Source organism: Leptodactylus fuscus, chromosome 7 (assembly GCF_031893055.1).
Source record: "Leptodactylus fuscus isolate aLepFus1 chromosome 7, aLepFus1.hap2, whole genome shotgun sequence".
In the NCBI taxonomy this organism is placed as follows: domain Eukaryota; kingdom Metazoa; phylum Chordata; class Amphibia; order Anura; family Leptodactylidae; genus Leptodactylus; species Leptodactylus fuscus.
In genome coordinates, this window is record NC_134271.1 from 145,899,728 (window position 1) to 145,971,816 (window position 72,089).

A 72,089-nucleotide genomic window follows, 5' to 3' on the forward strand; every position below is an offset into this window, starting at 1 on the left:
TCCAACCTAAACTGGTCATAATGAAATTTTTCCTGGCTGAATTTTAGTCAAAATATTTTCAGAAACAAACATACCTAAGTTAGATGTTCCCATAACTATTCTTGACCTCTTACTTTATAATGACCATTATAAAAATGAATATGAAGGCTTATCTGATATGTGTCAACATGTCAATATTTGTCAAATGTCTGAATGTCAACTGTTCTTTGTCAAATTTTTGAATGGATTAAAATGATCTAATGTTGCATTACCTGTTCTTTTATTAATGCATGATCGGAGTAGACAACCTTTTTTTTTGTAGACAAAGAAGATGATGCCGATGATGATGAGGATGATGGAGGGTACTGTCAGCCCACAAATTAGAGGTATGTTCGCCTTAGAGGGTTCTTTTTTTGACCCTGTAGAGACACAATCTATCATTAGATAATTTTTATTAATGTACTAAGTTTTTTGACTATATGACACATTTTCAGCAAGAAAAAGTTCTTCTGAAAAGTATGTGTCTTATAGTCCGCAGATAGGAGGATATGGCAGTCACAGATCCCCTCTGACTACTCTTAATGATCAGTAAAAGTGCTTACCAAACAATTTACCCAGCCACGAGAGATGCATCCTTTAGATCATTGCAGGGTAGAACAACATAAGAAGCTGAACAATCATATTTAACATGTGAGAAATGTCGCAACCAGAGGATGGGAGTAGTAGTAGGGATGATGTACCAATAGCTAGGCCAAGCACACTCAACCACGCTCCCCAGGTTCCTGCAGCATTATATGTTGTTTGTAGTAGTAGTAATTTTCCTCAGGGCACTTCCAGTTGAAGAGAAGACCTCTCTATGCTGAGCCGGTGTGATTGAAGACAGAAGGCCCTTATAGTAAAGCACGAATGACTCAGGCAGGCAGATGTTCAATGAAACAGGGTGTCAATTTATTCAGCAATTGAATAACAATCAGCTACCAAAATGGGAGTTGTAGTTCTTCAGTGTCCAACTCCCCAGCTGCAGTCTTAAGGGTGCCCAGGAATGTTTGACCGGTTAACGACCGCCGGTCCTGGTCTCTGAAGACTGGCCAATTGTAAATTTACAGCCGGCCTTCAAAGACCCCCTTAACGGGGATTGGGAGCAGGCAGGGCCGCCACCAGGAATTTTGGGGCCCCATACACCCTAAGTGTCTACCCCCCCCCCCCCCCCGCCATTTTAACACTACTTTATCTTGTGACATACCAATTATGTATTACCTCCCAACTTTTGAAGAGTAGAAAGAGGGAGAAAATGTGCGGAGTGCTCTGCGTGCCGCAACAAATTTAGCCCCGCCCACTTTTCTGTTAACTCCACCCATTCTCATTCATTTTCATGTGCTCCCACACAGTATAATCCTCCTATAGTCACCTGTAAATTATATGCCTCCCCTCCATCTCTCCCCCAGTTTCATATACACCCTTCTTCTGCCCCCAGTTTCATGTCCCCCCTCCATCTCTGTCCCCAGTTTCACGCTGTTCTCCCCCTTTCAACTGCCCACAGTTTCATTTCCCCCCCGTCTCTACCCCAGTGTCATGCCATTCTCCCCCCTCCATCTGCCCCAGTGTCATGCCATTCTCCCCCCTCCATCTACCCCAGTGTCATGCCATTCTCCCCCCTCCATCTGCCCCAGTGTCATGCCATTCTCCCCCCTCCATCTGCCCCAGTGTCATGCCATTCTCCCCCCTCCATCTGCCCTAGTGTCATGCCATTCTCCCCCTCTTAATCTGCCCCAGTGTCATGCCATTCTCCCCCCTCCATCTGCCCTAGTGTCATGCCGTTCTCCCCCTCCATCTGCCCCAGTGTCATGCTGTTCTTCCCCTTCATCTGCCCCAGTGTAATGCCATTCTCCCCCCTCATCTGCCCCAGTGTAATGCCATTCTCCCCCTTCATCTGCCCCAGTGTTATGTCATTCCCCCCTTCATCTGCCCCAGTGTCATGCCATTCCCCCCCTTCATCTGTCCAAGTGTCCATGCCATTCTCTCCCCACCCCCTTCATCTGCTCCAGTGTCATGCCATTCTCTCACTTCATCTGCCCCAGTGTCATGCCATTCTCCCACTTCATCTGCCCCAGTGTAATGCCATTCTCCCCCCCCCCCTCATCTGCCCCAGTGTAATGTCATCCCCCCCCCTTCATTTTCATTTTCTCCTTTAACCCTTTGTGAATGTGTTAATTTTAGGCATAAATGAATATATTATTGGATAAAAATGAAACGTCTAAATTTCATCTCCACATTCTTTTAATTCCTGTGAAATGCTTAAAGGGTTAATAAACTTCCCAAATGCTGTTTTGAATTATTTGAGGGGTGCAGTTTAAAAGTGTGGTGCCTTATGGGGGATTTTAATATAGAGGCCTAATATAATCCTCTTCAGAACTGAAGTCGTCCCTAAAAAATGAGTTTTGGAAATTTTCTGGTAAATCTGGTAGAATCGCTGTTACACTCGTAAGCCTTGTAACGTCCAAAATAAATTAAAGGACAATTAAAAGATGATGCCGATATAAAGCAGAGATATGGGAGATAATATTGATTCATATATTTGGGAGGTATGACTATTTGCCTGAAAAGCAGAGGATGTCACATTTTGAAAATTACGATATTTTTTTTTCCAAATCTCCATCAAACTTCCAATTTTTTTTAGAAATAAATACAAAAATTTTGATCAATGTTTACCACGAACATGAAGTACAGTGTGTCATGAAAAAATGTCCAAATAACTTGTGTAAGTTATAGCGTCTCAAAGTTATATAAAGTGACACTCGCTTATCCCCTCCAAATGGCTGAGCACAGAGGCACCTTCAAAATGTGATGGGTAGCAAAAGTTAACCAGATAGCTAGATTTGAAGAACTATCTAACTGGAAGGCCAGAATTGGCCAAGGTCCAGAAAATGGACAATTCGCAGAAGAGCCATTGACGCTATCAAGTTCATTAGTGGCAGTGGCTCTTCTGTGTCAGTGGGACAACTACTGATAATAGATGTACAGGGGTATTAACAACAGTATAAAAAAAAGCATGCTCACAATTATTTTCAGGGGAATGACTAGACAGCAGGAGAGGGATAATAGGAGACCAATATTTGAGACCAAACATAGCAATGAATACCACAAAATTACAGGTGTCATTGAAAAACATCTACAGATATTACTTACAATAGGATAAGGTCCTGTGTAGCATTATGAAGGAGGGTTTCAATTTTTACACATTCAAACCCTAAGTTCTGGAGGGAGGAAGTATTTTTTTCACATATTGGAATGTATGAGTGAACTCTTCCTTGTATCTAAGCAATGGTCTTGTACCATAATATTTTGGGTACCGTAATATGTTTTGGTGGAGTTAATGTATCTTGTAGTGCTCCATGATTCCATTGGCCTCAACCTTACTCTCAGAATAGATGATGATCACAAAAAACCCTGCGTCAAGTTGGATCATTCGATTTTTCTTGTGTCTGTTACCATTGTATAAGGAAATAAAATAGTAATTACACAATCTACAATGGACCACAACAGATGAACTTCAATAGTCTTTTTTTTTTTTTTAACCAAATCCACAAATATATTTTCAATTTCTGTACCTCAGAAAAAAATAATAATCAAATTTGAGGCCAGAAACCACGTGTGGTGTAAATGCCACAGTTTGCCCGCTGCAGAAACACCACAGAAGTAAATGTGGTACTTTACAGCCTCTGCGAATCCCATTAACACATTGCAGAAAAATACACACCATCAGACATTCGGCATGTCAATTATACCTACGGAAACGTACATTGTTTGCCTAGAGGTATAATTGAAGCAGAAAGTTCTTTGAAAAGCACTGCAGGAAATTACGTGATGCATTGCCACCGTGGTTTTTTCCACAGCGCTTTTTAGGCCTTAGCCTCAGCAAAAACTGACTCAATACAGGCAATTTATTAACATGGTATATCATAAGGAACTGGCATACTCATGCCCCCAGATATTACCCATGTGACTTCACCCATAAACTTTCATTGAACTGAAAAAGACCATGGGATGGCTGTTAAAAAAAAAAAAATGTCAGTCACATGGCTGTTTTTCACTGTCATGTGCATGACCAGGATATTTCTATGTCATAAAATTTTAATAATAATGAGGACCCCCACCCTCTCCCCCCTTTCCAGTGTGATTCTAACTACTTCCCAAAATAACTTGAACTCATACAACAGGTACGATGGAATGGAAGTGGCCACAACAGCCAATTTATTGAAATAAAACATGTTGAAGTAAATAACATAATAATATTAAATGGAAGGTCTAACAGGGCCCACATATGAGAAAAAAGGCAGCACAAACCACCTCCCAGCCGCATCTCGCCGACACGGGAGAAGACAAAGATGTCCTGGTACTGCCGTGATCTCCTACTTCACGTTGATACTTTTACTATTTTGTTAACAAACATTTGCAGAAGTACCCTTCCATGGGTCCACTGTATTTGACCGGAACTCCCCTTAGGAGCGTGCCCTGCAAGACCTTCCTATCGCCAACACTATCATGCTTGATGCCTTATGCATGATAGTCCGCCCACACCTGCACAGCCTTCTCAACACCATCTTGTAAAGCTAAAATCCAGAGATTATAGCCCACATCATTCAGATGAACCCCATCCCGACTCATGTGGCCGCTCTGTGGTACTTCCAAATCTCGGTGGCGCACAACAATACCCCCATTACGAGTTACAAAGGCCGAGACAGCGGTATTAACCTTACGCCTGGCTTTATTCAACCTGGAGACAGAACGAGCGTGTCTCCAGGCCAGCCGGGCGACAATGTCTGACCACGCAATAACAATATCGGGATATGAGGACCAAATCCGCAGCAAATCATACATGATATCCTGGATGAGTTCCCGGCAGGTACGGATGCCCAGATCATTACTGCCCGCATGCAGTACAAGGACGTTAGGAGGGCGATCCAACTGGGAATGAAAATGCAAAGAAGGTAACAGTCCAGACCACAACATACCTCTAACACCTATCCATCTAACTAAAGCCTGGTGGCATGAAAAACCGAGTTGTCTACCATTAGGCCTAACGGCAGCTCTGAGGGCTCCCCAGTGTACATAAGAGTGACCAACTATCCAAACTAGACACAGATCTGCACCTGGAGAAAAAGGAAAATGCACAGATGTGACAACAACAAAACAAAAGGAAAAGCAGGCAAAAAACGAATGAAAGGACAAAAACTACAGCAGTTCCGGGCGGACATAAAGATGATAACGCCGTGACGCCCAACGACCGATGCGTATGATGGTAGACTCAGGCAGTCCACACCTGGACGCTTCAGTCGCTGCACCAATCCGGAATGAATGGGAATTATATTGATTGGGAGATATATGCAAACTGCGCAGAACCTTGTGGAATACAGTAACAAACTGAAAACGATAAAGAGCTTTACCCGACAAATGAATCAAAAAGGCTCCGCCGCAGGGCCAAAAACCTGGCAACCGCCAACACCGGACAAGAAGAGGCACCAGACACTGGGAACAAACACACAACCACCCCTCTACCTGCCTGATCCATCTTGCTATGCCGTATCCGGCAGGTAACACTATCTTCACATACCACGACATCTGAAAACAACAAGCCATCATGCACCAAGCCAGAGGAACTAACCAATTCGCTGACCCGGAATGCTCCAAAAAAGGCTAAGGAAAAAGCCACTGCAAATAATTGAGTCTCATAAGCAGATTTACAAACAGAACAGAGCTGTGGCAACATGGATTCCAAAAGGCGAAAGGACACCGGGCGCCTAGTGTCCGGCGGAGGGGAGGAACAGCTGAAACCCAGAAGAGCCCGGCAGACTAAAAAATTCTTGATGGAATCAGCCAATCCAAAAAATTTTAACCAAAAGGACAGAGCCGTCAGGCTCCTGCGGGCAACAGCCTTGGACCTACCCTCCAAATAACAGGAACCTAACCATGACAATAACAGAGAAAGTGGAGCACCCGTGTAGCTATCGTGGCCTACCGTACTGCAATAAACCAACCATTCCTGCCAAGTGCGGACATACGCCTTCCACGTAGAGAAACGAAGAGAGCGACCCACCAAACTCATGGCCATCCGAACGCCAGATCCCAGAGGTGTCCTGGGAAAATTGTTTAACACATTAACGACTGACAGGTTGTCACACAAAAAATGAACTCGCCTGTTGCAGAACATGGGACCCCACACCTCAAGAGCAGCAACAATCGGGAAAAGCTCGAGCAATGTTAAGTTACGGGTAAATCCAGCCTCTCTCCAGGAAACAGGCCATTCACCAGCAAACCAGTGGAAAGTAAGCCCCAAAGCCTAAACTGCCCGAGGCATCAGTATACAAGGAGAGGTCAAAGTTATCCCTCCAAGTATCCTGCCAAACAGATCTGCCGTTGTAGTGAGAGAGAAAGGATGACCAAACCCGCAAGTCCACCCTGTGCTCAGCTGTGACCCTCACAAAATGCTCCGGACTAGAAACCCCGGCCGTCGCCTGTGCCAAACGCCTACAGAATATTCTCCCCATAGGGATGATTCTACATGCAAAATTCAATTTACCTAGGATGGATTGCAATTGGCGCAACCGCACCTTGTGGAAAGAACACAAACGATCCACCTCCCTCCGCAAATCCTCTAGCTTATCTACAGGCAATCGACATTCCATTGCGACAGAGTCAATCTCAATGCCCAAAAACTTAAGCTGTGTGGTCGGTCCTTCCGTCTTTTCCGGGGGAAAGAGGTATGCCAAAACGGCGAGCTAATTGCTGCAAGGTAAACAAAAGGACCAAGCACACAGTGGAACCTGCCGGACCAATACACAGGAAGTCGTCAAGATAATGTAAAATAGATTTCAAATTGGAATCTTCCCGCACTACCCATTTGACAAATGTGGCAAACAGCTCAAAATATGCGGAAGAGATTGCACAGCCCATAGGGAGGCACCTATCCACATAATACCCTCCCACTGAACACCGAGTAAAAAAAGACTGTCATTACTATATTAATTCCATGGTGCTGTACATTATTATATTAATCCCATGGTGCTGCACATTATTATATTAATTCCATGGTGCTGTACATTACTATATTAATTCCATGGTGCTTTATATTATTATATTAATTCCATGATGATAGATATTATTATATTAATCCCATGATGCTGGACATTATTATTAGAGATGAGCGAACAGTGTTCTATCGAACTCATGTTCGATCGGATATTAGGCTGTTCGGCATGTTCGAATCGAATCGAACACCGCGTGGTAAAGTGCGCCATTACTCGATTCCCCTCCCACCTTCCCTGGCGCCTTTTTTGCTCCAATAACAGCGCAGGGTAGGTGGGACAGGAACTACGACACCGGTGACGTTGAAAAAAGTAGGCAAAACCCATTGGCTGCCGAAAACATGTGACCTCTAATTTAAAAGAACAGCGCCGCCCAGGTTCGCGTCATTCTGAGCTTGCAATTCACCGGGGACGGAGGTTTCCGTCCAGTTAGCTAGGGCTTAGATTCTGGGTAGGCAGGGACAGGCTAGGATAGGAAGGAGAAGACAACCACAACAGCTCTTGTAAGAGTTAAATTCCAGGGAGAAGCTTGTCAGTGTAACGTGGCACTGACGGGCTCAATCGCCGCAACCCAGCTTTCCCAGGATCCTGAATGGAATACACTGACAGTGTATTCCCGTATACCCCATATATACACCCCAAATCCCCGTTCCAACGGTGTGCCCCCCCACCTTCACCTCAGAAATACCCTGCAAGTCCCCTAGCAATAGAATTGGGGCTATATACACCCACAATTTTTGCTACTGGTATATACTGCCATTGTCTGACTGGTAATTCAAAGAATATATTGGGGTTACGTGCACCCACAATTTTTGCTACTGCTATACAGTGCCATTGTCTGACTGGGAATTCAAAGAATATATGGGGGTTACGTGCACCCACAATTTTTGCTACTGCTATACAGTGCCATTGTCTGACTGGGAATTCAAAGAATATATTGGGGTTACGTGCACCCACAATTTTTACTACTGGTATATAGTGCCATTGTCTGACTGGTAATTCAAAGAATATATTGGGGTTACGTGCACCCACAATTTTTGCTACTGGTAGATAGTGCCATTGTCTCACTGGGAATTCCACAAATAATTTGGGGATTCATTCACCCTACATCTCAGGCTCTTGCCATATTCACCCAGGTTGTCAGTGCTGCACCAGCTCGTTCCCAGACAGCTCGGTCCGAAAAACACGTTACCTATATAGAGGATTTGGACAATGAAGACAACATGTTCTAAATCTAATGTCTGCACCTTCTCCAGAATTAAAATAAAGGCAGCGTTTAACTTTCAAATAGCACTGCACAAAGGAAGAGCTTATCAGCTTGTCTCATGACATGCTATTGAAAAGTGTCATTTGTGTATCTTAATGTAAATATAGTTGTATAAGCTTTTTGGGTTTTAGGTACTGCCAAGTTATTTATTACCACCCGCTCCCTTATAATGATGATGACGCCAAAGTCACTGTGGGTGTTCAGAGCTCACAGCTTTGGTTGACATTTGTCTTGCTCTCTGTCGGTACCAGCTGTCTTTTTGGATACCGTAAAGTTATGTTGACTTTATTAACAGCTATAGAAGCTTTAGCCAGGTTGTGACGGTGTGTAACCCTAACAACACTAAGTGGGATACACATTAATAGTCAGTCTATGTACGCTAAACGTATCACTGAAGTAATTTTTTTCCCTCTCCCTTAATATAAGAAAGGAACAGACATTAGACCTAGACCGGGGTTCGAGGCTTGTAAAAATCCAGTATTATTTGTTCTTCATGATGTGAAATATGTGTTGAAAAGCAACCCAAGAAGGGGCCACATGGTGGCTCAGTGTATTCCCGTATACCCCATATATACACCCCAAATCCCCGTTCCAACGGTGTGCCCCCCCATCTTCACCTCAGAAATACCCTGCAAGTCCCCTAGCAATAGAATTGGGGCTATATACACCCACTATTTTTGCTACTGCCATATAGTGCCATTGTCTGACTGGGAATTCAAAGAATATATTGGGGTTACGTGCACCCACAATTTTTGCTACTGGTATATAGTGCCATTGTCTGACTGGTAATTCAAAGAATATATTGGGGTTACAAATACCCTCATTTCATGCTACTGGTATATAGTGCCATTGTCTGACTGGGAATTCAAAGAATATATTGGGGTTACAAATACCCTCATTTCTTGCTACTGCCATATAGTGCCATTGTCTGACTGGGAATTCAAAGAATATATTGGGGTTACAAATACCCTCATTTCTTGCTACTGCCATATAGTGCCAGTTTCTGACTGGTAATTCAAAGAATATATTGGGGTTATAAATACCCTCATTTCTTGCTACTGGTATATAGTGCCATTGTCTGACTGGTAATTCAAAGAATATATTGGGGTTATAAATACCCTCATTTCTTGCTACTGGTATATAGTACCATTGTCTGACTGGGAATTCAAAGAATATATTGGGGTTATAAATACCCTCATTTCTTGCTACTGGTATATAGTGCCAGTTTCTGACTGGGAATTCAAAGAATATATTGGGGTTATAAATACCCTCATTTCTTGCTACTGGTATATAGTGCCATTGTCTGACTGGGAATTCAAAGAATATATTGGGGTTACAAATACCCTCATTTCTTGCTACTGCCATATAGTGCCAGTTTCTGACTGGTAATTCAAAGAATATATTGGGGTTACATGCACCCACAATTTTTGCTACTGGTATATAGTGCCATTGTCTGACTGGGAATTCAAAGAATATATTGGGGTTACAAATACCGTCATTTCTTGCTACTGGTATATAGTGCCATTGTCTGACTGGGAATTCAAAGAATATATTGGGGTTACAAATACCATCATTTCTTGCTACTGCCATATAGTGCCAGTTTCTGACTGGTAATTCAAAGAATATATTGGGGTTACATGCACCCACAATTTTTGCTACTGGTATATAGTGCCATTGTCTGACTGGGAATTCAAAGAATATATTGGGGTTACAAATACCCTCATTTCTTGCTACTGCCATATAGTGCCATTGTCTGACTGGGAATTCAAAGAATATATTGGGGTTATAAATACCCTCATTTCTTGCTACTGGTATATAGTGCCATTGTCTGACTGGGAATTCAAAGAATATATTGGGGTTATAAATACCCTCATTTCTTGCTACTGCCATATAGTGCCATTGTCTGACTGGTAATTCAAAGAATATATTGGGGTTATAAATACCCTCATTTCTTGCTACTGGTATATAGTACCATTGTCTGACTGGGAATTCAAAGAATATATTGGGGTTATAAATACCCTCATTTCTTGCTACTGGTATATAGTGCCATTGTCTGACTGGGAATTCAAAGAATATATTGGGGTTATAAATACCCTCATTTCTTGCTACTGGTATATAGTGCCAATTTCTAACTGGGAATTCAAAATGCGCAAGGCTCCCGGAAAGGGACGTGGGCGAGGCCGTGGGCGAAGTCGGGGGAATGGTTCTGGGGAGCAAGATAGCAGTGAAGCCACAGGGCGTCCCGTGCCTACTCCTGTGGGGCAGCAAGCATTGCGCCACTCCACAGTGCCAGGGTTGCTTGCCACATTAACTAAACTGCAGGGTACAAACCTTAGTAGGCCCGAGAACCAGGAGCAGGTCTTGCAATGGCTGTCAGAGAACGCTTACAGCACATTGTCCAGCAGCCAGTCAGACTCTGCCTCCTCTCCTCCTATTACCCAAGAGTCTTGTCCTCCTTCCTCCCAAAATTCCCAAGCTTCACAGAACAATAACCCCAACTGTCCCTGCTCCCCAGAGCTGTTCTCCGCTCCTTTCATTGTCCCTCAACCTGCCTCTCCACGTCACGATTCCACGAACCTAACAGAGGAGCATCTGTGTCCAGATGCTCAAACACTAGAGTCTCCTCCATCTCCGTTCTATTTGGTGGTGGATGACCAGCAACCCACCCTCATCGACGATGATGTGACGCAGTTGCCGTCAGGGCATCCAGTTGACCGGCGCATTGTGCGGGAGGAGGAGATGAGACAGGAGTTGGAAGAGGAAGTGGTGGATGATGAGGACACTGACCCGACCTGGACACCCCCTGTCCAGGTCGGGTCAGTGTCCTCAAGCGGGGAAAGTAGTGTCAAGCGGGGAAAGTAGTGTGGATGTTGAGGCAGGTGCAGCACCAAAAAGGGTAGCTAGAGGCAGAGGCAGAGGTCAGCAGCTTAGGCGAAGCCAGGCCACACCCGGAATCTCCCAAGATGTTCCAGTTCGTACCCAGCCCCGAAAAACTCCCACCTCGAGGGCACGTTTCTCGAAGGTGTGGAGTTTTTTCAAGGAATGTGCCGAGGACAGATATAGTGTTGTCTGCACAATTTGCCTCTCGAAATTGATTAGGGGCTCTGAGAAGAGCAACCTGTCCACCACTTCAATGCGCCGTCATTTGGAATCCAAGCACTGGAATCAGTGGCAGGCAGCAATGGCAGGACAAAGGCCGCCTGCCGTTCACGCCACTGCCACTGCCTCTGCCACTGCCTCTGCCTCTGCCACTGCCACTGCTGACTGTGCTGGCGATGCACTCCAGAGGACGAGCCAGGACACCACTTCATCTGCCTCCGCCACTTTGTTGACTTCTTCCTCATCCTCCCCTGTTCCTGTCTTATCTCCTTCTCCTGCACCATCAAAGGCACCGTCAGGCGCTTCTTTACAACAACCCACCATCTCTCAGACATTGGAGCGGCGGCAGAAATACACTGCTAACCACCCACACGTGCAAGCCTTGAACGCCAACATCGCTAAACTGCTGGCCCAGGAGATGTTGGCGTTCCGGCTTGTTGAAACTCCCGCCTTCCTGGACCTGATGGCAACTGCGGCACCTCGCTATGCCGTCCCTAGCCGTCACTACTTCTCCCGGTGTGCCGTCTCCGCCTTGCACCAGCACGTGTCACTCAACATCAGGCGGGCCCTTAGTTCCGCGCTTTGCACAAAGGTCCACTTGACCACCGATGCGTGGACAAGTGCATGCGGACAGGGACGCTACATTTCACTGACGGCACACTGGGTGAATGTAGTTGAGGCTGGGACTGCTTCCCAAACTGGCCTGGTGTACCTCGTCTCCCCGCCTAACATTCCTGGCAGGGACACGAGAAGAACACCCCCCTCCTCCTCCTCCTCTACCGCCTCCTCCTCCGCCACCGCCTCCTGGTCCGCTGTTAGATTGACCCCAGCTACAAGTTGGAAACGTTGCAGCACTGGCGTTGGTAGACGTCAGCAGGCTGTGCTGAAGCTGATCAGCTTGGGGGACAGACAGCACACTGCCTCCGAGGTGAGGGATGCCCTCCTCGATGAGACGGCAATATGGTTTGAGCCGCTGCACCTGGGCCCAGGCATGGTCGTTTGTGATAACGGCCGGAACCTGGTAGCAGCTCTGGAGCTTGCCGGACTCCAACATGTTCCATGCTTGGCCCACGTCTTCAACCTAGTGGTGCAACGTTTCCTAAAGAGCTACCCCAATGTTCCAGAGCTACTGGTGAAAGTGCGGCGCATGTGCGCCCACTTTCGCAAGTCGACAGTAGCCGCTGCTAGCTTAAAATCTCTCCAGCAACGCCTGCATGTGCCACAACACCGGCTTTTGTGCGACGTCCCCACACGCTGGAACTCAACGTTTCAGATGTTGAATAGAGTGGTTGAGCAGCAGAGACCTTTGATGGAATACCAGCTACAAAACCCTAGGGTGCCACAAAGTCAGCTGCCTCAGTTTCACATCCATGAGTGGCCATGGATGAGAGACCTTTGTGACATCCTACGGGTCTTTGAGGAGTCCACAAGGAGGGTGAGCTCTGAGGATGCGATGGTGAGCCTTACAATCCCGCTCTTGTGTGTTCTGAGAGAATCCCTGATTGACATCAGGGATAACTCAGATCAAACAGAGGAGTTAGGGATAGCATCCGATCCGTCACAGCTGGAGAGTAGGTCCACACATCTGTCCGCTTCACTGCGTTTAATGGAGGAGGAGGAGGAGGAGGAGGAGGAGGAAGAAGAGTTGTCCGATGATGTGATGGTGATACAGGAGGCTTCCGGGCAACTTCGAATCGTCCCATTGTTGCAGCGCGGATGGGTAGACATGGAGGATGAGGAGGAAATGGAGATTGAACTTTCCGGTGGGGCCAGAGGAGTCATGCCAACTAACACTGTGGCAGACATGGCTGAGTTCATGTTGGGGTGCTTTACAACCGACAAGCGTATTGTCAAAATCATGGAGGACAACCAGTACTGGATCTTTGCTATCCTTGACCCCCGGTATAAAAACAACATCTCGTCTTTTATTCCGGTAGAGGGGAGGGCCAATCGCATCAATGCTTGCCACAGGCAATTGGTGCAGAATATGATGGAGATGTTTCCAGCATGTGACGTTGGCGGCAGGGAGGGCAGTTCCTCCAGTAGGCAACCAAGTTCTCACCGGTCCACACAAACGAGGGGCACACTGTCTAAGGTCTGGGACACCTTGATGGCACCCCCTCGCCAAAGTGTCGCCACGGAGGGTCCTAGTGTCACCAGGCGTGAGAAGTATAGGCGCATGTTGCGGGAATACCTTTCCGACCACAGCCCTGTCCTCTCCGACCCCTCTGCGCCCTACACGTATTGGGTGTCGAAGTTGGACCTGTGGCTTGAACTTGCCCTATATGCCTTGGAGGTGCTGTCCTGTCCTGCCGCCAGCGTCCTATCTGAGAGGGTGTTCAGTGCAGCCGGTGGCATCATCACTGACAAGCGCACCCGTCTGTCAGCTGAGAGTGCCGACCGGCTCACTTTGATAAAAATGAACCACCACTGGATAGAGCCTTCATTTTTGTGCCCACCTGTGTAAAGCACCCCAACATGAAACTCCATGTCTGTGCTCAACCTCTCCAATTCCTCCGCATCCTCATACTCATCCACCATAAGTGTTGCACAATTCTGCTAATACTAGGCTCCCTCCACCCTGATTTCCCCCAACTCTGCTGGTTAGAGGCTCCCTCCACCCTGATTTCCACCAACTCTGCTGGTTAGAGGCTCCCTCCACCCTGCTTTCCCACAACTCTGCTGGTTAGAGGCTCCCTCCACCCTGCTTTCCCACAACTCTGCTGGTTAGAGGCTCCCTCCACCCTGCTTTCCCACAACTCTGCTGGTTAGAGGCTCCCTCCACCATGAATTGGTCCAAACTGGGGTTTTTAGAGGCTCCCTCCACCATGAATTGGTCCAAACTGGGCTGTTTAGAGGCTCCCTCCACCATGAATTGGTCCAAACTGGGGTTTTTAGAGGCTCCCTCCACCATGAATTGGTCCAAACTGGGCTGGTTAGAGGCTCCCTCCACCATGAATTTGCCCAAACTGGGCTGTTTAGAGGCTCCCTCCACCATGAATTGGTCCAAACTGGGCTGTTTAGAGGCTCCCTCCACCATGAATTGGTCCAAACTGGGGTTTTTAGAGGCTCCCTCCACCATGAATTTGCCCAAACTGGGCTGTTTAGAGGCTCCCTCCACCATGAATTGGTCCAAACTGGGGTTTTTAGAGGCTCCCTCCACCATGAATTGGTCCAAACTGGGGTTTTTAGAGGCTCCCTCCACCATGAATTTGCCCAAACTGGGCTGTTTAGAGGCTCCCTCCATCATGGATTGGTCCAAACTGGGGTTTTTAGAGGCTCCCTCCACCATGAATTGGTCCAAACTGGGGTTTTTAGAGGCTCCCTCCACCATGAATTGGTCCAAACTGGGGTTTTTAGAGGCTCCCTCCACAATGAATTTGCCCAAACTGGGCTGTTTAGAGGCTCCCTCCACCATGAATTTGCCCAAACTGGGCTGTTTAGAGGCTCCCTCCATCATGAATTGGTCCAAACTGGGGTGGTTAGAGGCTCCCTCCACCATGAATTGGTCCAAACTGGGGTGTTTAGAGGCTCCCTCCACCATGAATTTGCCCAAACTCTGCTGGTTAGAGGCTCAATCCACCCTGATTTTCAAAACAAATGTTGGTGCCAACCTCAACTTACTACAAGGGCCAAATTCACTGCTGGTGACAAGCTCTCCTCACTGCAAGTGCCAAATACACATGTTTCAAGGTGTTTTCCTACTGTCAGAGAGGTGGTATTGAGTGTGTAAAGTGTGTAGTTGTTAGGCTGTGATGTTGGGGTAATAGAGGGTCTTTGGTGTGTTAGATGCCCCCAGACATGCTTCCCCTGCTGTCCCAGTGTCATTCCAGAGGTGTTGGCATCATTTCCTGGGGTGTCATAGTGGACTTGGTGACCCTCCAGACACGGATTTGGGTTTCCCCCTTAACGAGTATCTGTTCCCCATAGACTATAATGGGGTTCGAAACCCGTTCGAACACACGAACATTGAGCGGCTGTTCGAATCGAATTTCGAACCTCGAACATTTTAGTGTTCGCTCATCTCTAATTATTATATTAAGTTCATGGTGCTGGACATTATTATATTAATTTCATGGTGCTGTATATTATATTAATCCCATGGTGCTGTACATTATTATATTCATTCCATGGTGCTGTACATTATTATATTCATTCCATCGTGTTCTGTACATTATTATATTCATTCCATCGTGTTCTGTACATTATTATATTCATTCCATGGTGCTGTACATTATTATATTAATTACATTGTGTTCTGTACATTATATTAATTACATCGTGTTCTGTACATTATTATATTCATTCCATTGTGTTCTGTACATTATTATATTCATTCCATCGTGTTCTGTACATTATTATATTCATTCCAAGGAGTTATACAGTATTACTAGAATAATTCCATTTACATTATTATATTAATTCCATGGTGCTGTGCATTTGAGGGTTTACACAAAAGAGTTACAATACTAAGGCTATATGCACATGACCGAGCTGCAAAACGCCAGTGGTAAAAATCAGTTTTTGGCTGAGGAACCGCATTGCAGAAACACATCTTTTTTATTTTTTTGTTGCAGATTTTGCTGCGGTTTTATGAGCCAAAGCTAAGAATGTCTACAAAAGAAATGGGAAATATATACGAAGTTCTTATTCTTCTACCTTCTGCTTAATCCACTCCTTTCTTTGGCTTTAAAAAAAACACAGCAGAATCTGAAACATTCCAGGGCCTCAGCCTTTCACTGGTTTCCCATACATTTGGGTGAATAAAGGGATTCATGAAAACGGCCAAAAATAGGACATGATCTATATTTTGACAGTCTGTGACAATTGACTCACTGACATTAAATTTAATGCTGCTGTGTGACGTCCATTAAAAAAAAAAAAAAAAAAAAAAAATGGACGTCGCGCAGCCATTAATCACTGTCATGTGAATCTAGATTAACAGTGACCAACTGGGATAGAGGGTCCTGTCCACGAGGGTTTATAATCTATGAGAGAAAGGAAACAGAGACAGTAGGTAACGGTCCAATCTGTTCAGATGGGGGTGTGCTACCAGTAAATTGGGAGCTCATCGGTGGCTCCAGATTGAATAATGTGTACTTTGAAACATTTATTTTACCATTTGGATTACCTACCTTGTACCCATATGTTGTGCCCATCACTGATCTTCATTGTAGCGTTGGTTGAGGTTCTTACATGACATGTATAATTCCCAGAATCCTCCAGCTGAGCAGACTGAACCTCATATTTATTAGATGGAGAAGAATCCTGAACCTTCCGTCCATCTCTATAGAAAGCAAACTCCAGTCTTGTGGCCGGTCTGTATGGACTAAGAGTCGTGTCACATGTCAGGGTCATGGGATCTCCTTCAGTCACTACATTGTTGGTCACAGTAATGATGGGATGTGAGAAGATCTCTAATAATGGAAGGTATAGATGGGAGAAAGTATTATTTATAGTGATTTACACCAAAAGTACATTCATTCATGTTCCAGATACAGTAAGAAGTTCTCCCATGTAGAAGACATGACCATTGTCTATACTCACCTCCTATCTGGATTATTCTCTCTGCACTTCTCTTCCTTACTCTGCCATCTGTAGTTTCCACCTCACATGAATATTTCCCAGAATCCTCCAGCTGAACAGACTGAACCTCATATTTATTAGATGGAGAAGAATCCTAAACCTTCCGTTCATCTATATAGAAAGCAAACTGCACTTCTGTAGGCTTTATGTATTGAATAAGAGCTATTTTACATGTCAGGGTCATGGGATCTTCTTGAAGCATCACATTGTTGGTCAGAGTAATGATTGGATGTGAGAAGATCTCTAATAATGGAAGGTATAGATGGGAGAAAGTATTATTTATAGTGATTTACACCAAAAGTACATCCATTCATGTTCCAGATAAAGTAAAAAGTTCTCCCATGTAGAAGACATGACCATTGTCTATACTCACCTCCTATCTGGATTATTGTCTCTGCACTTCTCTTCCTTACTCTCCCATCTTTAGTTTCCACCTCACATGAATATTTCCCAGAATCCTCCAGCTGAGCAGACTGAACCTCGTATGTATTAGATGGAGAAAAATCCCGAATCTTCATTCCACCTCTGTAGAACGCGAACTCCAGTCTTGTGGTCCATCTGTTTGGACTAAGAGTCGTGTCACATGTCAGGGTCATGGGATCTCCTTCAGTCACTACATTGTTGGTCACAGTAATGATTGGATGTGAGAAGATCTCTAATAATGGAAGGTATAGATGGGAGAAAGTATTATTTATAGTGATTTACACCAAAGGTACATTCATTCATGTTCCAGATAAAGTAAGAAGTTCTCCCATGTAGAAGACACAACCATTGTCTATACTCACCTTCTATCTGGATTATTGTCTCTGCACTTCTCTTCCTTACTCTGCCATCTGTAGTTTCCACCTCACATGAATATTTCCCAGAATCCTCCAGCTGAGCAGACTGAACCTCATATGTATTAGATTTAGAAAAATCTTGAACCTTCCGTCCATCTATATAGAAAGCAAACTGGAGAACTGTGGACTTTCTGTATGTATTAAGAGTCATAGCACATGTCAGGGTCATGAGATGTCCTTCAATCAGTTCATTTCTCGGCACAGTAATATTTGGATGTGTGAAAAGCTCTAGTAAAGAAAGGTAAAGAAAAATTGGGAAAATGTATTACTTTTAGTAATTTACACCAAAACTAAATTCATTCATTCCCTTCATACATTAGCCAATTTTTGTTTTTGCATTTCCATTTTATCCCTTCCACCATAAGCCATATTTTTTTCATTTTCAGTTCACAGAGTCAAATGATGGCTTATTGTTTGTAAAGGAAATTGTACTTTGTGATGACGCCATCCAATATCTTGTGCAATGTACTGGGAAGCTGGAAACAATTTAGAATGAGATGAAATTGGTAAAAATAAAGAAATAATAATAATAATAATAATAATAATAATAATAATAATAATAATAATAATTTATTATACAATTTGTAATGGGTTTAATTTTTATGGAATTCATAATGTGGCAAAAAGGACATATTACCTGTATTCTGTGGGTCAGTACTAGCATGGCAATACCAAATTTATATAATATTTGTAACGCTTCGATATCCTTTAAAAAAAATTTAATACTTTGAAAAATAGAAAAAAAATCCTCATCTGACACCTGTAACTTTTTTATATTTATGTGTATGGAGCTGGGTGAGGCGGCTTCCTATGTGAGACAAAATGTAGTTTGTATTGTCACCACTTTGGGGAAGGTCTGATGGTTTGATAACTTTTTATTCCTTTTTTTTATAGGAGGCAAAAAGTTGAAAAAACAGCCATTTGACCATTTTGATTCATTTCCCCGTTCCACCGTTCACTGTATTGGATAATATTTTTTATATTTTAATAGGTTGGACATTTTTGAGTGTCAGAGACCTGAAGTGTTTGTTCATTTTTATTTATTTATTTGTATATGTGTTCTAGGGAAAGGATGGGGGAGGATTTGAACTTTATTACTATATTTTTTATGTTACTTTTTATACATTTGACTGCAACATTTAAAGTGTTAACAGCTGAGATTGGTTTTGGCACTGAACGTAGCTGTATTATACAGCCAGCATCCGTCGTGTATGGAGAGAGCTTTGCTCCTATGCTCTCTCCATACACCCAATCACATACTTGTTTGTGATTTTGCATGAAGGGGTTAAAGGGATCCTATCACTAAAATGACATTTCTTCTCGATAACATGTAGGAATAGCCTTAAGAAAGGCTATTCTTCTCCTACTTTTAGATGTCTTCTCCATGCTGCCGTTCAGTAGAAATCACTAGGGGCGGTCCTCAGCATTAAAACACTGTCCTCTCCAGCGACGCCTCTATCTTCTTCTGGAATGGCCTCTCCCCACGCATTCTTCAGGTGATGGGGGTCAAACTTCTAAGCACGCACAGTCGGCTCTGCCATCGGGCCTCGGGCAGAGCTTACTGCACATGTGCGGCCATTTTCTTGTGGCCGTTTACCCCACCTTACTGTGTAAGCGGCCACGAGAAAATGGCCACTTACACCAGGTGGGCATGCGCAGTCAGCTCTGCCCGAGATCTGATGGCAGAGCCAATTGTGCATGCCTAAAAGTTTGAAGCCAGCACTGGAAGAAGACGCAGGGAGAGGGCATTCCCGAATAAGATGGAGAGGCGTCGCTGGAGAGTTCTCTTGCAGCATCGGGGACACTCCCAGTGCTGCGAGAGAACTCATTTGCATACCGAAGAAAACACGGATTTCTAACAAACGGCGGCGCGGAGAAGACATCTAAAGGTTGGAGAAAAATAGCCTTTTTAAGGCTATTTCTATGTAAATTTTGTTTTAATTATAGGATCACTTTAAGTAAAGTGAGAAGTTCTCCCATGTAGAAGACATGACCATTGTCTATACTCACCTCCTATCTGGATTATTGTCTCTGCACTTCTCTTCCTTACTCTGCCATCTGTAGTTTCCACCTCACATGAATATTTCCCAGAATCCTCCAGCTGGACATTGTAGACTTCATAGGTATCACTGACACCAAATCCCTGAACAATCCCTCCTTCTCTGTAGAAAGCAATCCGCAGTTGTGTATTGTGTCTGGGAGGAGGAGGGAGACTTGTCTGACATGTCAGGGCCATCTTATCTGTAGTAATAACTGGTTGTGGGGTCACTGATATTGTCGGAGTCGTGAACAGATCTAGAAAAGGAGCAAAGTGATAACAATATATTACTGGGGAGATTGAAGACTTCCTAATTAATTATTATACCAAAACATTAGTAATTCCTCGATAACACTTGCGCATGCTGTCTGTCCATCGGGAATCTGCCAAAATTGCAGAAATTGGAAACGGTTTGCAAACGGTCCATTTAAAAATCCATTCAATGGATTTTTAAAGCAATGCCCAAGTGTCCGTTTGCAACCTCTCCACTGTGAACCACTTTTTTTGGATGGACACAAAGTCCTTCATGTTTAACTTTGTGTTCGTTTAAAACAAAATAGGAAATTTGGTCAAAACTTTGAACATTGTGCAAATGTCAAAGTATGTAATTATCAGCTTTTCATGCATATAGTCATACCAACCAAGTTAGTTTCTAAATATAATTTACTATACCTTTGCTTTATTTTAGAATCAAATAGTGAAACTTTATTTTTTATTTATTTTTTTTACTTTTTTGAAATTCTCATTTTATTGGTTTTTTATCAAAATTTTTTTTTTTTGTTTTACAACAACAGTAAAAAAGAGAAACAAGATGATGAACAATAACATTTCCAGTTTACATGCAAGTACAGAAAAAAGGAAAACACCAGTCATGTGAGCCTCCTGGTTTGGAGGACAGTTAGGTACAATGTCGGAAACATGCAGTGTGTAACAGATTTACTCTTCAATAAGCATAAACATTAGAGATGAGCGAGTAGGTGTTCGATTGAATACTACGGTATTCGAAATACTCGTACTCGATCGAACACTACTAGCTGTTCGAAGTTTAAGGTTCGATGCAGAACCAGCGTTGATTGGCAGAATGCTATACATTGCCAATCAACACTGGTTCTTCTCTTACCTTTAGAAGTCTTCTCCGTGCAGCGTCCCCGCGGCGTCTTCCAGCTGGAATTCACTCTTCCTAGGCATCTGGCCTGGGCAGAGCCGACTGCGCATGTGCGGGCATGCCAGCGCATGCGCAGTCGGCTCTGCCTAGGCCGGAACAGGACGTCAGCCGGAAGAGGACGCGGGGACACTGTGCGGGGAGAAGACTTTGCGGAGAATGAAGCCCGACCGTCACTCGTGGACTAAGTAAGTATAATTTAATCGAATGTTGCCTACCCCTGAAACGAGCATTTCCCCCCATAGACTATAATGGGGTTCAAAACCCGTTCGAACACTCGAACAGTGTGCGGCTGTTCGAATAGGATTTCGAACCTCGAACATTTTAGTGTTCGCTCATCTCTAATAAACATTTAGAAACATTTCTGAGATTTCTGAAATTTAATGGACAAAATAGGAAAGGGGACAGGATGGTGGCGGAAGAGGTTGAAGAAAAAGTAGGGGTCGGAAGGGGGGGGGACAGAAAAATGGGGAAATTCGAACTCAAAGAAAGACATAAGTCTTTCAGGACATAGTTAGGGTCTGAGGCAACGGCTATCTGAATTAAGAAACTTTTCGTGTTGGCCTTTAGCCCAGCTTGCAAGCTCCTCTAATCTGGCAATCAATGAGACTTTTTCAATCCAGTGTTCAATCTTGGGAGGAGTTTGTTGCAGCCAATAGATGGGGATTAGTGACTTAGCTATCTCCAGCAGTTGCGTGATAAGGTTGTGTTTGCTCGGTTTGTAATCAAGTCAGGATACAGACAGGACTATCTCAGGGTTAAGAGTTATTCTGGAATGAATGATAAGCCTAATTTTTTGTTGGATTAAGTTCCAAAACGATTTGATTTTCAGGCAGCTCCACTAGATGTGAATTGTGGTACCCTTCTCATTGCCACATCTCCAACATAGATCTGAATTTGAAAGTTTTCTAGTGTGTAGCCATGCGGGGGATCTATGCCATCTAGTCAGCGTTTTATAATGCATCTCCATCTGTTTGACGCAGGAAGAGAAACCATGTGAGCAGTTTAATATGTCTTTAACGTCAGAGGTGGAGAGTTGGATATTTAAGTCTTTTTCCCAGGAAGCTAAGAATACAGGTTTATAGTCAGGAAGGGTCCATGTCAGGATTTTTTTGCAAGACGAAAGTTTCCTCATGGATGGTACATTAGCAAGTAACAGTCTTTCGAATGTGGTGGGATCTCTTGGCAAGTTTGCAATATTTGGAATAGAAAAAAGGCGCCAGTGGAAATATTCATAGTGGGTTTGAGTTAGCCGAGTATCTGGGACTAACAATGACAGTTTAGCGGATGATAGCGGTTTACCCCCTGGACATACAGTCCTATGAAAAAGTTTGCGGCACCCCTATTAATCTTAATCATTTTTTGTTCTAAATATTTTGGTGTTTGCAGCAGCCATTTCAGTTTGATATATCTAATAACTGATGGACACAGTAATATTTCAGGATTGAAATGAGGTTTATTGTACTAACAGAAAATGTGCAATATGCATTAAACCAAAATTTGACCGGTGCAAAAGTATGGGCACCCTTATCATTTTATTGATTTGAATTCCCCTAACTACTTTTTACTGACTTACTGAAGCACAAAATTGGTTTTGTAACCTCAGTGAGCTTTGAACTTCATAGCCAGATGTATCCAATCATAAGAAAAGGTATTTAAGGTGGCCAATGCAAGTTGATCTCCTATTTGAATCTCCTCTGAAGAGTGGCATCATGGGCTACTCAAAACAACTCTCAAATGATCTGAAAACGTAGGATGCATCTTTTAGCTAAGATGCAGGGAGCTACATCCGGAAACAAGGTTACTTCATCATCTCCAATCTGTATTTTGGGCATGGCTCTGGCTACGTCTAAAATGGCAGTTGTGTTTTGAAATGAAAGCAGTCCACACACTATATCACGAGGTGGTTCTCATTGTTGTGGCTTTGGCTTTAGAGCCCGGTGGATGTGTTCTATAATCACTGAATCTGCATTCTCGGGACCCAGGATGTTCTGGAACAGTTGCGCCACCATTTTAAATAAGTCCTCGGGGGGGCTGGACTCAGGCAGGCCCTTTATTCTAATGTTACGTCTCCTATTTCTATTTTCTTGGTCTTTGACCAAGGTAAGAGGTTTGTCAATATAATCTTTTTGCAGGTGCAGCGCTGCAGCCACGGAAGAAGAGTGGGTTTTTAGAGCTACGTAGCCCGTCTATAGCTGTTGTACTCTCTGGCCTACAACATGGACACCGTCCTTGATATCAGCTAGCTCCATAAGTACCGGGGTGAGGGCTTTATGCAGCGCCTTTTGGAGAAAGGATCGAGAGATAGATGAAAAATCAATGTCTACCTGTTCTCCGTTTGCTGCGCTTTCTAGGTTGGAGTCATCTGTTTTGAGTCCTTCCTCGAGGCAAGCGCCATCTTGGATTGTCGGGCTGGAGAGTTGAACGACTTTCTCCGAAGGAATTTTTTTAAGTCCCCTTGTTGTTTAGCTTGCTTCGGGGTCCCGGGGGGTGTCTAGCCCCTTTTCCTTGCCTGTTCTCACCATTTTCGCAGTATAAATAGTTGATTAGGAGCGGGTTTTCGGCTGTCTAAGACGGAGCTCTGAAGTCAGGCGTCCATCTGTGTGCGCAGTCAGACTCCACCCCCTATTGAAACTTTATTTAAAGGTAATGTAATTCTGAAACTTTATTTTTCAAGTAAGGCTTACAATTCAAAAAGCAATTTTTCAAGAAAATTTCCAAAATCCATTTTTCAAGGGACCATTTCCGTTGTGAAAGGGCTTTGAAAGACCTGTGTATTAGAGACCCCCTACAAACACCTAATGTTCAAAACTTCATCCTTTAAATTATAATTCAAGACAACATTTAGGAATTTTGTTAACCCTTAAAGTATTTCACAGGAATTAAAACAATATTGAGGTGAAATTTATACATTTCAATTTCTTTGACTAAAACCTTAATGTAGCCCGAGAATTTATGTTATGCTATTTTTCCCAAGCACTGTAATATTCTACCTTTGGATTTCAACTGAAAATTGGGCACACAACAGGACACAGAAGACAAGGAGTGCCATTGGGTTTTTGTAGGGCAGATTTTACTGGAATCATTTTCAGATGCCAAGCATTTGCTGAGCCCCCGAGGTGCCAGAAATGACCCGAAATTACCACATCTTGGCAACTAGACCCCTTCTAGAATATATCAAGAGACATAGTGAATATTTTAAACTTACAGGTGTTTCACAGAATTTGGCCATGAAAATGGAAAATTATATATTTTTTCCCAATAAATGTTTTTTTTCCCAATTTTTTTTCATTTTCACAAGGAGTTAAAGGAGAAACAATTTCTCATGACTACATAAATGCTCCATATGTGGATGTAAACTGCTGAGTGGGCACTCAGTATGGCACAGAATGGAAGTGGCACTATTCAGCTTTTGGAGGGTAGGTATTGCTGGGATCAGTTTCAGGCACATGCTTCATTTACTGAAGTACTAGTACATTGAATACTCTTTAAAAAATAAAAAAAAATACCACATTTTGGAAACTAAACCCCTCAAAGAATTTATCCAGAGGTATAATGTGTATGTTGACCTCACAGGTGTTTATAAATTCTATTACCTTTGGTACATAAGGGTCGGTTCACATCTGCATTGGTATTCCATTCAGGGAGTCCGCATGAGAACCCCCAAACGGAATACCGAACGCAACTGCAAGTGGTGTGCAGTGAAAGCGAACAGACCCCATAGATTATAATGGGGTCTGTGTGCTTGCCGCCTGATCTCCGCAGGGATGATGCGGACAGGAAAGTAGTTCACAATCTACTTTCCTGACCACATGAATCGTGCGGGCAGTGTGTGGCAAGCACATGGACCCCATTATAATCTATGGAGTTTGTGTGCTTTTACTACACACCGCTTGCAGTTGCGTTCGGTATTCCGTTCATGGGGTCCTCATGTGAATTCCCCGAACAGAATACCAAATGCAGATGTGAACAAAGGGTAACAATGAAAAGTTAAAGTGGTTGCCAGGCTTAAAATTTTTTAATTATGCTGGGGACAGTGAAAAAAAAAATACTCACCTGTCCCCAGTTCTCCAATGTCCTCCCAGCATAGTCCAGTCCTGCTTCTTGGCTGTATTCTTGCATTGGAATTCACTGGATATGATGTCCTGGATTCCTTCTGATGAAGCTGCTGATTAGACTCAGCTGCCTTAGGAAGGGACATCACAAATAGGGTGTTAATTGGCCTCAGGGGTCACGTGCTTCGGGGACTTCTTCAGGAAGTAAACAACAGAGCTGGGACGCACTGGAGCTTCAAGCACAGGTATGTTTTTTGGTATTTTTTTCACCTCCCCAACCTATTTTTTTAAAAATCCAATTTTAGCCAGGACAACCCCTTTAATTTTTTTTTTTTTTTTTTTTTTTTTTTTAACAATAAAATGTCAATTTGGCTTAAAGTTTTTTTTTATTTCCACAAGGGGTTAAAGGACTAAAAAAAACATCTAGTTTGTTACACAATTTTTTTCTGAATATTGCAATATCTCACATGTGATCATAATCTGTTGTATGGGTACATGAGACAGCTTGGAGTGGAAAGAGAGCTATTTGGCTTTTGGAGGGAGATATTGCAGGAATAGTTTTTGGGTACCATGTTGCATTTGCAGAGCCCCTAAAGTATTGATACAATGAAACCCCCCCAAAATGACCACATTTTAGAAATTAGAGCACTCAGAGTTTATCGAGGGGTATAGAGAACATAATTTCTTCTTAACCAATGTCAATAAAATATTATCTTGAATCTGAAAAAAACAAAAAGATCCTGTACCCCAGAAAGGTGCTGATTAGTGATAAAACAGATATACTCACCTTCCCACACTTCTCCTGGGTCACCATGCACCATTGGTCGCTCTCTCTGGGTCTTCTTCTGGCCTTTTCCAGCTCAGAGATTGTTGAACACCACAAGGAAGGCCCATACAAGGAGAGGAAAGCGGAATACATCTGTTTTTTTTTTTTTAAGGAATGCATTGACCAACGTTGATTGGCCAGTGTACAGCCTTCGGCCAATCAACGCTGGCTTTGCCGGAAGCTCGTCTGTGAGGAGGCAGAGTTTAAGATCGGACCACAGCAGTCTCCATTGTGGTCCGATCTTAGACTCCGCAGAGCCGCAGGCTCGTCTTAGCCAGTCGGGAGAGCTGGCAGCTTGCGGTTACGAGGGAGCTTACTTTTTATCAGCGCAATTGCAAGTGCTGTGCAGTTAAAGCGCACGGCTTTATATAGACTATAATGGGGTCTGTGCGCTTCAACTGCACAGTGCTCCTCCTAAACACTCTCCTCCTGCTACTCGTGGACTTGGTGACTCTCCTTTAGTCGAATAGTGGTTTCCCCTGAAACAAGCATTTTTTCCCATAGACGATAATGGGATTCGATATTCGATCGAGCAGTCGAATACTGAGGCTCTACTCGAAACGAATCTCGAATATTTCACTGTTCATTCATCTCTAGTGCTGTCCGAAACAGAACCAATCACAAATCTCAATTGTGCCACCACCAGTTTTTAGCCATGATTGACCAGTCTTAGCCATGATTGTCTGGTCACAAACTGTGTAGGGGCTGAAACTGTCAGCTTTAAGAGATAAACAAGTACTGGTTCAAACTGGTTCAAACTAGTTCAACTAGTTCTTCAACTGAAGACACTACTAGTTAAGGACGTGATGATCTTAACATGACCAAATAAGGACAAATACCTTGCAGCTTGCTTGTGACTATAAATATATACTGTGTCTTGCAATAAACTGAAGCTCACTGAACATGATACCCTGGTGTCAGTCTGTATGTCTCTCTGTGGTAAGAGAAATGCAGGTACCTTTTTGGGTCTGGTGTCATATTGTAGGCCATGGATCAGATCTACATCTCTGAACTGATGCCATGGAAGGGTCTCAACCAAGTGAGCAGAATAGACATTGACCTAGTAGACCCCAAGGAGCTGTATTCTAAGGTGACTGATGAGGAAATTGAGAAATGGACAAAGGCTGGTGCCAGAGAATGTGAAGAAATGTGGAAAATGGGGGATAGACTGTGTTTGCCCACAACAGCATACCACCAAATGGCTGGTTTGGCTCACAGTAAGGTGCATGCCTCTCGAAATGCCATGGAGTCACTAGAGGGTAAATTATGGTTTGCCCCAGGTTTTGGAAGGGCTGTAGGTAATCATGTAAAAGGACAGGTAGTTAAGACACCCTCCAAATGCACACCAAAACCCCTGTATCCATTCCAAAGGTTACAAGTAGACTACATACAATTGCCATATCTGAAACATACGAATATGTGTTGGTCTGTGTGGATTTGTTCTCAGGTTGAGTAGAGGCCTATCTGGTCAGCCGAGCAACCGCACAGGTAAGAAATTGATGTCTGAAGTTGTGTGTAGATTTGAGATGTCTGAGGTGATAGAATCTGATAGAGGTATACATTTCACAGGTGAAATAATGAAGGAAATAATGTTTGCATTGGGGATTGAGCAAGCTTTCCACATACCCTACCATCCCCAGAGTTCAGGCAAAGTGGAAAGGTTGAATGGCACACTCAAGTTAAGAATCCAGAAAACCATGGCAGAGACAGGAAGACCCTGGCCAGAGTGCCTGTCTCTAGCATTATACTCGGTGAGGACCACTCCTAATAGAAAGACAGGTCTGTCACCATTTGAGGTGCTTTTTGGAAGTGTGCCTAGACTAGGGTTGTATTTTTCCCAGACTTTACAACTCAATTATGATAACACTACCAGCTATGTCCAGAACCTGTGTCAAAGATTGAAAGCAACACATGAACATGTGTTTTCTTCTATTCCAGACCCTTCTGATTTTTCAGGAACACATAGCTTGCAGCCTGGTGATTGGGTGGTCGTGAAAATACATACCAGGAAGTCTCTTGAAACCAGATATGACGGTCCCTTCCAATTACTGCTGACAACTGCCACTTCAGTGAAATTGGAGGGAAAATCTACCTGGATACACGCTTCCCATTGTAAAAAGGTTCCTGAACCACAACAAGAATGAAAAGAAGGACATTATTGGATTTATGCTTTCTTAAAGGACTCACGCCTGCCACCTTTGTAGTTGATAGACTAAATGCAAAAACCATACCTAAACATACTCTGTACAAGAGAGCGACCGATAACGCCCCTAGGGAAAGTGGTAGACCTCATTTGGTATAAATAAGTGCTGGAAACAAGATAGTGAGTACTGTACTAGTATATCCTATGAGTATGCAGATGTAGGATCAATTGGTAGAAGCCACTGATTACTTAGATGATCAAATATGGGGTAGCTTAAGAGTACTTAATACCACCATAGCTGTACAAAATCAGTTGATAATAGTCACCAACCAACACACCCTGGTAGTAGATTATGTTACTGTGGCCCAGGGTGGAGTGTGTAGGGTGGTGGGATCTACCTGTTGCCATTATATCGATCTGGAAGGTAATATTAAAAGAAAACAAGAATTAGAGTATATATATATGTATATATATATATATATATATATATATATATATATATATATATATATATATTTATTAAGGGAAGAGTACAAGAAGGAGGTTGTGCAAAATGAAGATAGTTGGTGGTCCGACACTTTTTTCTTTTTGAATCCTGCTAATTGGTTCAAGGGCATAGGTGGGTGGATAACTAGGATATTACAAACCATTGTATAAGTTGCCATGATTATATTGCTTATGTTATGATAAAGATAAACATAAATGATAGACATTATAGGAATATCAGATGGGGAATCCAGCAGGACTGGCATCTACATTTTAGGCAAATGTTCTCATCTGATATGAGACTAATGTCTAAAATGCACCAATGGAAGAACAAAAGGACGGCGCTCTCAGGTCCAAAGGAATTTATTCAAAAAGAAGATTGCACAACGCAAAAACAGTTGCCGCGTTTCGGGTCGGAACCCTTTATCAAGTGCGTAACTAGTTAAAAACAATAAATATAGTATATGTATAAAAAACATGAATATACAAAGACATAATTTAAAAAACAGATTAGCTTGTCAAAGAAAAAAACAACAGACCACGACGTTATTAGGCAAGAAAATCATTTACCTATAAACCCAGAACCTATAAACAAATCCAAGATATATTATATGAATTCTGAATTAAGCTCAGGTGATGTATTACACATCATTAGTCATAGACAAACTATTATATATTGATCATATTATTCATACTCGAGATAACTATAGATCCTTAACATCCCATATGTTCAGTGACTATTATTATATTTCATTAGAACAAGATTCCAGCAATAATATTGTCTTACCTTCACTAATCGAGCTTCACTCAAGCTAGGAAGAAATAAACTCTATCCGGAGCGCCTCGGCCTATTTAACCGTACCGCTCCATGTGCCACTTCCGGAGGAAAAAGATGCGGTCCAAGCTGGAACGCATGCTCATTAGCTAGATGTTACGAGCCTTTGTGCAAATTTTTTCGGCGGAATATTCTATCACCACAAGAGCACGGGCACTCCGCCCGCACCAGAGAAACCAACAGTACGGGCTAAGAAAAGGCCTAGGCAAATATCATCACTACGAATTCTTTTAGATGACTCGTGTAGCAGATTGTCCTTTTACACATGCGCAGAAGTTCATGCGTTCTAGGTTGAACCGCATGACTTCCTTTTATTTTATTTTTTTTTTAATTTACATTTGCATATTTAGCTATACGACTCTTGATAGGTCGTACCACCGTTTTTTCTTAGCCCGTACTGTTGGTTTCTCTGGTGCGGGCGGAGTGCCCGTGCTCTTGTGGTGATAGAATATTCCGCCGAAAAAATTTGCACAAAGGCTCGTAACATCTAGCTAATGAGCATGCGTTCCAGCTTGGACCGCATCTTTTTCCTCCGGAAGTGGCACATGGAGCGGTACGGTTAAATAGGCCGAGGCGCTCCGGATAGAGTTTATTTCTTCCTAGCTTGAGTGAAGCTCGATTAGTGAAGGTAAGACAATATTATTGCTGGAATCTTGTTCTAATGAAATATAATAATAGTCACTGAACATATGGGATGTTAAGGATCTATAGTTATCTCGAGTATGAATAATATGATCAATATATAATAGTTTGTCTATGACTAATGATGTGTAATACATCACCTGAGCTTAATTCAGAATTCATATAATATACCTTGGATTTGTTTATAGGTTCTGGGTTTATAGGTAAATGATTTTCTTGCCTAATAACGTCGTGGTCTGTTGTTTTTTTCTTTGACAAGCTAATCTGTTTTTTAAATTATGTCTTTGTATATTCATGTTTTTTATACATATACTATATTTATTGTTTTTAACTAGTTACGCACTTGATAAAGGGTTCCGACCCGAAACGCAGCAACTGTTTTTGCGTTGTGCAATCTTCTTTTTGAATAAATTCCTTTGGACCTGAGAGCGCCGTCCTTTTGTTCTTCCATTGGTGCATCCTCCTGGTTTTTGACCAGTGTTATAGAGACGTGCTGCCACTCTCACTCTGACGAAGCCTAATATTGCTGAAAACGGAGTTGTGAACGGAGTCACAACCCGATCAGGTGAGAGGCCACCAGGTCCTGAGTTCTTTTCATAAACACCAGATAATTCATCTATATATTTATAATAGACCATCTACACTATAAGTGTGCTCGGTATCTCTCTATTCTCTAATGTCTAAAATGGGGGAATTGTGAAGGATTAAATAAAATGTAAGAACTGTGTATGGGCTGAAACTGTCAGCTTTAAGAGATAAACACGTACAGGTTCAAACTGGTTCAAACTGGTTCAACTAGTTCTTCAACTGAAGACACTACCAGTTAAGGGCGTGAGGATCTTAACATGACCAAATAAGGACAAATACCTTGCAGCTTGCTTATGACTATAAAGATGCACTGTGTATTGCAATAAACTGAAGCATACTGAACATGATACCCTAGTGTCAGTCTGTATGTCTCCCGAGCTCGTAAACTTCTTCTTGATCAATTAGAACTATGACAACATAACTCAGGGATCTTGTGCCCCTAACAGGCCTGTATCCAACTTTTTGTTTGAACCAGCTGAATCCATAGCTGAATAAAACTTGAAACATTTGCTCATTTCTAGACATGACCATTGTCTATACTCACCTCCTATCTGGATTATTGTCTCTGCACTTCTCTTCCTTACTCTCCCATCTGTAGTTTCCACCTCACATGAATATTTCCCAGAATCCTCCAGCTGGACATTGTAGACTTCATAGGTATCACTGACACCAAATCCCTGAACAATCCCTCCTTCTCTGTAGAAAGCAATCCGCAGTTGTGTATTGTGTCTGGGAGGAGGAGGGAGACTTGTCTGACATGTCAGGGCCATCTTATCTGTAGTAATAACTGGTTGTGGGGTCACTGATATTGTTGGGGTCGTGAACAGATCTAGGAAAGGAGCAAAGTGATAACAATATATTACTGGGGAGATTTATTAGAAGATATTGCACAATATCGTTACCACATATCAGTATACAGGAACTGAGGAGAAGACTTTGGTGAGAGAAACTTGTCTACAAAACATTTCTTATGTACTCTGATATTCCCAGATAGTCTCACTAAATACTGGCAATAATTTAGCTATATCCATCATATGCCCAACCATGTGTATAGAGACATTTTTTTATAAAATGTTCCCCATGACGCAATAAAACAGGGGTCCCCAAACATCAGTCTTCGAACCAGGACTGAGCCGTTGGGGGTCTTTTGCTGGTCCGCAGGGTGGGGAGACGGGCTGGCCTCAGTCTTTAATCTTTAGCTGGATACTTAGTGCTAGGCCACATTGCTATGGTAACATGTAAACTATCGTTTAGCATGGCATCCTGTAGCTGCTAAAGATGCCACACTACCTGATAGTTTATACGTTACCATAGCAATGTGCCCTAGTGCAATGTATACAGCCTCGCTTACCATAGCAATGTGGCTTAGTGTGAAGTATCTTGCCTTGATGTCTAGCGATTCACCATGTCCACTCAGATGCTCATGTCACGCCCACCTACCCTCAGAGCATCCCATTAGAGCCTGCTTATCACCCCGCTCCCATATTAAGAAAGCCCCACCCTGCCCTGGTGGGTCATAGAAAAAAGGATCTTGATTGAAGTCGGTCCCTGGTGCAAAAAAGGTTGGGGCCCACTGCCATAAAAGACACCTAGGAACATTCAAATTTTATTATTTTACTTTAATTTTGCAATTTTTCACTGTAATTGGGGTGTCCAATAGGAACCCTAGTTACAAGGTGAGACCACCCACCCTAAAGTAATAATAGATAGTAACAGAGTAGATCTGGGTCTCCTAAGATCCAGCAGCTCTACCACAAAGAGGAGCACATGGGGATCGGCTCTACCATAAAGGAGAGCACATGGTGATTGATTCTACCACAAGGGGAGCACATGCTGATCGATTCTACCACAAAGGAGGGCACATGGTGATCGGTTCCATTGCAAAGGGGAGCACATGTTGATCAACTCTACCACAAAGGGGAGCACATGCTGATCAACTCTACCACAAAGGGGAGCACATGCTGATCAACTCTACCACAAAGGGAGCACAAGGTGAGCGGCTCTATCATAAAGGGGAGCACATGGTGGTTGGCTCTACCACAGAGGAGAGCACATGGTGATCGGCTTTACCACAAAGAGGAGCACATGGTGATCTGCTCTGCCACTTCCTCCATTCACTGTAGTATGCAAAAGAAGAAAATAAAGCATTAATTAAATAATTTTATCTCCTCCTCAGAGTCTCCAGAAACTTGACTTGCCTTTGCTAGAATGTATGAGGGATAACTGCTGTTATACAAAAATACAATGCTGCAGATTCAATAAAGGCCCTAGACACTAGGAAATAGGGCCTGTATGACAGGAGGTAGGATTAGGTAATGTATAGCTTAACAAAACAGTGTTCGGAGCTGGAAAATTTGTGGGGTGTTGTCAGAGTTGATAAGGGGAGTGCAGGGGTGAATCTGCAGTCAGTCGGACAGTTGGAACAGAAGAGAAGTTTCTAAAAGAAAGGTATCAGTGTCTTAGTGGCTGCCAACAAATGGTAGATCAGGAGCTGAGATTGGGAGTCCACCTTGGGGATAGGGAGAAACAGAATAAGAAGAGCAAGGTTGATTGTGAACTCATAAAAGCCTAATCTTCTAATCTGCCTTTGAACCAAAGACCAGTAGGTGGTTAACTTGTGGCAGGGCCACAATAAATGCAAAAGTAATCTGTCCTCCGAGTGTCATCTCCAACAGGCAGGTGAGTTTATCAAATGATGAGAATAGAGCCACTCTGGGGTCCAAAATCACCTAGAGAGTAGTTTAAAGTGACTTTCTTGGAGGTGGACACTCCATGTGCTCTGGTCAAGACCAATTTAATAGCCTGAGGGTCTAACTTGATGGCTAAGTCCATTTCCCAACTTGCGACAAAAAATGATTTAAAAACTTTGATTGGGCTTATACGTAGATGAAGAAATGTGGATATTTGGGAGGACTTTGGGATTGTCACCATAAACATCTTCTCAAACTCAGTGTGTGGTCTTTTCCAATCCAGAGACTCTTCAAATCTCTTCTTGCAAAGTCGAAAAATGGTCCTTGTGGAGAACACTCGGTGTCTTCAGATGTTGGAGGGCATTGGGTCCCGCAGGTTGCTCTCCCAGTGCACAGCGCCACCTGCGGATCAGTCTAAGTTCAGCTTTCGCCCTACTGAGCATGCTCAGACTTTTAGAGCTGCTAACAAGCGAAGTGCCTTTTCTCCCCTATTGAGCATGAGCGGTGAGGTCATGACCCTATTGGGTGGGGACTTCCCTTTAAATCGGGTGAGCCGACGCTCACACTTTGATTGAATTTTGACTGACTAAAGTCCACGGAAGTTTAATAACAGTAGTCAGGGCTAGGCTCCAGTGTTCAGGCAGGTTGCCAGACTAGGCCTCTGTGTGGGGTTCCTCTGCTTCTATCTGGGTGCTGTTAGGACCTGTAAACCCTGAACTGTCAGCTCTACACCAGGACTAGGAGCAGTAGACACTGTTCCAGCCTGTGGAGCTGCAGCAGGTTTGGTCTCTGAGATAGCCTTATTTTAACTGTCTAACTTCATTGGTAACTCCTAGCTGTTGCAGGAGCATGTGTGTTTGCTGACCTGGGGTGAGTTAACCCTTGGCTGTCTTGTTTGTTTCAGCTGTAATGGTGTACCTGGCCAGTGAGGTTAACTGGCAGGGGTAGTTGCACCCTGTTCACAGTGAGTACCGCACCGCACCCCAGCCAGTGTTTGTTGCACCCTGTTCACATTGCGTTCAGACATACAGCCGCCCCCATTCTGGGCCTGTGGCCCTCGCTGCAGTGTCTTGCAGACTAGAGGTTCTGTTGTTTAAAAAATATTATTTATATATATATATATATATATACACAGAACCATAACAGGCAGGATGAGTGTGCAAAGTAACAGTTGTCTCCAAAAATCTTCTATGGGATCTTTAAAATCTGGTAGCACAAATGGCAACAGGCCTGCAGGTAGACAAAGATGGGGCAGGTGCCAGGGGTGATTACACTTTTCTCCAAACTACAAGAACTCCTCCCAACAAGACGTCTTTCCCAATATTTGGATGATAGCGTGGGCAACTCAGAAGTCATAGAACATGGGCAAGAGTTGATCCATATATCGTTTCCACTAGCCTTTTGAGGTTAGAGTCTGATGAAAGAGCAGTAAGGTCTAACCACAGTTGGAGTTGGACAGCTTCATAATAACATCTTACATCTGAGGAATCACGTGATTTTTGGTAGAATATATGTCTGAATAAGATTGCGCCTACCAAACCAGGAAATATACAGGATGCCATATTTTCTCTACAGCCTTTCAATTTCCAACAGGTGTCCTGTGTACTTCAATGAGTAGACATAGTCCAGTGACTTTGGCATTTTGATCCCCAAGTATTTGATATAGGAAGAGGACCACGAGCTTGCCATGGCGCGCTGTCTCCCCGGCTGAAGGGAGGGAGAAGTTAAGGCTCTCACATTTTTCTATTTTTCTTAACTTTATAATGAGATAGGGCACCATATTCCTCAATGACCTCCAGAACCTTCCGCAACCCAACTTCAGGATTAGTGACTAAATAGCACATCGTCTTCAAATGCTAAAGATGTCAAGGATTCGGATCTGAAGTTAAGGCCGTGAATCTCAAGGTGTTCCCTTACTGCCTGCAGGAAGAGCTTCAGGGTCAAGGAAAAAAGGGCTGGGGACAGCCCTGCCTCGTCCCGTTATATATGGAGAATGAGTTAGTGTCCCATCAATCTTCAATCTTGAATTCGGTCTAGTGTAGAGTGTTAGTACTGCCATCACAAAAGCGGGTGGGAAGCCAAACTTTCTTAGAACCTCCGCCAGTGAACTCTATTGAATGCCTTCTCAGTTAGTTACCCCCTCACCTTCTGATTATCTCCTGGGTTCTATTCATTTTACTAAAGCCATCTGGACCACCTGTAGCAGGTTGTTCCCTCTAGCCTTTTCGAATTCTTCCATGATTTTTTTCCTATATAAATCACTCCTCCCAGAGGAATTGATGGCTGCAATGTTTCACACTTGGTCAAAAACGAGCCTATTTCATTTAGCTAACTTGGTTGATCCATTGACATTGGAGCTTAGGTCCTTTGATTATATCACAGCTCACTTCCAACTTCCTGTTTCTGGATGTAGCTACATTACCAGCAAACTGCACACTGGATGTTCTCTGTTTGGTTCCACAAAAGTATACCTTTGGACCACTTGTCAGAAAGCTGTCATGCTGAAACCTCCACGAATGCCCTGATTTTCACAATCTACCAAATTATTTCTGTTTTGGAGGGGACGGACCTCCTTGTGCATTAAGATATGAGTAAATAGGTAGAGGACTGTAGGCCTCATGATCTCACCAGCACAGTGACAGATTGTGTGGTCACAAGCATCCACACAAGTCCTCCACGTGTGACCCTTAAAAAGACTTAGTACAAAATATTGATGCACTGGTATCACTTCCCAGCCCTCCTTACTCTCTTAACGTAATGATTCCCTCTACTTGCTGGAGATGCCAGTCAGAGGTGGGAACACTTTTTCACCTTTTTTGGGAATGCCTGTGAATGAGACTGGTTGGGAGTGAAGGAATTGGCTGATCACCCAATATATTACCACTTGAGCATTTTCAGAAAATTCACCACAAATTTCCCACATCAGGACCTGATCTTACCCATCAATAATTGTAGATGAGTCTTCAGAAGACAAGTGGTTCCAAATATATTATACAAATCCTACAAATAATTCCTATAGAAATGATCTGGATTTACCTTGTACAGATACAGAAACTTCATCTTCTTGGTGGTTATATCTATCATTATAATAGACTTGTTTTGTACATCGGTATGTCCCGGCAGTCGTCCTGTCTACATTTTTAATATAATATTCTGCTTTATTTGTCCATTCTCTGATGACTGTGTTAGCTTTGTAAAATCTTGTCCGTCCTCCAGAGTATCCAGGACGGTGGTGACATCTTATATATATGTCATCTCCTTCATAGACATATAGAGGGGTCTGCAGGATGAGCCAACCTGTAATATACAATGATATAAGATGAGGAGACATATATGATCTCTTATCAGTCTGTGTGTGATACAACTTGTTACCTTGTCTGTATATTTATGATCTGGTAGATTTACTCACCATTACTAACCTCCAGTCTAGCGGGGTCACTTACTTCTCCAGGTCTGGTCTGACATTGGTAACTTCCACTGTGTGATGTTTCAGCATTCTCTATTGTATAGGATTTTCCATTGTATACTTGCTCGCTGTCTTTGTACCATATATAATCCCTCTCCTCTCTTATAGTAGATCCCACATCACAGGTCATTGTTATCTGCTCTGATGTAAGGATCTTCTTGTAGTCTGGAATGAAGGTCACCGCAGGTCTGATGGCGGCTCCTATAAGACATCATGTGTCATACAGGGGAATTGTATACAAATTATAGGAGATAAAACACCACAAAGTTGAATACATATATATACTAGAGGGAGGACCCGGCTTCGCACGGGGAAATATTACATGTTATGTTTGTGTAGTGGCCCCATAAGAATTGTCCAATTTTGCACTGGTGTATTTTGTATGTGGTTTGTGTGTATGTCCATAAGCGTCATGTGATTATGTGTATCTCAGTTTGGATACCAGAGAAAAACCTGTGATCAGTTGTTATGGATACCTGGAGTAAAGCTGTAGCTAATCCTTCCCCGTGTAGCACTGTGTTTAGATGCAAGTATCTAATCCTTGTTGGTGGGGTACTGTGTGCGGATGCCCATATCTAATCCTCCGGTGTGTGGTATTGTGTACAGATGTGTGTATCTAATCCTCCCCTGTCTCCCCTGTGTGGTATTGTGTGAAGAGGCGCGAATCTAATCCTCCAGTAAGTGAAATTGTGTGCAGACGCGCATATCTGATCTTACGGCATGTGGTACTGTGTGCAGATGCGTGTATCTACTCCTCTGGCGTGTGGTACTGTGTGCAGACAGGTGTATCTAATCCTCCCCCGTGTGGTACTGTGTGCTGAGACGTGTATCTAATTCTCTGGCATGTGGTACTGTGTGCAGAGGCATGTATCTAATCCTCCAAAGTGTGGTACTGTGTTCAGACGCACGTATCTAATCCTCCCCATGTGGTATTGTGTGAAGTGGGGCGTATCTAATCCTACAGCGTGTGGAACTGTGTGTAGACGTGTGTATCTAATCCTACAGCAAGTGGTACTGTATGCAGACGCGTGTATCTAATCCTATGGCGTGTACAACTGTGTGAAGACGCGCTTCTCTAATACTCTGGTGTGTGGAACTGTAAGCAGACATGCGTATCTAATCCTACAGCATGTGTTACTGTGTGCAGACGTGCTTATCTAATGCTCTGGTGTGTGAAACTGTGTGCAGATGCGCATATCTAATCCTCCCCTGTGTGGTATTGTGTGAAGAGGCGTGTATCTCATCCTATGGCGTGTGGAATTGTGTGTAGATGCGCGTATCTAATCCTCTGGCATGTGGTACTGTGTGCAGATGCGCGTATCTAATTCTCCCCCATGTGGTACTGTGTGCAGAGGCATGTATCTAATCCTCCCCTGTGTGGTATTGTGTGAAGAGGTATATATCTAATCCTACGGCATGTGGAACTGTGTGCAGACGCGTGTATCTAATCCTATGGCGTGTACAACTGTGTGCAGATGCGCGTATCTAATCCTCTGGAGTGTGGAACTGTGTGTAGATGCGCGTACCTAATCCTACGGCATATGGTACTGTGTGCAGACATGCATATCTTATGCTCTGGTGTGTGGAACTGTGTGCAGATGCATGTATCCAATCCTTTGGCATGTGGAACTGTGTGCAGACGCATGTATCCAATCCCCCGGTGTGTGTGGTACTGTGTGCAGACGCGCGTATCTAATTCTCCCCCGTGTGGTACTTTGTGCTGAGACGCGTTTCTAATTCTCTGGCTTGTGGTACTGTGTGCAGACATGTGTATCTAATCCTACGGCGTGTGGAACTGTGTGCACACACACGTAACTAATCCTCTGGAGTGTGGTACTGTGTGCAGAGGCATGTATATAATCCTCCAAAGTGTGGTACTGTGTGCAGACACACGTATCTAATTCTCCCCTGTGTTGTATTGTGTGAAGAGGCGTGTATCTAATCATACGGCGTGTGGAACTGTGTGTAGATGCGCCTATCTAATCCTACGGCATGTGGTACTGTGTGCAGACGCGTGTATCTAATCCTCCAAAGTGTGGTGCTGTGAGCAGATGCACTTATCTAATTCTCCCCCGTGTGGTACTGTGTGCTGAGACGCGTATCTAATTCTCTGGCTTGCGGTACTGTGTGCAGAGGCATGTATCTAATCCTCCAAAGTGTGGTACTGTGTGCAGACACACGTATCTAATCCTACGGCATGTGGAACTGTGTGTAGATGTGCATATCTTATGCTCTGGTGTGTGGAACTGTGTGCAGATGTGTGTATCCAATCCTTTGGCATGTGGTACTGTGTGCAGACACGTGTATCTAATCCTTCTGCATGTGGAACTGTGTGCAGAAGCACTTATTTAATCCTCTGGTTTGTGAGACTGTGTGCAGACGTGTGTATCTAATCCTCTGATGGGTGTATCTCAGTTTGGATATCAGTGTTGTATTGTGCATGTGGAGTGACCGTGTGTATTGCAGTTGGAATATTATTGAAAGACTTGCAGGTTTGTATTGGCTAAGGGGGGGGGGGGCATTGTGTTGTTTGGAATGCTGTATCTCAGCAACGGTACGTCCGAGCGAGTTGGAGTCTCGTCATAGACCTTCCCGGATACCTGAAGTATCTCTATACCAAATTTGGTGAAGATCGGTCCAGTCGTTTGGTTCGCATTATAGAACAGACAGACAGACAGACAGAAATTCATTTTTATAATATAGAGATATATCTCTCTATATCTCCCTATATTATAAAAATGAATTTCTGTATGTCTGTCTGTCTGTTCTCTAATGCGAACCAAACGACTGGACCGATCTTCACCAAATATGGTATAGAGATACTTCAGGTATCCGGGAAGGTTTAAGACGAGACTCCAACTCGCTCAGACATATCGTTGCTGAGATACAGCATTCCAAACACAGTGCCCCCCCTTAGCCAATACAAACCTGCAAGACTTTCACTCATATTCCAACTGCAATACACACGGTCACTCCACATGCACAATACAACACTGATATCCAAACTGAGATACACGCATCAGAGGATTAGATACACAGATCAGCACACAGTATCACACGCCAGAGGATTAGATACACGCATCTGCACACAGTATCACACGCCAGAGGATTAGATACACGGGTCTGCACACAGTTCCACACACTGAAGGATTAGATAAGTGCGTCTGCACACGGTTCCACATGCCGAAGGATTAGATACAGGCGTCTACACACAGTTCCACACTCCAGAGGATTAGATACGCGCGTCTGCACAGAGTAACACATGCCGTAGGATTAGCTACACATGTCTACACACAGTTCCACACTCCAGAGGATTAGATACGTGCGTCTACACACAGTACCACATGCCATAGGATTACATACACGCGTCTGCACACAGTACCACATGCCGGGGGATTGGATACACGCGTCTACACACAATACCACACAGGGGAGGATTAGATACACGTGTCTTCACACAGTTGTACATGCCATAGGATTAGATACACGTGTCTGCACACAGTACCACATGCTGTAAGATTAGATATGCGCCTCTTCACACAATACCACACGGGAGGATTAGATACACGTGTCTTCACACAGTTGTACACGCCATAGGATTAGATGCACGCGTCTGCACACAGTACCATATGCCGTAGGATTAGATATGCACCTCTTCACACAATACCACACAGGGGAGGATTAGATACATGTGTCTTCACACAGTTGTACACGCCATAGGATTAGATACACGCGTCTGCACACAGTACCATATGCCGTAGGATTAGATATGCACCTCTTCACACAATACCACACAGGGGAGGATTAGATACATGTGTCTTCACACAGTTGTACACGCCATAGGATTAGATACACGCGTCTGCACACAGTACCATATGCCGTAGGATTAGATATGCACCTCTTCACACTACCACACAGGGGAGGATTAGATACACGTGTCTTCACACAGTTGTACATGCCATACGATTAGATACGCGCGTCTACACACAGTACCACATGCAGTAGAGTTAGATACATGGGTCTGCACACAGTCCCACACACCAGAGGATTAAATACGCACTTCTGCACACAGTTCCACACACTGAAGGATTTGATACGTGCGTCTGCACACGGTTCCACATGCCGAAGGATTAGATACGTGCATCTGCACATATTTGTACATGCCATAGGATTAGATACACGCGTCTGCACAGAGTACCACAGGCCTTAGGATTAGATACGCGCATCTGCACACAGTTGTACACGCCAAAGGATTAGATACACGCGTCTGCACACAGTGCCACATGCCATAGGATTAGATGCGCGCGTCTGCGCACAGTACCACATGCCGGGGGATTGGATACGCGCGTCTACACACAGTACCACATGCCGTAGGATTAGATACGCGCCTATTCACACAATACCACACAGGGGAGGATTAGATACACGTGTCTTCACACAGTTGTACACGCCATAGGATTAGATATGCGCGTCTACACACAGTACCACACACCAGAGGATTAAATACGCACTTCTGCACACAGTTCCACACACTGAAGGATTTGATACGTGCGTCTGCACACGTTCCACATGCCGAAGGATTAGATATGCGCATCTACACATAGTTCCACACGCCGAAGGATTAGATACGCGCCTCTTCACACAATACCACACAGGGGAGTATTAGATACGTGTGTGTGCACACAGTACCACACTTTGGAGGATTAGATACATGTCTCTGCAAACAGTACCACAAGTCAGAGAATTAGATACGCATCTCCGCACACAGTACCACACGGGGGAGGATTAGATACGCACATCTGCACACAGTACCACACGGGGAGGATTAGATACGCACGTCTGCACACAGTACCACACGGGGGAGGATTAGATACGCGCGTCTACACACAGTACCACATGCCATAGGATTAGATATGCGCGTCTGCACACAGTACCACATGCCGGGGCATTGGATACGCGCGTCTACACACAGTTCCACACACCGTAGGATTAGATACGTGCCTCTTCACACAATACCACACAGGGGAGGATTAGATACACGTGTCTTCACACAGTTGTACACGCCATAGGATTAGATACACACGTCTGCACACAGTACCACATTCCTTAGGATTAGATACTTGCATCTAAACACAGTACTACACGGGGAAGGATTAGATACAGCTTTACTCCAGGTATCCATAACAACTGATCACAGGTTTTTCACTGACATTCATAATGAGATACACATAATCACATTACGCTTATGGACATACACACAAACCATATTACAAAATACACCAGTGCAAAATTGGACAATTCTTATGGGGCCACTACACAAACATAAAATGTAATATACCCGTGCGAAGCCGGGTCCTCCCTCTAGTTATAAAAATGAATTCTTGTCTGTCTGTCTGTCTGTCCGTCTGTCTGTTCTCTAATGCGAACCAAACGACTGGACCGATCTTCACCAAATTTGGTACAGAGATACTTCAGGTATCCGGGAAGGTTTAAGATGAGACTCCAACTCACTGGGACATACCGTTGCTGAGATACAGCATTCCAAACACAATGTCCCCCCCTTAGCCAATACAAACCTGCAAGTCTTTCACTCATATTCCAACTGCAATACATACGTTCACTCCACATGCACAATACAACACTGATATCCAAACTGAGATACACGCATCAGAGGATTAGGTACACAGATCAGCACACAGTATTACACGCCAGAGGATTAGATACACGGGTCTGCACACAGTCCCACACACCAGAGGATTAAATACACTCTTTTGCACACAGTTTCACACACTGAAGGATTAGATACGTGCGTCTACACACAGTACCACATGCCGTAGGATTAGATACGCGTGTCTGCACACAGTACCACATGCCGTAGGATTAGATACGTGCGTCTACACACAGTTCCACACACCGTAGGATTAGATACACGCCTCTTCACACAATACCACACAGGGGAGGATTAAATATGCGCGTCTTCACACAATACCAAATTCTGTAGGATTAAATACGCGCGTCTGCACACAGTACCACATGCCGTAGTATTAGATACGCGTGTCTGCACACAGTAGCACATGCCGTAGGATTAGATACGCGTGTCTGCACACAGTTCCACATGCTGTAGGATTAGATACGCGCCTCTTCGCACAATACCACACAGGGGAGGATTAGATACGTGCATCTGCACACAGTACCACACGGCCAAGGGTTAGATGTGCGCGTCTGCACACAGTTACACACGCTGAAGGATTAGATACGTGTGTCTGCTCTAAGCACCACACGGGGAGGATTAGATATGCACATCTGCACACAGTTCAACATGCTGGAGGATTAGATACGCATGTCTTCACATAGTACCACCGCCAGAGGATTAGATACGCGTTTCTACACACAGTATCACACGGGGAAGGATTAGATATGCGCATCTGCACACAGGGCCACACGCCGAAGGATTGGATACGCACATCTGCACACGGTTCCATATGCCGAAGGATTAGAACCGAACGTCTGCACACTGTACCACATGCCGTAGTATTAGATACGTGCATCTGCACACAGTTTCACACACCGGAGGATTAGATACGTGTGTCTGCACACAGTACCATACACCAGGGGATTGGATACATGCGTCTGCACACAATACCACATGCCAGAGGATTGGATACGTGCATCTGCACACAGTTCCACACATCAGAGGATTAGATATGCAGGTCTGCACACAGTACCACATGCCGTAGGATTAGATATGTGCGACTGCTTACAGATTCACACGCCAGAGGAATAAATACACGCATCTTCACACAGTTGTACACGCCATAGGATTAGATACGCATGTCTGCATACAGTACCACATGCTGTAGGACCTGCCTAGGAGTTCCTGTGTCCTCCTGCTGCCAAAATGTCCCCCAATGTGTGAGGAGTGCACCAGGCGAGCATCTCTCGACGTCTATTTGCTTACACAAGGGTCTTATTAGGCGGACCCCGCTCTTGAGCTAGTGGGGCAACCACCCAAACCTTCTCAGAGGGAATGATGAGTCGCTCTGACTCCGTGGCCTCATCAAGCGGGTCAGACGAGCAGGAAAGAGCATCCGCCCGCACGTTCTTCTCCCCAGGTAGGAAGTGCAGGGTAAAATTAAACCTGGAGAAGAACAGCGACCATCTAGCTTGTCGTGTGTTTAACCGCTGAGCGGTTTGGAGGTACAGCAAGTTTTTGTGGTCAGTATACACCTCAAACGGATGCCTGGACCCTTCTAGAAGGTGATGCCACTCCTGGAAGGCCAATTTCATTGCGAGTAGTTTGCGGTCCCCGATGGAGTAATTTCTCTCAGCGGGAGAGAAGGTTTTAGAAAAAAAAAGCACGGACGCCTCCTTCCCTGTGCATTCTTTTGTGACAGTACTGCTCCCGCACCAACCGAGGAGGCATCCACTTCCACATAGAAGGGTTTGTCTAGGTCAGATCGGTGCAAAATAGGAGCGCACAAAAAGTGAGACTTTAGTGCAGCAAAAGCGTCTGAAACCTCTTGAGTACAGACCTTGGGATTCATGCCTTTCCAGGTGAGAGCCACCAGCGGTGCCGCCAGGGTGGAAAAATGGGGAATGAACTGCCGGTAGTAATTAATGAATCCCATAAACTGCTGGATGGCTTTTAGGGAGCGTGGTTCCGGCCATTCTTGCACCACTGTCACTTTGGAAGGGTCCATGGCCAGACCTGTGCTGGAAATGATGTACCCCAGGAAAGGCAGAGAGGATTGTTCAAATAGACACTTCTCTAGTTTCACATACAGATGGTGTGTGTGGAGGCGTTTTAGAACTTTTGCGAGAGTGGCGCGATGTGTGCGGATGTCCGCAGAGAAGATCAGTATGTCATCTAAATAAACAACTACTGAGATCTGGAGTAGGTCCCGGAAGATGTCATTCATGAAATCCTGGAAGAACGCTGGGGCATTGCACAGTCCAAAAGGCATTACAAGGTACTCATAATGTCCGTCGCGGGTGTTAAAAGCGGTTTTCCACTCGTCACCTTCACGTATGTGGATTAGGTTATACGCCCCTCTCAGATCCAATTTTGTGAAGATAGTGGCCCCCTGTAACCTGTCAAACAGCTCAGAAATGAGAGGAAGTGTTTTTTATGGTGAACGCATTTAGCCCCCGATAGTCAATGCAAGGGCATAGCGACCCATCCTTCTTCTCCACGAAGAAGAAGCCTGCGCCCGCTGGTGACACTGATTTCCGGATGAACCCCTGGGCGAGGTTATCCCTAATGTACTCAGTCATGGCCTTTGTTTCAGGGACTGATAAGGGATACACGTGTCCCCTAGGAGGCGTAGTTCCGGGGACCAGCTCTATGGGGCAATCATAGGGACGGTGTGGTGGCCAACTCTCCGCCGCCTTCTTGGAAAAGACATCCGCGAAAGCGGAATATTGTGGTGGTAGACCTGTCAAGTCGGAGGTTACGGGTTGGAGAGTGACCCCCTCGGGCTGTAAGAGACAATGCTGGTGGCATTGCTCACTCCAAGCCAATATCTCTCCCGTGACTGAGTCAATCTGTGGGGAGTGCTGGCGCAGCCATGGGAGACCTAGGAGGAGATCATCCACCCCCTCATGCAAAGATAGGAAGGAAATGGTCTCCCTATGCTTTGAGTTGATAGTCATACTCAGGGGTATAGTCTGCTGTGTAATCTCCACAGGTAAGATGGAGCCATTCACAACTCGCACCTTAACCGGCTGAGAGAGAAACACCAGGGGAATTCCTTTTTTACGGGAAAACTCGGACATAAAAACCCCGTCTGCTCCTGAGTCTATACACGCCCTGGCTGAGATGGTACGGGTACCCTCCACTAGGTGCACTGTAAAAATCAGCTTGGTGGGTGGTGTAGGCATGGCTAGTAATCCCCCACCAATGGATACTAGCGATTGCCGTTTCCCAGCTTCCTAGGGCAGTGTGAGGAGAGATGCCCTGGCTGCCGGCAGGAATAACACACATAATCGCACTTTGGACGCTGGGGAGCGGCTCCAGTGCACGAAACGTCCATATGCTCTGGCGTACCCGGTATTGGTAGTGCGGGTGCGCTAGAAGGGAGGAATGTGGGGGCCAAACAGATACGGGTTCGGCTGGCCGCCAATTCCAATTTCCGGGCGCTGTGCCGCAAATCTATATGAGTGGCAAGAGCGATCAGCGCCTCTAGGGTCAGGGGAATCTCACGGGTCGCCAAGGCGACCTTGACATGGGACGGCAGACCCTTCCAGAACACTGGCACCAGAGCCTTATCTGGCCAGTCAATTTCGGATGCCAGAGTCCTGAATTGCACCGCATAGGCACTAACGGTACCTGACCCCTGGCTCAGGTCGATTAACTGCAGGGGTGAGTCAAAGGTGACCCGTGGACCTAGAAAGACTTGTTTCAGGGACCCTAAGAATGTTACGCCGCGTGTAGTGACAGGGTCGCCCCGCTCCCATAATGGCGTAGCCCACTCCAAGGCCCATCCCGCCAGGAGGGAAATTACAAACCCCACTTTACTTTTTTCAGTGGGGAATGCGGCCGCCTGTACCTCAAAGTGGATTGTACACTGGCTTATAAAACCCCTACACTCCCTTGACTCTCCTGAGAATTTATTAGGGAGAGCCAAACGGAGGGTTGTGCCAGGGGCTGGCGGTATTTGGGCTAAGGCTTGCGCCACCGACTGCGCAGTGAGGGGGGCATCCCCAGTTGCCGGAGCTCGCTGCTCTAATGCTAGCAGGCGAGCCTCCAACTGCTGCACGTAGCGTTGCAACTGGGCGTGTTCAGACAGTGTCGACAAGACCTTGGCTCACACTTATGTTATGTGAATAAATAAAAATAATGTTTTTTCCCAACTACAGAACCGCCAGACTGCAGGGAGGTCCACAGGCCCAGATGGGTGGCCGCATGCCCGTACCAGGCAGCAGTATGTCTGAACAGGGTGTAGTAAGGTTTTTGTACCAGTTGACTTTACTAGGAAACAGTATTGTGCAGCTCCAGTGTGTACAGGCTGCTATTAGGTTTACACCAGTTGACTTCACTGGGTAACCATATTGTGCAGCTCCAGTGTGAACAGGCTGCAATTAGGTTTACACCAGTTGACTTCACTGGATAACTGTATTGTGCAACTCCAGTGTGAACAGGCTGCAATTTAAGGTTTACTCCAGTTAACCTCACTGGGTAACAGTATTGGGCAGCTTCAGTGTGAGTGGCTGCGCCAAAGGCTGCCACGGGTTAACCGCCACCCCTGTCAGCAACACAAAAAGGCTCCACAACAGTTTAGGAGCTACAATACCACTGGACAGAGACAACAGGCCATTCAGTTCCCTACCCGCAGTACTCAGGATTCATAACTAGATTACCTGAACTGCAACCTGGCATTAACAGGAACCTTTCCCTGACCTCTCTGTCTCAATTGTGATAGTCAAAGTGTGAGCACCAGGCAGGCGTCGCCTCACACCTTATAAAGGGAAATCCCCGCCCATCAGAGGCGGTGGCCATGACCTCACCGGTCATGCTCAGTAGGGCCACGACAGGACTTAACTTCTGAGTGACTCTGAAAGGTCTGAGCATGCTCAGAAGGGAAAGACCTGGACTTATACTCCAGTTGCCTCACTGTCCGACGTCGAGAGCGAGAGTTGAGTTGGCCCGCAGGTGGCGCTGTTTGCCTGAAGGCAAACCTGCGGGGACCCATCCTAACAGCAACACAGAAAAGGTGAACAGATGGACTGTACATGCCTGGTTCCCACCGTGAAGCATGGAGAAGGAGGTGTAATGGTGTTGGAGGGCCAAGCTGTGACACTGTTGGAGATTTATACTGAAGCAACATGGCTACCACAGCATCTTGCAGCGACATGCTATTCTATCCGGTTTGCGTTTAGTTGGTCCATCATTTATTTTTCCATAGGACAATAACCCCAAACACTCCTCCAGGCTGTGTAAGGGCTATTTGACCAAGAAGGAGAGTGATGGGGTGCTATGCCAGATGACCTGGCCTCCACAGTCACCGGACTTGAACCCAATCCAGATGGTTTGGGGTGAGCTGGACTGCAAAGTGAAGGCCAAAGGGCCAACAAGTGCTAAGCAGCTCTGGGAACTCCTTCAAGACTGTCGGAAGACCATTTCAGGTGACTACCTCTTGAAGCTCATCAAGAGAATGCCAAGAGTGTGCAAAGCAAAAGGTGGCTACTTTGAAGAACCGAGAATATAAGACATTTTCAGTTATGTCACATTTTTTTGTTAAGTATATAATTCCACATGTGTTACTTCATAGTTCTGATGCCTTCAGTGTGAATCTACAATTGTCATAGTCATGAAAATACAGAAAACTCTTTGAATGAGAAGGTGTGTCCAAACTTTTGGTCTGTACTATATATATATATATATATATATATATATATATATATATATATATATAATTTATTTATTTATTTATTGTGTAGGCTAAAATGTATCAAAATGCTTACTCCCAGTTGATCTGTGTGGTGGTAGTTTGCCTCTATGCTGATACATTAGTAGGAAAATTCCACAACAATACATGAAATAAACCTCAAAGTGAGAACTTACACAGTAGATTGTGTGACAATTGACACCGCTAATCTCCTAAAAAAGGGTCAGTTTTATAGAATAAATCATGGAAGGACAGATGTGGTCACTTACCTTCTTGTAGGAGAACCAGCCCTATAAACAGAATAGAAGAAGAGTTATCAGATATAATATAGTCCTGGTACATTTCTACATTGGAGGATATTACAGGTTAGGGAAAGCAATAGTGTAAATCAATAACTAATATATTATTACAATAATCCAACAGATTTAAACTTGCGCCCGGATTACGTCTCTGAATCCACTTAAAAAATGTAGAGAGAAAAGTCCTACAAGCATAGCTTGATTTGGTTACGATTTTTCAGGTCTCCAAGCGGAACTCAAGAATGGAAACTCAAACACAGGTGTGAACCTAGAGTTACCCCGTGGCAGCACGGTGGTTCAGTGGTTAGCACTGGAGTCCTGGGTTCAAATCCTGCCAAGGGCAACATCTGCAAGGAGTTTGTACGTTCTCCCTGTGTTTGCGTGGGTTTCCTCTGGGTACTCCGGTTTCCGCCCACAAACCAAAGACATACTGATAGGGAATGTAGATTGTGAGCCCTGTATGGGACAGTGACCAACAATATATCTGTAAAGTGCTGTGGAATATGATGGTGCTATATAAGTAAGCATAATAAATAAATATTAATAAATACCCCTAATAACTGCAACTTATTTTAATTAAAAAATAGCTATTACTCACACCAAAAAATCTGAAAAGAAAGAAAATTCAAAGCATTATACTTGGCTGTGTTGGGAAGGAGATAATTATCAATGTAGATCCTGTAGCAAATAAATTATAAAATAATAAGACTTTCTCTGTCCTCCGGTATCCTCTTTCACATCACTCATCTCAGCTGAAGACTTACCGTATATACTCAAGTATAAGCCGAGTTTTTCAGCACAGTTTTTGTGCTGAAAAAGTCCGCCTCTGCTTATATTTGAGTCGTTACGGTAATACCGTAGTTACAGACCCGGCATACAGACACCGGGGTGGGTGCCGGGCCGCAGCATTGCCACGCTCCTGGCAGAAGTACTGGGGCCTTCTAACAGAAGTACCGTAAGTACTTCTGTAGTTTGAAATGAACAACATCACCATGCTCCTACCAGGAGCGTGGCAATGCTGCGGGCCCGGCACCCACCCCAGTGTCTGTATGCCGGGTCTGTAACTACATGCCGTAAATGCCGTAGCTGGAAAAAAAAAGTTGTCTAACTGCCCCTTCCCTGAAACAGTTTTTTTCCCCCCACTTGGAATTCAGTCTGACTATAGCCAGGCTGAATATAGGGGATCTGCAGTGCTCCTATTCCATCGGGAAGGGGTTAATAGGAGCACTGCAGATCCCCTATATTCAGCTAGGCTGAATTCCAAATGCGGCGAAAAAACACAGTCCTCAAGCTCAGGGAAGGGGCAGACCGACAGCCAAACCCCCCCCACACACACACACACACTTCCCCAGCACCCAGCAACTACTGCACCCAAAAACTCCGACCTTTTTAATTTTTGAAATTTTCCAGTAGCTGCTGCATTCCCCCCCTCGGCTTATACTCGAGTCAATAAGTTTTCACAGTTTTTTGTTGTAAAATTAGGGGCCTCGGCTTATATTCGGGTCGGCTTATACTCAAGTATATATGATATTTTAAAATTGGTTATGCTGCTCATCTGTTTTTCCTTAGTCTTAACAGCAGCATTGTACGGGGTATTTCTGCTCCTGTGTGCTGGCAGGATAGGCTGAATTTTTAAATTACATAATTGATTGATTAAATAATGTTCTCCCTATAAGAGGCCAAAGGAGACCTCCTGCCTACTGTGTTAATTATAAAGAAGAACAAAAAATATCTTGAAAGAGTGGAAGCTTGTGCTGCTGTTAGGACTAAGGGAAGACAGATTAACAACATACGAAAAATTGGGGCCGGCCTGATACAATGCTCAGCCTGAAGAACAGCGCTCACCCAGAAGATGACAGAAATGTCTTTAATAACAAATGGATGTGCTCTTCCATTTGTCTTTTAACCTGAATAGTTAAAAGAAGTGCTCCTCATACCTAGAAAAATCTCTGCTGTTCTTAGATTGCAAAAAACACACTGCTTAATTTACAGAAAAACTCTGCCTTAACACCCGCTTATGTGCAACATTCCAACTCGGTGGAGCTCCATCTTAAACATTCAGAAGGTGGTGAACAATTATTGCATGCAGCAGACCACAGGGACCACAAACTATTACTTTGTAACATGCCATTGGAGCCTCATGAGGTAAGTGTGCCAGCTTGTCAAGCCCTTTGAAGAAGCCATCAAACTTGTCAGTTTGAGTATACGCTGTATACTCACTGTGAAGGCTCCTCTGCAGTTCCATAGGAATGAATGGAAGCAGCCGGCACACAGCCTTAACCCCCTGCGCGATGGCTGACTCCATTCATTCGAATGGGAGGCTAAACTAACATCTCTAGCAGCTACTTACCTCTAGAGATGGCTGCTCCGGTGTTCTTCTTCTCCTCGCTGCCGCTTCACGCTGCTGTTCTCGCCGCCGCCTCCTTAGTGTTTAAAGAGCTAAGTAGGCGGGGCTTGTGGCTTAGGAGAGTGTGGGCGGGTACAGGGCGGGGAGTCGTGACGTCTCCCCTCCCAGTACCCACCCAAACTCTCCTAACCTGGCAGGAAGGGGGCAGCGAAGGGAGAAGACAGCGTGGAGCGGCAGCGAGGCAAAGAAGAAGGAAGGCACCGGGCACCGGAGCAGCCATCTCTGCAGGTAAGTGGACACCAAGGGGGACTAAGTAGCCAGAGGATTAAAAAAAATCCTCTGGCTACTTAGTGATTCACTACACACCGTGGATTCTAACAATTAAAGCGTTCAGTTGTTAGATTCCATACTGTAGAGTGAATAGGATTGCTTTTAAAATCCGATCTCCGATTAGCAAAAAAATTCCATTGACTTGCATTGGGATCGGAATTGGGATCGAGATCGGATTCGAATGAAAAATGATCAGAAATCGGATTTCAAAATCGATCCTGAAAAGTCAAGATCGGCTCAACCCCAGTATGGAGACTTACAAGCCATTTCTACTCCACTGAGGGTTATGGGAAAAAAATATGCAAATCTGTTCTCCAGGATGTAATTAGGAGAACAGTGCCTCTGTTTGTATATTTTTTTCCCATTACCCCCAGTGGAGCAGAAATGGCTTGTAAGTCTCCATACACCTATGAAGGTGCAGACTTTCCCTAAGGAGTGTTAATATCCCCCAATCTTGGTCTATAGTCTCTCACTTTGGCCAAACTAGTATCCCTGCGCTGCGATGAAGAGATCCAACAGATCGAAATGGTCGTTTCCGCAGCTGGGAATGTCTTCCTTTTGGAATAGAAATACGAGTTTGGCAATAATCCTCACATTATGTCATTAGGTTTTTTAACAAGTCATGCATGATGTTAAGAGGGCTGCCTCTAGAGGGCAGCAAACAGAGGCACTGTTCTCCTAATTTCATCCTGGAGAACGGATTTGCATATTTTTTTCCTATTACTTATAGAGTGACAAGCATATTATCGTCAAGCAGAGGGATGAGTACTGGATGAAAGTGCTCTTAGACCCTTACTATCAATTCAAAATAAAGTCATTTTTTGCTGCTTTTCAAAGGGAAGAAAAATTTGAATATTATAAGGATAGGCTGGATATTCAGCTTGCACAGTCACACATGTACCCAGGTAGCCTCTGTCCACTCTCAGTCCACCTCACTCAATCAGCACGCCACCTCCTTTTCCAGAGTTTAAAGGGATTCTACCATTAAACTACTTTTTTTTCTAATGACCACGTCGGAATAGCCTTAAGAAAGGCTATTCGTCTCCTACCTTTAGACGTGGTCTCCACGTGGTTTTAACCGGTATGCAAATGAGCTCTCCGCAGCAATGAGGGCAGGCCCCAGTGCTGAAAGGCCGATGAGCGCATCCCCATTGCTTCCCGAGAGCTCTTTCCTGCGCCGCCTCCTTCTTCTGCAGCAACTCCGCGTCTTCTGGCTTCTCTTGCTCTTGTAGTTCCATACAGGAGCATAGAGAGGCCACCCCAAAATGGCCGCCGGCTCCTGTATTGAACTGCAAGAGCGGCTACCCAAAAATGGCAGTTCAATGGCGGCCATTTTGGGGTTCAGAGCACACTCCTCTCATCTTCGCACCGTTGGCTGGTGGAGGAAGACGAGGGGGATGGAGTGGCATTTCATGTCACTTTCCCACACAAGGCTTGAGGGTGCACTTCAATGCATCCCATTGCTTCACCACAGATGGTGTGAAGGGGAGTGGAAAATGGAGGAAATGGAGAGTGACCCTTACAGTTGGGGCCAGCAAAGGCTTGCCAAGTAACACACTGGCACACATGTTGGGTTGCTTTTCAAGAGACAAAGGCATAGTTCACATCATGGAGAGCAAACAATACTGGATTGAACAAAAAATTGGATTGAGGTGATATAGTCTGACTGAATTGCTGTGTATCACACTTAGCTTTTGGGGGGTAGACCCTTAAAAATTGGATAGAGGTGATATAGCGTGTGTCATACAAGAGACCAGGAACACACCGATGATGTGGAGATGTTGAATACTGTCAGGGGATACGAATATTTTTGCTGTCTTCTGTTATAAGATATAAAACTGAATCAGTTTAACCAATTGCAGAGATTTTGCTATATATGTACAGTTAGGGCCAGAAATATTTGGACAGTGACACAAGTTTTGTTATTTTAGCTGTTTACTAAAACATGTTCAGAAATACAATTATATATATAATATGGGCTGAAAGAGCACACTCCCAGCTGCAATATGAGAGTTTCCACATCCAAATCGGAGAAAGGGTTTAGGAATCATAGCTCTGTAATGCATAGTCTCCTCTTTTTCAAGGGCCCAAAAGTAATTGGACAATGGACTCTAAGGGCTGCAATTAACTCTGAAGGCGTCTCCCTCGTAAACCTGTAATCAGTGAAGTAGTTAAAAGGTCTGGGGTTGATTCCAGGTGTGTGGTTTTGCATTTGTAAGCTGTTGCTGTGACCAGACAACATGCGGCCAAGGGAACTCTCAATTGAGGTGAAGCAGAACATCCTGAGGCTGAAAAAAAAGAAAAAATCCATCAGAGAGATAGCAGACATGCTTGGAGTAGCAAAATCAACAGTCGGGTACATTCTAAGAAAAAAGCAATTGACTGGTGAGCTTGGGAACTCAAAAAGGCCTGGGCGTCCACGGATGACAACAGTGGTGGATGATCGCCGCATACTTTCTTTGGTCAAGAAGAACCCGTTCACAACATCAACTGAAGTCCAGAACACTCTCAGTGAAGTAGGTGTATCTGTCTCTAAGTCAACAGTAAAGAGAAGACTCCATGAAAGTAAATACAAAGGGTTCACATCTAGATGCAAACCATTCATCAATTCCAAAAATAGACAGGCCAGAGTTACATTTGCTGAAAAACACCTCAAGAAGCCAGCTCAGTTCTGGAAAAGTATTCTATGGACAGATGAGACAAAGATCAACCTGTACCAGAACGATGGGAAGAAAAAAGTTTGGAGAAGAAAGGGAACGGCACATGATCCAAGGCACACCACATCCTCTGTAAAACATGGTGGAGGCAACGTGATGGCATGGGCATGCATGGCTTTCAATGGCACTGGGTCACTTGTGTTTATTGATGACATAACAGCAGACAAGAGTAGCCGGATGAATTCTGAAGTGTACCGGGATATACTTTCAGCCCAGATTCAGCCAAATGCTGCCAAGTTGATCGGACGGCGCTTCATAGTACAGATGGACAATGACCCCAAGCATACAGCCAAAGCTACCCAGGAGTCCATGAGTGCAAAAAAGTGGAACATTCTGCAATGGCCAAGTCAATCACCAGATCTTAACCCAATTGAGCATGCATTTCACTTGCTCAAATCCAGACTTAAGGCGGAAAGGCCCACAAACAAGCAAGACCTGAAGGCTGCGGCTGTAAAGGCCTGGCAAAGCATTAAGAAGGAGGAAACCCAGCGTTTGGTGATGTCCATGGGTTCCAGACTTAAGGCAGTGATTGCCTCCAAAGGATTCGCAACAAAATATTGAAAATAAAAATATTTTGTTTGGGTTATGTTTATTTGTCCAATTACTTTTGAGCTCCTAAAATGTGGAGTGTTTGTAAAGAAATGTGTACAATTCCTACATTTTCTATCAGATATTTTTGTTCAAGCCTTCAAATTAAACGTTACAATCTGCACTTGAATTCTGTTGTAGAGGTTTCATTTCAAAACCAATGTGGTGGCATGCGGAGCCCAACTCGCGAAAATTGTGTCACTGTCCAAATATTTCTGGCCCTAACTGTATGTCTATTGGAAAACAAATAGTAGGAATATGATACAAACTGCTAGTTTAACAATATGCTCTGCAACCACTTTTTTTTTTTTTCTCTTTTTAACATTAAATAGGCTACAAAAAAGTGCCCGGTTTGTGGGAAGATGCCTACCTTTATTTTTTTATACCCCCAAATGACTATATTGTAAAAAATAATTGTTTGTTTTTTTTAAAATTGAAATTAAATTAGCCTGTCTTGTGAACTTGTAAGCGTAGCAGATTTGTTATTTTGAAGAAAAAAACTGTGGCTGTGTTCCCAGTTGAAAAGTGAAGGAGCAGATGTGGCTTGAGAAAACAAAAAAAGACCAAAACATCCCTTTATGGGAGCAGAATTGCACCCCACCATGGTTTTCTAAGAAATAATATTACATTATTATGCCAACATGTGGCAGTGTCAAGTTGCAACTGAAGTATGTGAAGAAAATGTGTCTGACTTTCAGCAGCCTGGTTAAAAAAATAAATACATTTTTGGGAGTAGTCGCTGCATCAACATGGTATCAATGGAAGAACCAATGGTTTTATGGTATTGTTATCATGCCAAAATTGGAGCAGTGGAGGTGCAAAATACAGAATCATGGCACACTGGCAGATTGATGACATACCTGATTGAAAAGTAAGTTGACGTTTTGAAAAAAAAACAAAACAAAAAAAAAAACATTTGTAATGCGCTTCTTTCACAGTGAACTCAGAGCATGTCTCTAACTACAGAATTGTGACAGAAAGTCGGTTGAAAAAAAAAATGCCAAAATGATCTCATCATAATAAAACCTTAAAACTTTTATTTACACCTGAAAAGCTATTTTTTTCCTGAACAGAAAGAAAAAAGAAAATACAAAACAAAAAAATGGCTGTGGTGGGAATGGGTTAATAATTATGAATGTTGTTTCTATGGGACAATTAATAGTAAAATGGGTAAACAATGCCCCTTTCCATCACCGGTTGCTGACTCCAACATCACTTACTTCAGCAAAAAGACTTTGCCTCTTATTTCAAAAACAAAATTGACACCATCAGAAAATGTTTCAACCTACAAGTCCTACAACAACTTCTTCTCTACCATCACCAATGAAAATCTCTCCACCCCGATTTCAAAATCAAACTTCAGTACCAGCTTGCTTGACTCAATCCAATCACACCTCAGCCCAAACCTCAATGAAGTCTTCACTTCTGATCTAACCTACCTCTTCAACCAGTGGTACCTTCCGTTCTGCCTTTAAACCTTAGGTGCACCAGAACGTATAATTACATCCTGTTGTGCGTGAAAAAACATGACGGCCTCTCATAGCTACTGGGTCTGCATTGATTCATATAGCAGGGACACGGAAGCATGGCCTGTGATCAGAGATAACTCTGATCTTGGGCATTTAACAACTCAGATGCCATGGTCAAATTCGACCATGGCATCTGAGTGGTGACTTTCACTTTCTTTTTGTTCTTCAATAACAGGACTTTCCCTAGATAACATATAAATATAAATAAATAAATGTAACCATAAAAACATGAGGCATCCCCAAGTCTGAAAATGCCCAAACTATTAAAATATAAAAAAAATTGTCCCATGCAGTAAACAGTGTAGCTGGAAAAAAAAAATCTAAATGGCTGATTTGGCTTTTTTTTTTTTTTCCCACCTACCGTATTTTCCGGACTATAAGGCGCACATAAAAACCTACGATTTCCTCAGAAATCGTAAGTGCGCCTTATAGTCCGGTGCGCCTTATATATGGATGGAAGCGGCGGCAAAGTCTGCGTGCCGCTTCCATACATACATAAAAGGCACCGTAAGGGTGCATTCACACTACGGAACGCCAGCGTGCATCACAGCCGTACACGCCGGCGTTACAGCAGGGCTGCCGGACACTTCCCATTCATTTCTATGGGAGCCGGCATGCAAGCGCTCCTCATAGAAATGAATGGAAAAAAGCAGTCCATTCATTTCTATGGGGAGCACTCGCATGCCAGCTCCCATAGAAATGAATGGGAAGTATCCGGCAGCCCTGCTGTCACGCCGGCGTGTACGGCTGTGATACACGCTGGCGTTCCGTAGTGTGAATGCACCCTTAAAAGTTATATTAAACTACCCCCCCTGAAACAGAACGTGAAACTTACCGAGCTGTGCAGGGCGGGCGGGCGGGCATTCAGGCCTCCTCTTCCTCCGATGTCCTGACCACTTCCTCCGGCGCTCGCGAACTGATAATGTCCTGGGCGCATGCGCAATATCATAATGCTTCTATTACGGCTACTGTGCATGCGCCCAGGCCATTATCAGTTCGCGAGCGCCGGAGGAGGAGGACGGAACATCGGAGGAAGAGGAGGCCTGAATGCCCGCCCACCCTGCACCGTTCGGTAAGTTTCACATTCTGTTTCAGGGTTTTATTTTAAAACGGGGGGGTAGTTTAATATAACTTTTACGGTTGGCCCCTGTAACTCCTCGCCTGCCGAGCGCTTCCAATAGAAGCGGCTGGCACGCGGGGGGTTAAGTGGCCGCTGGCAGAGTCTGCGTGCCGCCGCTTTCAATAACATATAAGGCGCACCAGACTGCGCCTTATAGTCCGGTGCGCCTTATATATGAACCGAGACGGACTATAAGGCGCTCATGGGCAATGCGCCTTATAGTCCAGTGCGCCTTATAGTCCGTAAAATACGGTAATTACATCCCTACAAAAATGGAATAAAAAGTGATCGAAGCCACCTACATTCCCCGTTGTGGTATCTGTAAAATCTACATATTGTCCTGCAAAAAAAACATGCCTTACACAACCCTGTACACTGAAATATAAAAAAAAAAAGTTACAGGGGTCAGAATATGGTGATTCAAAGAATTTTTTTTTTATTCTTCAAAATTAGAATTTTTGTAAAGTTATTAAAACATGAAAAAAAACTATATAAATTTGGTATCAACGTAAAAACAAAGCACATAAGAATACGGTAGCACTGCATTTTTATTCTAAATTCCACCTCGTTCAGAATTTTTTTCCTGCCTCCCAGTACATTATACAAAATAATAAATGGTAACATTTTAAAGTACAACTTGTCACGCAAAAATCAAGCCCTCATAACAGAAACAGTAAACAGAAAAATGAGAAAGTTTTGGGATTTGGAATGCAAAGAGTAAAAAACAGAAATTAAAAATGTCTGCATCTCCTAAGGGTTAAATATGCTACAGACACTATCCATCAACATGTCCTCTCCAGCCAACTATTGCCCCATTTCACTGTTCCTGTTTGCTTCAAAACTCCTTGAACATCATGTCCATATTGCAGGAGGCATACCATTACCATGACTGCTTGGAACGTTCTCAAGGCTCCCAGCGCTGCCATAGTATTGTAATTACTGTAACTCCCATCTCAGTTCCAACTCACTCTTTGACAGACTACAATCTGGCTTTCAATCCTTAACCATAGTCATAAATAGTCTACTTACTTCCAAAGCTAAACATTACTTTTTCTTCACCTTGTAGACCTTTCTACACAGTTGACCACTCTTGTTACTCTCTTATCGCAGATTTGTCTCTCTCTGTAGGAGTCCCTAAAGGTACTGTCCTAAGACTTCTACTGTTCTTCATCTACAGTGTTGGCCAAAAGCATTGGCACCCCTGCAATTCTGTCAGATAATACTCATTGTCTTCTAGAAAATGATTTCAATCACAAATTCTTTGGTATTATTATCTTCATTTAATTTGTCTTCAATGGAAAACCACAAAAAGCCAAATTGGATATAATTCCACATAAAAAAGGGGGTGGACAAAAGTTTTGGCACTGTTTGAAAAATCATGTGATGCTTCTCTAATTTGTGTAATTAACAGCACCTGTTACTTACCCGAGGCACCTAACAGGTGGTGGCAATAACTAAATCACACTTGCAACCATTTGAAATGGATTAAAGTTGACTCCACCTCTGTCCTGTGTCCTTGTGTGTACCACATTGAGCATGGAGAAAAGAAAGAAGACCAAAGAACTGTCTGAGGACTTGAGAAGCAAAATTGTGAGGAAGCATGAGCAATCTCAAGGCTACAAGTTCATCTCCAAAGACCTGAATGTTCCTGTGTCTACTGTGCGCAGTGTCATCAAGAAGTGTAAAGCCCATGGCACTGTGGCTAACCTCCTTAGATGTGGACAGAAAAGAAAAATTGACGAGAGATTTCAATGCAAGATTGTGCGGATGGTGGATAAAGAACCTTGACTAACATCCAAACAAGTTCAAGCTGCCCTGCAGTCCGAGGGTACATCAGTGTCACCCCGCACTATCCAGTGTTAGCGTCTGAATGAGAAGGGACTGTATGGTAGGAGACCCAGGAAGACCCCACTTCTTACCCAGAGACATATAAAAGCCAGGTTGGAGTTTGCCAAAACTTACCTGAGAAAGCCAAAAACATTCTGGAAGAATGTTCTCTGGTCAGATGAGACAAAAGTATGAAAAGGCATCAACATAGAGTTTACAGGGGAAAAAAGAGGCCTTCAAAGAGAAGAAGACGCCCCCTACAGTCAGACATGGCGGAGGGGCCCTGATGTTTTGGGGTTGCTTTGCTGCCTCTGGCACTGGACTGCTTGACCGTGTGCATGGCATTATGAAGTCTGAAGACGACCAACACATTGTGCAGCATCATGTAGGGCCCAGTGTGAGAAAGCGGGGTCTCCCTCAGAGGTCAGGGGTCTTCCAGCAGGACAATGACCCAAAACACACTTCAGGTCAGCACTAGAAAATGGTGGTGAGAGAAAGCCCTGGAGACTTGTAAAGTGGCAGCAATGAGTCCAGCCCTGAATCCCATAGAACACCTGTGGGGGAGGAGAGATCTCTTGATGGCAGTTTGGAGAAGGCCCCCGTCACATCTCAGGGGGGACCTGGAGCAGTTTGCCAAAGAAGAAAGGTCTAAGATTCCAGCAGAGCCTTGTAAGAAACTCATTGCTGGTTACCGGAAGTGATTGTGCGCAGTTATTGTGTCTAAAGGTTGTGCTACCAAGTATTAGGCTGAGGGCGCCAATACTTCTGTCCGGACCATTCTTGGAGTTTTGTGTAAAATGATCAATGATGTGACTTTTTTTCATTCTCTTTTGTGTTTTTTCATTGCAAGCAAAATAAATGAAGATATTACCAAAGAGTTTGTGCTTGTAATCATTATCTGGAAGAACACGAGTATTATCTGACAGAATTGCAGGGGGGCCAATACTTTCGGCCAACACTGTATTCCCTCAGCCGTGGCCAACTCATAAAGTTCCACAGCTTTTATTACTAATGTTACATTGACAAAACTCAAATAGATCTCTTTGGCCCAAACATTTTTCCTTTCCTATCCGGAGTGTCTAGCAGCTACATCCTCCTTCTTCTTCTCTCACTTTCCCAATCTCAATATGAAGAAAACTGAGTTTGTCATCTTCTTTCCGACTCATGCAGAGCCCTATCTAATATATCTATCAAAGTTAATGGTATAACACTTACCCTTGTCCCACAAGGCCATTGCTTATGGGGACATTTTTGATTTTGTTGGTTTCTTCAAGTCTGACATCCAAGCACTCAACACTTCCTGCCCCCTCCAATTCAAAAACATTACTCAAATGTGAAACTACAAAAATACTGGTCCACGCCTTTGTAATTTCTCACTTAGAGTAATGCAGTGCCCTTCTTTGTGGCCTCCTAGTAAGTGCTTTCGCTCCCCTCCAGTCCACCCTCATTTCTGCTGCATGGTTACTCGCCTCATTTCTCATCAGCCGTTTCCCTTAACCACGTCCATCACTGGATACCCATTGCCCTGAGAATAGAGTTTAAACTACTAACACTGACCTACAAACCAGTCAACAACCTATCCCGTCCAGACATTGCTGACCTAATCTCCTTCTACCTGCCCAAACAGAACCTCCAATCCTCTCAAGACATTTTTTGCTCTGCTCTTATTGACTCTTTACATAGCTGCTTCCCAGATTTCTCCGCAGCATTTACTATACTCTTGAACTGCCGACAATGATCCATAAGACTGTCCTGCACAATCACGATCTTCAACTGGATCCTGAAGACACATCAATATCCTTCTGCTACCACACCACCACCTAAGCAGCTTCTACCCTCATCTGTCTCAATCCTCCTTCCCTCATAGTTTGTAAACCCTTGCGAGCAAGACCCTCTATTCAATTGTACCAGTTGGTCACTATGTTAATCTATTGTAGTCGTTCGTGTGGTTTGTATGTAAACCCTTCTTCAAATGTAAAGCAGCATGGAAAAATACTACTACTATTACTACTACTACTACTACTACTACTACTACTACTACTATTACTATTACTACTATTACTACTACTACTATTACTACTATTACTACTACTACTATTACTACTACTACTACTATTATTACTACTACTATTACTACTACTACTATTACTACTATTACTACTACTACTATTACTACTGCTATTACTACTACAACTACTATTACTATTATTACTACTATTACTACTACTACTATTACTACTACTACTATTACTACTACTACTATTATTACTACTACTACTACTATTACTACAACTACTACTACTACTATTACTACTACTACTTTTAGTACTACTATTATTACTACTACTATTACTACTATTACTACTACTACTACTATTACTACTACTACTATTACTACTACTCCTACTACTACTCCTACTATTACTACTACTACTATTACTACTACTCCTACTACTACTCCTACTATTACTACTACTACTACTATTACTACTACTACTATTACTACTACTACTATTACTACTACTACTATTACTACTACTACTATTATTACTACTACTACTACTATTACTACAACTACTACTACTACTATTACTACTACTACTTTTAGTACTACTATTATTACTACTACTATTACTACTACTACTCCTACTATTACTACTACTACTACTATTACTACTACTACTATTACTACTACTCCTACTACTACTCCTACTATTACTACTACTACTATTACTACTACTCCTACTACTACTCCTACTATTACTACTACTACTACTATTACTACTACTACTATTACTACTACTACTATTACTACTACTACTATTACTACTACTACTACTACTACTACTCCTACTATTACTACTACTACTATTACTACTACTACTATTACTACTACTACTATTACTACTATTACTACTACTATTATTACTACTACTACTACTATTACTACTACTCCTACTAATACTCCTACTCCTACTACTACTCCTACTATTACTACTACTACTACTACTATTACTATCACTCCTACTACTACTCCTACTACTACTCCTACTATTACTACTACTACTATTACTACTACTCCTACTCCTATTACTACTACTACTACTACTACAACTACTACTATTACTACTACTATGACTACTATTACTACTACTACTATTATTACTACTACTACTATTAATACTACTATTACTACTACTATTACCACTACTATTACTACTACTACTACTACTATTACTACTACTACTATTACTACTACTATTACTACTATTATTACTACTACTACTACTATTACTACTACTACAACTACTACTACTACTACTACAACTACTACTATTACTACTACTATGACTACTACTACTATTACTACTACTATTACTACTACTACTACTATTACTACTACTACTATTAATACGACTATTACTACTGCTATGACTACTACTATTACTACTACTACTACTACTTTTACTACTACTATTATTACTACTACTATTACTACTACTACTACTCCTACTACTACTCCTACTATTACTACTACTACTATTACTACTACTCCTACTATTACTACTACTATGACTACTACTATTACTACTACTACTACTACTACTATTACTACTACTATTACTACTACTACTATTACTACTACTACTACTATTACTACTATTATTATTACTACTACTACTACTACTACTACTACTATTACTACTACTACTACTACTACTACAACTACTACTATTACTACTACTATGACTACTACTACTATTACTACTATTATTAATACTACTACTACTATTACTACTATTATTACTACTACTACTATTACTACTACTACTACTACTACTTTTACTACTACTATTATTACTACTACTACTACTACTACTACTACTACTATTACTACTACTACTACTATTATTACTACTACTACTATTACTACTACTACTATTACTACTATTATTATTACTACTACTATTACTACTACTACTATTATTACTACTACTACTACTACTACAACAACTACTACTATTACTACTACTACTACTACTACTATTACTACTACAACTACTACTATTACTACTACTATGACTACTACTACTACTATGACTACTACTATTACTACTACTACTACTACTACTACTACTATTACTACTACTACTATTATTACTACTACTACTACTACTATTACTACTACTATTACTACTACTACTATTATTACTACTACTACTATTACTACTACTATTACTACTACTACAACAACTACTACTATTACTACTACTACTACTACTATTACTACTACAACTACTACTATTACTACTACTATGACTACTACTACTACTATGACTACTACTATTACTACTACTACTACTACTACTACTACTACTACTATTACTACTACTACTATTATTACTACTACTACTACTATTACTACTACTATTACTACTACTACTCCTACTATTACTACTATTATTACTACTACTACTACTACTACTACTACTACTACTACTAATAATAATAATAATAATAATAATAATAATAATAATAATAATAACAATGGTATTTCCTGCAAGGGGAAACTTATTATTTATGTGTATTATTAATAACACTGATACGCAAGGTTTTGTTGTTTTGAAATTAATAGATGTATCGGAATGGATTTTTTGCCCAGATTCCAAAAATGACCTTCAAAATTCCGTATCACGTCAGGTTTTTTCACAAATGATGGAAATGTGAAAATTAAAAAAAAACATAATTTTTAATCACATTGATATATGACAACGTTTGTATCTTGTGAAAACCTTATCTGGAGGGACAGAATGATTGTGTAAGGGAAAGATAAATATAAATACATACTCAAACAAGATATTAAGCACTATATACCAAAAAATAATTTTTGGTATATAATGTATATAAAACTTAATGAAAGACAATTACATGTCATCTGACAGACTTTATTCAGAATATTGTAAATAAATTTTTTTATGTAAAAAAAAAAAAAAAAAAAAGTAAAATATTCTGAATAAGGTCTGTCAGAAGACGCTTTTTGTGTGAATGGGACTCTAGAGCAACGACGGAACATTGGGTTCGGAAGCAGTGGCCTGTCAGATGCACATTCACACCTGGCGAAAAAAACATTGTTTCACTTCCACTGGTTGATTCCTCAAAAATACTGTTGCCACCTTTGCACATCAAACTTGGCTTAATGAAGCAATTTGTGACAGCTTTAACCCCTTAACGCTCTGGTCAGTAATAGTACGTCCTGGCAAGTAGCACGTTCGCGCTAAGGTCAGTACTATTACTGACCAGTAATGGCGCCAGCACAGAAGCTGCCATTACACCCGGCTCTCGGCTGCATTACACAGCCGATGGCCAGGACGAGCTGCCCATGTGCGGTATTAACCCTTCCGATGCCGCGGACACGTCCGCAACATCGAGAGCGTTTTCTGTGACATCACCCCCCCCCCCCCCGGGCACCCCCCGCGGCGAGATTGGGGGGTGCCCTGATGAATATTATGTAGCCCGGGGTCTGGTTAGTGACCCCGGGCTGCTAGCACCCTCACTTGCCTGGTGATCCTGCCTTGATGCCCGGAAGTGTGTCTCTGCGTCTGCAGAGACACACTTCCTATATAGCCTGCAATACATGTGTATTGCAGGCTATAGTACTGGACCAGCAATCAGAGTATTGCTGGTTCAAGTACACTAATAGGACACATAAAAAATGTGAAAAAAGTGTGAAAAATAAATAAAGTGTGTGAAATAAATAAATTAATTAATAAAGCCCCAAAATTCCCTTTTTCTATAGCAAATGAGTTATTAAAAAAAAAAAAAAACACCTAAAAAATAAAAAAAAAATGCATATTTGGTATCGCCACGTCCGTAACAACCTGTGCCATAAAACTAAAACATTATTTCACCTATATGGTAATGATTTTTTGCCATCTCACCTTAAAAAATATGCTATAAAAAGTGATCAAAAAGTCGTATGTACACCAAAATAGTACAATAAAATAAGCCCTCAACCAACTCTGTCAATCGAAAAATAAAAATGTTAGGTATCTCAGAAGATGGCGATGCAAAAAACATTGATTTATGTCCTCAAATGAGTTTTTGTTCGGCAAAATTACTAACGCATAAAAAAAAACTATAAATGAGGTATCGCCGTAACCGTACCGACCCGCAGAATATAGTTCACGTGATACTTATGCTGTACGCCATGTGGAAAAACATTTAAAAAGTAAAATGCAATGCCAGAATTGATTGATTTTTTTTATCCAACAAAAAAAGAGTTAACAAAAAATAGCCAATAAGCTATAGGACCCAAAAATATTGTCATTACAAAATGCATCATATCCCGGGAAAATACAAGCACTCATATGGCCACATCAACACAAAAATAAAAAAAATATAGCTTGAATAATGTGAAGACAAAAAAAAAAAAAAAATCGCCAAAAATGCATCAGAGGGGGAATATATAAGCGGTGCGAATGTATGTCAGGGTACAGATTAGTTTTGCAGCTTACAAGAAAAAAAAACAATAGAAGAGACCCCCAAAGCGACCCCCCCAATCATAGGAGCTATTTTGACATAGTAGGGAATTTGGTGCTCCCAATGACCTCCGCACCGCTTACATATTACCTCTTCACTAGAGATGAGCGAACAGTGTTCTATCGAACACATGTTCGATCGGATATCAGGGTGTTCGCCATGTTCGAATCGAATCGAACACCACGTGGTAAAGTGCGCCAAAATTCGATTCCCCTCCCACCTTCCCTGGCGCCTTTTTTGCACCAATAACAGCGCAGGGGAGGTGGGACAGGAACTACGACACCGGGGGCATTGAAAAAAATTGGAAAAAGTCATTGGCTGCCGAAATCAGGTGGCTCTCCTACATCAGAGCCGAGGGTGCGCTTGAACCCTTGTGCACACTCTGCTTCATCAAGCTAATAGAATGCATTGGCCAGCGCTGATTGGCCAGAGTACGGAACTCGACCAATCAGCGCTGGCTCTGCTGGAGGAGGCGGAGTCTAAGATCGCTCCACACCAGTCTCCATTCAGGTCCGACCTTAGACTCCGCCTCCTCCAGCAGAGCCAGCGCTGATTGGCCGAATTCCGTACTCTGGCCAATCAGCACTGGCTAATGCATTGTATTGGCGTGATGAAGCAGTGCTGAATGTGTGTGCTTAGCACACACATTCAGCTCTACTTCATCGGGCTAATAGAATGCATTGGCCAATCAGCGCTGGCCAATGCATTCTATTAGCGTGAACTGAGTTTGCACAGGGGTTCTAGTGCACCCTCGGCTCTGCTACATCAGATTGCTACATCTGATGTAGCAGTGCCGAGTGTGCATCAGATGTGTAGTTGAGCAAAACTGACTCAGCACTGCTAAGTCTGCATTCGCATAGGAATGCATTGGCCAGCCTTCGGCCAATCAGCGCTGGCTCTGCCGGAGGAGGTGGAGTCTAAGGTCGGACCTGAATGGAGACTGGTGTGGAGCGATCTTAGACTCCGCCTCCTCCAGCAGAGCCAGCGCTGATTGGTCGAGTTCCGTACTCTGGCCAATCAGCACTGGCCAATGCATTTCTATGGGGAAAAGTTAGCTTGCGAAAATCGCAAACTGACAGGGATTTCCATGAAATAAAGTGACTTTTATGCCCCCAGACATGCTTCCCCTGCTGTCCCAGTGTCATTCCAGGGTGTTGGTATCATTTCCTGGGGTGTCATAGTGGACTTGGTGACCCTCCAGACACGAATTTGGGTTTCCCCCTTAACGAGTTTATGTTCCCCATAGACTATAATGGGGTTTGAAACCCATTCGAACACTCGAACAGTGAGCGGCTGTTCGAATCGAATTTCGAACCTCGAACATTTTAGTGTTCGCTCATCTCTACTCTTCACCATCTGCTGTGCATTCACGTCTGGGATACTAATACTCACTACACCCCCTGATAAATTCTTTGAGGGGTGCAGTTTCCAAAATGGGGTCACTTTTGGAGGTTTCCCACTGTTGTGGTACCTCTAGGGCTCTGTAAATGCAACATGGTATCTAAAAACCATCCTAATGAAATTGCTGCCCGAAATCCCTAAAGGTGCTCTTTGATTTCTGAGGACACGTATTGAGTCATGTTGCATAGTAGAGCCACATATGGGATATTTCTACAAACTGCAGAATCACAGAAATAAATATTATGGTATGTTTTGCTGTTAACCCCTTCTTTGTTACGGAAAAATGTGGTTTGAAATGGAAAATGTGCATAAAAAAGTGACTTTTGGAAATTTCACCTTCATTTTGCATTAATTCCTGTGGAACACCTAAAGGGTTAATAAAGTTCCTATATACAATTCTGAATAGTTTGAAGACTGCCGTTTCAAAAATGGGGTCATTTATGGGTCTTTTCTATTATATAGGCCTCTCAAAGTCACTTCACAACTAAATAGGTCCCTAGAATACAAAATCTTTAAATTTTCTTGAAAATCTGACAATTTGCTACTAAAGTTATAAGCCTTCTAACTTCCTAGAAAAGTAAAAAGACATTGAAGAAACAATGCCAATATAAAGTAGTCATATGGAAAATGTTAATTAGGAAGAATTTTGTGTGATAGGACTGTCTGTGTTTTCACGAGAATAACAGAAACTTTCAAAATTGATAATTTTATGTAATTTTCAGTATATTGTGCTTTTTTTTAACAAACAAACGCAAAGTATAATGACCAAAATTTACCACCAACATAATGTACAATGTGTCACGAAAAAACAATCTTGGAATCACCTGGATAGGTAAATGCATTATGAAGCTATCCTCACATAAAGTAGAAGACGTCATATTTGAAAAACAGGGTCTGAGCCTTAAGGCCAAAAGTACCCCGCGTCCTTAAGGGGTTAAACAGGGACAGTAAATGCTTTCAATATCTTGTTGGTAAGTTTCCATCAATCACGTCCGAAAAAATTAAAGCTGGCATTTTTATAGGCCCACAAATACGAAAATTAATGGCAGACAACATCTTCGAGAAAACCATGAGTAAGTGCGAATTGCGAGCATGGACTGCATTCAAAAATGTGGTAAAAAACTTTTTGGGGAATATGAAAGCTGCAAATTACACCATTTTAGTCGAGGACATGTGGGAATCCTATAAACTGCTTGGGTGCAACATGAGCGTCAAAGTTCACTTTCTTCATGCTCATCTAAATTACTTTCCTGACAATCTTGGTGATTTTACGGAAGAACATGGCGAGCGCTTCCATCAGGATATTAAAGTGATGGAAAAGAGATACCAAGGAAAGTGGACTGTACATATGATATATCCGACTAAGAGACTGTATGGACAAACACCGAAGACAATCCAAAAAGAGGCAGGTGGTAAATGTTAGGTAGGTTTGCTTTACATATGTATTTCTGTTTATCTATTCCTTACACAATCCTTCCGTCCCTCCGGAGAACATTGTCACACTTTACAAACGTCATATAGCAATGCCATTAAAAAATTACGTTGTTTTCAATTTTCACATTTCCATCATTTTTTAGAACACCTAACTAGAGATGAGCGAACACTAAAATGTTCGAGGTTCGAAATTCGATTCGAACAGCCGCTCAATGTTCGTGTGTTCGAACGGGTTTCGAACCCCATTATAGTCTATGGGGAACAGATACTCGTTAAGGGGGAAACCCAAATCCGTGTCTGGAGGGTCACCAAGTCCACTATGACACCCCAGGAAATGATGCCAACACCTCTGGAATGACACTGGGACAGCAGGGGAAGCATGTCTGGGGGCATCTAACACACCAAAGACCCTCTATTACCCCAACATCACAGCCTAACAACTACACACTTTACACACTCAATACCACATCTCTGACAGTAGGAAAACACCTTGAAACATGTGTATTTGGCACTTGCAGTGAGGAGAGCTTGTCACCAGCAGTGAATTTGGCCCTTGTAGTAAGTTGAGGTTGGCACCAACATTTGTTTTGAAAATCAGGGTGGATTGAGCCTCTAACCAGCAGAGTTTGGCCAAATTCATGGTGGAGGGAGACTCTAAAAACCCCAGTTTGGACCAATTCATGGTGGAGGGAGCCTCTAAAAAACCCAGTTTGGACCAATTCATGGTGGAGGGAGCCTCTAAACAGCCCAGTTTGGACCAATTCATGGTGGAGGGAGCCTCTAAACAGCCCAGTTTGGGCAAATTCATGGTGGAGGGAGCCTCTAACCAGCCCAGTTTGGGCAAATTCATGGTGGAGGGAGCCTCTAAAAACCCCCGTTTGGACCAATTCATGGTGGAGGGAGCCTCTAAACAGCCCAGTTTGGGCAAATTCATGGTGGAGGGAGCCTCTAACCAGCCCAGTTTGGACCAATTCATGGTGGAGGGAGCCTCTAAAAACCCCAGTTTGGACCAATTCATGGTGGAGGGAGCCTCTAAACAGCCCAGTTTGGGCAAATTCATGGTGGAGGGAGCCTCTAAAAACCCCCAGTTTGGACCAATTCATGGTGGAGGGAGCCTCTAAAAACCCCGGTTTGGACCAATTCATGGTGGAGGGAGCCTCTAAAAACCCCAGATTGGACCAATTCATGGTGGAGGGAGCCTCTAAACAGCCCAGTTTGGGCAAATTCATGGTGGAGGGAGCCTCTAAAAACCCCCAGTTTGGACCAATTCATGGTGGAGGGAGCCTCTAAAAACCCCAGTTTGGACCAATTCATGGTGGAGGGAGCCTCTAAACAGCCCAGTTTGGGCAAATTCATGGTGGAGGGAGCCTCTAAACAGCCCAGTTTGGGCAAATTCATGGTGGAGGGAGCCTCTAAAAACCCCAGTTTGGACCAATTCATGGTGGAGGGAGCCTCTAAAAACCCCAGTTTGGACCAATTCATGGTGGAGGGAGCCTCTAAAAACCCCAGTTTGGACCAATTCATGATGGAGGGAGCCTCTAAACAGCCCAGTTTGGGCAAATTCATGGTGGAGGGAGCCTCTAAACAGCCCAGTTTGGACCAATTCATGGTGGAGGGAGCCTCTAAAAACCCCAGTTTGGACCAATTCATGGTGGAGGGAGCCTCTAAACAGCCCAGTTTGGACCAATTCATGGTGGAGGGAGCCTCTAAAAACCCCAGTTTGGACCAATTCATGGTGGAGGGAGCCTCTAAACAGCCCAGTTTGGACCAATTCATGGTGGAGGGAGCTTCTAAAAACCCCAGTTTGGACCAATTCATGATGGAGGGAGCCTCTAAACAGCCCAGTTTGGACCAATTCATGGTGGAGAGAGCCTCTAAAAACCCCAGTTTGGACCAATTCATGGTGGAGGGAGCCTCTAAACAGCCCAGTTTGGGCAAATTCATGGTGGAGGGAGCCTCTAACCAGCCCAGTTTGGGCAAATTCATGGTGGAGGGAGCCTCTAAAAACCCCAGTTTGGACCAATTCATGGTGGAGGGAGCCTCTAAACAGCCCAGTTTGGACCAATTCATGGTGGAGGGAGCCTCTAAAAACCCCAGTTTGGACCAATTCATGGTGGAGGGAGCCTCTAAAAACCCCAGTTTGGACCAATTCATGATGGAGGGAGCCTCTAAACAGCCCAGTTTGTACCAATTCATGGTGAAGAGAGCCTCTAAAAACCCCAGTTTGGACCAATTCATGGTGGAGGGAGCCTCTAAACAGCCCAGTTTGGACCAATTCATGGTGGAGGGAGCCTCTAAAAACCCCAGTTTGGACCAATTCATGGTGGAGGGAGCCGCTAAACAGCCCAGTTTGGACCAATTCATGGTGGAGGGAGCCTCTAACCAGCAGAGTTGGTGGAAATCAGGGTGGAGGGAGCCTCTAACCAGCAGAGTTGTGGGAAAGCAGGGTGGAGGGAGCCTCTAACCAGCAGAGTTGGGGGAAATCAGGGTGGAGGGAGCCTAGTATTAGCAGAATTGTGCAACGCTTATGGTGGATGAGTATGAGGATGCGGAGGAATTGGAGAGGTTGAGTACAGACATGGAGTTTCATGTTGGGGTGCTTTACACAGGTGGGCCCAAAAATGAAGGCTCTATCCAGTGGTGGTTCATTTTTATCAAAGTGAGCCGGTCGGCACTCTCAGCTGACAGACGGGTGCGCTTGTCAGTGATGATGCCACCGGCTGCACTGAACACCCTCTCAGATAGGACGCTGGCGGCAGGACAGGACAGCACCTCCAAGGCATATAGGGCAAGTTCAAGCCACAGGTCCAACTTCGACACCCAATACGTGTAGGGCGCAGAGGGGTCGGAGAGGACAGGGCTGTGGTCGGAAAGGTATTCCCGCAACATGCGCCTATACTTCTCACGCCTGGTGACACTAGGACCCTCCGTGGCGGCACTTTGGCGAGGGAGTGCCATCAAGGTGTCCCAGACCTTAGACAGTGTGCCCCTCGTTTGTGTGGACCGGTGAGAACTTGGTTGCCTACTGGAGGAACTGCCCTCCCTGCCGCCAACGTCACATGCTGGAAACATCTCCATCATATTCTGCACCAATTGCCTGTGGCAAGCATTGATGCGATTGGCCCTCCCCTCTACCGGAATAAAAGACGAGATGTTGTTTTTATACCGGGGGTCAAGGATAGCAAAGATCCAGTACTGGTTGTCCTCCATGATTTTGACAATACGCTTGTCGGTTGTAAAGCACCCCAACATGAACTCAGCCATGTCTGCCACAGTGTTAGTTGGCATGACTCCTCTGGCCCCACCAGAAAGTTCAATCTCCATTTCCTCCTCATCCTCCATGTCTACCCATCCGCGCTGCAACAATGGGACGATTCGAAGTTGCCCGGAAGCCTCCTGTATCACCATCACATCATCAGACAACTCTTCTTCCTCCTCCTCCTCCATTAAACGCAGTGAAGCGGACAGATGTGTGGACCTACTCTCCAGCTGTGACGGATCGGATGCTATCCCTAACTCCTCTGTGTGATCTGAGTTATCCCTGATGTCAATCAGGGATTCTCTCAGAACACACAAGAGCGGGATTGTAAGGCTCACCATCGCATCCTCAGAGCTCACGCTCCTTGTGGACTCCTCAAAGACCCGTAGGATGTCACAAAGGTCTCTCATCCATGGCCACTCATGGATGTGAAACTGAGGCAGCTGACTTAGTGGCACCCTAGGGATTTGTAGCTGGTATTCCATCAAAGGTCTCTGCTGCTCAACCACTCTATTCAACATCTGAAAC

General features: G+C 43.6%; 1 protein-coding gene across 1 annotated transcript; it reads right to left on the reverse strand.

The window, feature by feature from the left end:
* Positions 1 to 4,533: 4,533 nt before the first annotated feature.
* On the reverse strand, positions 4,534 to 45,663 carry LOC142214626 (uncharacterized). Its single transcript, XM_075283563.1, is given in 13 exon segments — positions 4,534 to 4,944; positions 5,591 to 5,688; positions 16,563 to 16,844; positions 16,975 to 17,080; positions 17,493 to 17,668; positions 17,799 to 18,080; positions 19,863 to 20,147; positions 31,172 to 31,456; positions 36,354 to 36,614; positions 36,727 to 36,984; positions 43,764 to 44,138; positions 44,141 to 44,904; positions 44,906 to 45,663. Coding segments are annotated over 13 exon segments (4,341 nt in total).
* Positions 45,664 to 72,089: the final 26,426 nt, after the last annotated feature.